Here is a 72,089-nt window from a genome sequence, read left to right on the forward strand (position 1 = left end):
AACTCAGACCAGCAGACACATCATGATAATAGACCGCTGAGGAAGGCCGTCACTGGCTGAAACGTCTGGTCGCTATTTCTCATAAATGTGATTACTGTAAAATTCCTATAACAGAACTGGATCATGAACTTTATATGATGTAATATAAATAAACAATTATTTACAAAAGAGGCTGTGTGCTGCAATTTTCTACCATAGAGGTTCCATTGTGAAAAAAAAAACAAAAAACATATATGCTAATGAATACTTTTTTAATTTTTTTTTTGCAGGATGAGAAATCATGGTGTACCACGTTTTCCCATCCTGCAAAGTCCAGAAAAAAAATATATATACATTTTTTGTACAATGGAACAGTATGGCATCTAAGGCTTCCGTTATAGTATATATTTTTTCATGTACGTTAAACGTATGACTGAAACATGATGTCAACCGAGCCTAACTGACAGGAACAGAGCTGAACAGACTCCAATGACTATGATGGGATCCGTTCAGTTTCTGTTTGGGATCCTCTCTTTTTAACAAAATCTGTGATGCAGGCTCCAAACGCAGGTGTGAACAAGTGCAGGCTATGTATTATGTATTTAAAGGGAACCTGTCATCAACTTTATACTGACCACACTGAGGGCAGCATAAAGTAGTGACAGAAATGCTGATCTCAGCGGTGTGTCACTCATGAGCTAATAGTAAGTGGTCGCTGAGAACCAGCATCATAATCATTACAGCCCAGGCCTGGAAAAGAGTCAAATCTACCTGAGAAGAGTCATGGTTATTATAATCTCCTGCTCTCCTGTCCATCTGCTGATGATTGGCAGTTCTCTACTAGAGAGAAAGGGAGAAAACTAGGTAGAAGCCTGTCAGTCATCAGCAGGAGAGCAGGAATTCATGAATAACCAGGACTCTTCTCAGGAGGCCGTGACTCTTTTCCAGGCCCAGTCTGCAATGATTGTGATGCTGGTTCTCGGCAACCACTTAATTTTAACTTTTAAATGACAGACCGCTGAAATCAACTCACCTGTCTCTACTTTATGCTGCCGTAAGTATGGACAGCATAAAGTTGATGACAGTTTCCCTTTAAAATTACTTCAACTTTCGTACTCCTCCTCAGCTAAAAATACTCCTCAAAAATGGTAAGAGGAGTATTTTTACTCTTCCGTAAAAAATGTAGCGCGACCTCTGCCTGCCAGGCTAATCTCCCTCTTCCCAGTTAAACCTCTGCCTCTCTTCTCTGCCAATCCCTTCACTGGCTCCTCATTTCCCAGAGAACCCAGTACAAAACATTAACTATGACAAACTGTCCCCTCCATACATCCGTGACCTGATCTCCCAGTATTTTCCCACACAGAATGTCTCAAGACCTCCTTCTCTACTCTCCTATGTGCTCTTCCCACAATCGCCTCCCACTCCCTGCCACAACACATCAGACGCTCACCTACGGCGGAAACTTTTAAAAGAAACCTGAAAACCCATCTTTATAGACTAAGTCTAAAGCCTACATTACCCTGCTCGTACTATACCGCTGTATGAGCAGCTTTTGCCGTCATCTACTACCTTTCTATATTGTAAACCCTAACTTACAGGGTGTTTATGCTTGTTCAGAACTATTATACTTGTTTTATGTACTTACACACATTTCATATGTACAGTGCCCTGGAATAAATGACCCTTTAGAAAATAATGATGGTAAAAAATAATTTGTGGTGTATCGTAGCAATGTGCAATAAATGTAGAGGTGGGACAGCCCCTTCAATTCTTTAGTCGGTCAGACCCCCACCAATTGGCAGAATAAAGGGACAGCGGCACTCTCAGGATAGGCCATCTATCTGTTCATAGAAAACTTCTTTAACAGCCTCATTTTGCAAGTCAATCAGTTGACCAGAGCACAGGTGACTACAAAGAGATTCTCTGCCTTTGAAGGGCCCAAGATGTTAAAAGTAGTCAATGGGGGATAAATTATTAAGACCGCCGTTTTAGAAGCCAGTCTTAATAACCCCTATTCCCTTACGTCCTACCAGCAGCACAGATGGGGTTAACTGCCCCCTGTGGACTGGTAGGACCGGCAGAATTTTTAATGAGCCCAAGAACCAATAAGCGATCTTCAGCTCCCTGAAAGGGAGGAGATCGCCCCCCAGCCCACCGTGTTTTTTTTGTCCTTTGGACAGGTGGACTGGCGTGAGGCTTCCCTTTTGGGGAGCTGAAGTGTGCAGTGGAAGGGAGCTCTCTCGTTCTTTCTAAGAGATTGCCCCTTTCTTTTCTAGCTTATTGCGGCGCCGTCTGTTCTCGCCGCGCTAGTATCGGCGCCCTGGGCGCCGCCATCTTCCGGAAGTGACGCGCATGTGCGCAACGTCACTTCCGATTTCTCGTTTCTCCCAGCGGCGCGTTTTTTTTTTCTCCTCACCGCACGGTCTGTGTTCTTCCAGGGACATCCTGCACAGTCTAGGATTGTTAAAGAGATGTGTGTGTGAAGGTCTGAGCCTATAATAAGGCTCCATTAGAGTGTTAGAACTCTGGGCGTAGTTCTCAGTGGCAGTCCCACCCAGGGGCGGAGCTTCCCCTTCTTAAACTCCCAGAGCCTGTCATTCAGTCTCTGGTTGCGTTGCTTTGACAAGCTAGCTCCAGAGTCCCCTGCGCTTGGCATATTTTCATTGCTATTGTGTATTTTTTCCAGCTCTATTTTCTTCAAGTGCTGGTGGGCGTCCCATATGGTCTCTTTGCACCTCTGTGTGTTTTTTGTTGGAGTTATGACCTGTCTTTTTCTGTTACAGTGATGGCTTCCCCTAGGGATTCAGATCAACAGCGGAAGTCTGGGGCCAAGAGAAAGCACTTGGCCTGTTACGACTGTAACACACCCTTGGACGACAACTGCCCTTACTCCAGGTGTGAAAGTTGTCGCACACAAACAGCCACGGAACCCACGATGCAGGAGATGTTCCAGTGGACCAAGACCTATGTGGACGATTCCATAAAGGGAGTAGTGCGCCTACTTAACGAGAGGCTACCAGGACCCTCCCAGGCTCCTATGGAAGTGGCTGCACCAGTCGAGAGACCCACCCCCTGTTCGGTGGGGTCATCTTCTGAGGAAGAAGAACTAACTTCTTTCCACCAGAGAAAACACAGAAGTTGCTGAAGTCCATCAGGTCGGGGGACCAGGATGTTGACATGGGGGAGTCCTCCGATCCCGCCGGCCGGACACAGCGTGTCTTTAGGGCGGATGAGACCCTTCTTTCTGTGATGCGCACAGAGTGGAGAAAGCCTGAAAAAGGTCCAGTCCTCACCAGGAAATTTAAACTTATGTTCCCGATGGCTAAACCCTTGGTGGAATCGTGGGGTTCCATTCCCAAGGTGGACATGGCGATAGCCAAGTTGTCCAGGCGCACTCTGGTCCCAGCAGACGATGGGTCTAGTCTGCAGGACCCTCTAGATCGGAGGGCAGAGTGCACCCTGAGAAGGGGTTACGCGGCGGCCGCTGCCTCCGCATCAACATCCATTGCGGCCACTGAAGTTGCCACTTTCTTACGCTCCAGGCTGAACCTGATTCAGACAGACGTTGACCAGAGCGTTTCCCGGGATGACATCTTGACAGCATTCAAATCAGTCAATCTGGCCATGGATTTTCTGTGCAATACCGCTCAGATGCAGTTAAAGCTGGCAGCCAAAACAATGGCCCTGGTCTCAGCCGCCCGTAGACCACTATGGCTGAAACCATGGAGCGCAGACAACGCGTCCAAGTTTAATTTATGTGGGCTCCCCTTCGAGCCGGACAGGCTGTTCGGATCCGAGTTGGATAAGATTACGGAGGGACTCTCCGACAAGAAAGGGAAGAGTCTTCCCCAGCAGCCCTTTCGGGGATGCACCAGGCAGGATCGCGGAGGCCGTTCAGGGCAGAAGGCTAGGCGTAGAGATTGGGGGGGGGGCGTCTCGTAGATCCTCGAGACGCCCCCGCAAACCCACCAGGGAGGCAAAACCCTCCTGCCTATGGGCCTCCCAGAGGCTCTTGGTTAAACCCTGCTGCCCCTGCCGTGACTCCTCTAGATTTTCCCGTACCCCTCCCCCTGATTCCCGTGGGGGGCCGTCTCTCCCACTTCAAACATATTTGGGCCCAGCAGATTGTAGACCCCTGGGTTCAGGGTATAGTTTCTGCCGGTTACCGGGTAGATCTCATCTCTCTCCCCCCAGAGAGATTCATCACCACGCGAAGTCTCGGGCCTGCCAAACAGAAGATCCTAGAGTCCTACATACAGAACTATATCTCCAAGGGAGCTCTGAAGGAGGTATCGGCAGGGGAGAGAGGCCTAGGGATTTATTCTCCAGTATTCCTGGTTCCCAAGAAGACGGGAGATCTCCGGATGATCATCGACTTGAGATTCCTCAATCGATTTGTAAGGAAAACCAGGTTTCGGATGGAAACCATAAGGTCAGTCAGCCACATCCTCAACCCGGGGGACGTCATGGCTACTCTGGACCTCAAGGATGCTTACCTCCACATCCCGATCCATTCCGCCTCCCGGAAGTTCCTCAGGATCGCGGTCCAGATTTCAGGGGTTCGCAGGCATTTTCAGTTTGCCGCTCTTCCCTTCGGAATCTCTTCTGCCCCTCTTATCTTCACCAAGGTGGTGGTGTCGGTGGTGGCAGCTTTGAGACTTCAAGGACTGACTATTGTTCCTTATCTGGACGATTGGCTTTTCATAGCCTCTTCAGTTCCGATCCTTACCCACCATCTTCAGATCGCAATCTCTTTTCTCCTCCGCCTGGGCTGGATTATCAACTGGCAGAAGTCGAATGCGAGCCCATCGACTTCAATCCATTATTTAGGATTCGTGGTCGACTCTGTGGAGATGTCCCTCCAGTTGACTCTAGAAAGGGGAGCGCATTCAGGACCTGGCAAGGGTCCTTTACGTCCCTCGTCGAGTCTCCATCCGGACTCTCATGAAGATGCTGGGGCTCATGTCAGCGGCTGCGGACGCAGTCCCTTGGGCGCTATGGCAATTCCGTCCTCTTCAGTCGGAGGTCTTAAGACTTATGAAACGGCAGCCCTGCGGGGCTAGATTCCCTGTGCTCCCTGTCCAGTCAAACCCGGGGCGCTCACCTGGACGGATCCCCAGTGCAGGGATCTTGGTCTCCTCTGGAGCGGCGTCTCTCTTCCAATCTTCGCGAGATGCGAGCTATCCGGTTAGCCCTCCTTCACTTCGCCCCTCAGATCCGGGGCAAAGCAGTGAAAGTCTAGTCAGACAATATGACTGCGGTTCTCTACATAAACAAGCAGGGAGGCACAAGATCATTGCCCCTTCTGTCAGAGATCGGGGTAATTCTTCGGTGGGCAGAGATGAACCTTTCCCATCTATCTGCCACTCATATTCGGGGCTCCCTCAATATGATTGCGGACCGCTTAAGTCGAGGATTACCGACCATGGAGTGGTCTCTGCATCCGGAGATCTTCAGGCAGTTAGTTCACAGATGGGGTATGCCAGAGGTGGATCTCATGGCGACCAGGTTCAACGCCAAGGTGCTGAGGTTCTGTTCCCTGTACAGGGAAGACAACCCCCTGGCGATAGATGCTCTGTCGATACCGTGGAGGTTCAGGCTGGCTTACATCTTCCCTCCGTTTTCCATGATACCGAGGGTATTGACGAAAATCCGTCAGGATCAGGCCTCGGTAATAGCCATCATACCGTTCTGGCCCAGGAGATCCTGGTTTACCCAGCTCATTCGGATGAGTCGGGGACAATACTTGAGGCTCCCCCCGGAGCAGACCCTGGTGTCGTGGGACACTCACCTCTGCCCAGATCTGCACAGGTTCAACCTGACAGCCTGGAGGTTGATCAGTCCCTTCCCAACATAGAAGGGCTTTCCGAGTCGGTCCTGAGAACTTTGTCGCATTCCAGAGCAGAGTCTACGAAGAAGGCCTACTCCAGAATCATGAGAATCTTCGTGTCATGGTGTGATTCCAAACAGGTGGCGTCTGCAGATCCGCCCCTTCCTGCGATATTACAATTCCTTCAGGATGGACTAGATAAAGGTCTCTCTCCAGCTACCTTGAGAGTACAGATATGTGCTATCTCGGCCTGCCTTAACAGGCCACATTCTCGGGACCCACTCATCAAACGCTTCCTGAAGGGAGCTGAAAGACTAAAGCCTACTATACTGAAATCTATTCCCCAGTGAGATCTTTCAGTAGTGCTCAAGGGGTTAGCATCTCCCCCCTTTGAGCCATTGGAGGAGGTGGAATTAAGATTTTTGACCTTAAAGGTGGTTTTTCTTCTGGCTGTAGCTTCAGCCAAGAGGATCTCTGAACTACAGGCCTTTTCTGCAATTCACCCTTACATCATCTTCTTGCAGGACAGAGTACTCCTGAAGTTTTTACCCTACTTCAGGCCTAAGGTTCCAACCTTCCAAAATATTAACCAGGTAATCTCTGTGGCGAAACCAACCTCGCCACTGGGTTTTGGAGAGGACTGGCTGCTGGCCTCTTGCCCCTGGATTATGGGCCATATACTAACTTTTAAACCCCTGAACCTATTCAAGTGAATTTTGGATAGGTTTGTCCCCAAGTTATACTGTTTAAATTGATGTTAGTTATATGTATGGCCAATGTAAACTCACAAAGTAGTAACAATTTATAATAAGTGTAACTTGTCAGCTTGGGAGGAAATGCTGGGTGTGTTTCTATTGTGCCATTGTCCCATTGTGTGTTTAAAGGGTGATGTCTGTCCTATTGTCTGCACATGTGTATTGGTGACTTCTCTTTGTCTTGAGAGATAATTGGATTACGCCTCGGGTGTCTCGAGGGCAGAGAGGAGGAAACCATGATGCATTGTGGGGATGTGTTGTGTCTGTGTGTCCTAAGTGCTGTTTATCTGTCCTATGTCACAGTCTTCATTCTGGTCCCCTAGGGGCGTGTACACCAGATGGGCTGTACTTACATTGTATGTGTTGTAAATTACTGATTGGTTGCATTTCAAACCCCTGTGGGCAGTACTATGTTTGTGGTTTATGAATAAAAGAGGCTGTATGTGAAGTACAGTCAGACCACTGCTTGACCCTCAACACGGAGCCTTGTCTCATTATTGGGGGGATTCACTGTATGCTGTTACAGACTGATTGCTTGGAGTGTAAGCTGATCCCTGTTCGTCTGCTAGCAGCTATTCGTGAGGTTCCAGTTTGGAGTGCTACTTTGTATCCAGTTTGGGAGGTTGGTGTCCTGCAGTAGCTGTGCCGGTCTCTCAGAAAGGGGCTTATCGCCTAAACGGATTTTAACCCCTTGTCTGCTGAAACGGTCCGTTACATTGGTGGCAAGCAGCGGGATCGTTCCTACAGCCAGAAGGACAGCTACAGGGGACACCATTTCTTTGGATTCTACAATTTAAAGGCAACGCATGTACCAGTACAGCGACCCTAAAAGCAACAGGATGAAACCAGCAGTGTTATACGAGGAGGAGGACCTGGATGGCCGGGATGCATTAAGGAAAGGCATCTGGTACCAGGCCCTGGATAATCTACAATACCAGCGGGGTGAGAGTCTCCCCAGTTAAGAGCAGCGGTTGCAGAAGCCAGTGGCCCTGCGGATGCCCTTCCTGGGAGAGCAGCCCCTGGAGGAATGGGTGAAGGAACTAGAGCACCGGGTATGGCAGGAGCTATGGCTGGAGGATGCCTACCAGGCGCTTTGGTGGTATATGGCACAGTATATACCCTAGACAGCCGAACATGACAAGCCAGAGGGAGAGGAGTTTTATGGTCCTGGCTTGTTATGGGAGTCCTTTGCAGAGCCTGACTTCGGGAGCCCTGTACAGTCCAGACTTCAGGACATTTTCTATGAGAGGGAGGCTAGGCATGAGTGGGATGACCCCCATGAGGTAGAGCAAGACCTGGCTCACCTAGCAACCCTGGAGTGGGAACTGGAGCAGGACTACCGAGATCTCTTCCACTCCATTGAGAAGGCTCAGCAGGACGGTAAGGTGACAGACCCAGATCCATTCAGCTGGGCAGATATTGTAGAGTGTTACTGGGAAGGACCCCAGGTGGCCGGTAGAGATGGGACTGAGGTCTCTCCACCGGTCCTGCAGGGAATTGGGAGCCCAGTCTCCATTCCCCAGTGGCAGTGTGAAGTGCAGGGAGAGGAGAGCAGCATCCTCCCTCCCCAGCGGCAGGCTGAGTTACAGGGGGCAGAGGTGGTTGTTCCTTCCCCCCAGCAGCAGAGTGATATGCCGGGAAGGGAGTGTGAAGTGCAGGGAGAGGAGAGCAGCGTCCTCCCTCCCCAGCGGCAGGCTGAGTTACAGGGGGCAGAGGTAGTTGTTCCTGCCCCCCAGCAGCAGAGTGATATGCCGGGAAGGCAGTGTGAAATGCAGGGAGAGGAGAGCAGCGTCCTCCCTCCCCAGCGGCAGGCTGAGTTACAGGGGGCAGAGGTAGTTGTTCCTGTCCCCCAGCAGCAGCATGATTTTTTGGGAATTGGGAGCCCAGTCTCCATTCCCCAGCGGCCGAGTGATGTGCCGGGAATTGGGAGCCCAGTCTCCATTCCCCAGCGGCAGGCGGAGTTACAGGGGGCAGAGTCAGTCGGTCCTGTTCCCCAGCGGCAGAGTGTCTAGCAGGGAATAGAGAGCCCAGTCTCCTTTCCCCAGCAACAGGACACTGTATTGGGAGCGGAGACGGTCGGTCGCCCTCCCCAGCGGCTGGAAGTATGTATGGGAGAGGAGCTCGTTACCCCCTCTCCCCAGCGGCAGCTTAACGCACCAGGGGGAGACAGTAAGCCCCACAACAGTGCAGATGGGACCGTGGTCTCTGCACTTACAGCACAGGGGGTAGAGACAGTCGGTCTCCCCCTCCAACAACCAGGCTCCAACCAGGCTTCTTCCGTGGTAGCGCTGGCACCAGGGCAGAGTACCGCTGATCCCTGCCCACAAAGCAACCTCCACTCCAAGCCAGGGAGCAACACAGAGACCGGGAGTACCAGCTTCCAACATAACCTTGGTGGACTCACTGGACAGAGACAGGCTACTAAATTCAACAGGTCCAGTATTGGGTTGTGGGTGGGCTGCCAGACTAACTCAGGTACTGACCGGCGTGAGGTCAGGTATCTGGTTAGTCTTCCCTGGGGGGGGGGAGATGTGTGGCGAAACCAACCTCGCCACTGGGTTTTGGAGAGGACTGGCTGCTGGCCTCTTGCCCCTGGATTATGGGCCATATACTAACTTTTAAACCCCTGAACCTATTCAAGTGAATTTTGGATAGGTTTGTCCCCAAGTTATACTGTTTAAATTGATGTTAGTTATATGTATGGCCAATGTAAACTCACAAAGTTGTAACAATTTATAATAAGTGTAACTTGTCAGCTTGGGAGGAAATGCTGGGTGTGTTTCTATTGTGCCATTGTGTGTTTAAAGGGTGATGTCTGTCCTATTGTCTGCACATGTGTATTGGTGACTTCTCTTTGTCTTGAGAGATAATTGGATTACGCCTCGGGTGTCTCGAGGGCAGAGAGGAGGAAACCATGATGCATTGTGGGGATGTGTTGTGTCTGTGTGTCCTAAGTGCTGTTTATCTGTCCTATGTCACAGTCTTCATTCTGGTCCCCTAGGGGCGTGTACACCAGATGGGCTGTACTTACATTGTATGTGTTGTAAATTACTGATTGGTTGCATTTCAAACCCCTGTGGGCAGTACTATGTTTGTGGTTTATGAATAAAAGAGGCTGTACGTGAAGTACAGTCAGACCACTGCTTGACCCTCAACACGGAGCCTTGTCTCGTTATTAGGGGGATTCACTGTATGCTGTTACAGACTGATTGCTAGGAGTGTAAGCTGATCCCTGTTCGTCTGCTAGCAGCTATTCGTGAGGTTCCAGTTTGGAGTGCTACTTTGTATCCAGTTCGGGAGGTTGGTGTCCTGCAGTAGCTGTGCCTGTCTCTCAGAAAGGGGCTTATCGCCTAAACGGATTTTAACCCCTTGTCTGCTGAAACGGTCCGTTACAATCTCTTTACCAGTTTTGTTTTCAGCCTCCTCCTCTGATACTCCAACCAGACACCCGCTGGATATTTCGAGGTGCCTCCAGGTCTATGTGGATAGATCCAGAGAGTTCAGGATAGATGAGAATCTCCTCATCCTGTTTGCCGGTGAGTCTAAAGGCCGTAAAGCGTCTAAAGCTACCATTAGTCGCTGGATCAAGGAAGCCATTAGGGAGTCTTTCGTCTCCCAATCTCTAGATCCTCCGGAGTTTGTGAGGGCCCATTCTACTAGGGCTGTCTCCACCTCTGTTGCGGAGAGAAGACTTCTCCCCTTAGAGTTGATCTGTAAGGCGGCTTCCTGGAGCTCTGAGTCAACCTTCATCTCCCATTATAGGATAGATGCTAGGGTGGCAGAGTTTTCGGCTTTTGGGCAGACAGTTCTTAGTTCTGCCAGGCATGAGGACCCTCCCTAGGGGATTCTTCTTGCTATCTCCCCATCTGTGCTGATGGTAGGACGTAAGGGAATCGTTAATTTCTAACGATAATTTGTTTTCCCTTAGTCCTAACAGCAGCACACAAATTTCCCACCCTAGGTACATTATGCTTGTTACAGACACGGTGGGCTGGGGGGCGATCTCCTCCCTTTCAGGGAGCTGAAGATCGCTTATTGGTTCTTGGGCTCATTAAAAATTCCGCCAGTCCTACCAGTCCACAGGGGGCAGTTAACCCCATCTGTGCTGCTGTTAGGACTAAGGGAAAACAAATTATCGTTAGAAATTAACGATATCTGGCGGTGGATCCCCTGAAGTTATGAAGAGGCACCGACCTCTCCATAACTTCGACGCATCCAGCGCCAGTCTAAACGTAAACCAGCTTAATTTTCAACACCTAAAACGGGTGTAGAAAATGATGAATGAGACGGGCCACCCGGCCTGTCCCCTTCCCCGCAACGCCCACTCTCTTAGACCTGGTGTGAGCATGGAAAAGTCGCAGATTGTGGTGCAACTAACCATTGCACTGCAATCTGAGCCAGAAATACGCCTTATATAGGAGTATTTCTGGATTATAAATGACCCCCAATGTCTTTAGGGCATGTCCACACATCAGTGAAATGCGTTTCTGCTGTAAATTCACAGCAGAAAAAAATACTCCTAGACAGCATACATATAACTATTACTGAAATTAATTCATTTTAAGCCCTTTGTGCCTGTGTCACTTAAATGAATGGAGCAGGCCTCACTAATGCGCATGCTCTGTCTGATGGCATTGCTTGCACCTGGACAAAGTACCATCAGTTGGTTCAGGATGTCATGGTGGACCAATACTGTACTGTGACAGCAAAGAAAAATATAATGCTTACATTCATAGGCTAAAAATCCAACCTAATCTGGTCCTAAACACACAGCCGGCCAAGTGCTCCAATACATACATTGGTAAACTGGTCATGATAATACAACCGGCTGCATTCGCTATGAACGGATCCGGTTGTATTATCTCTAAAATAGCCATGTGTCCAAGAAAACGAATCCAGCACCATTGACTTACATTGTGTGTCATGACGGATCCGTCTTGCTCCACTTCCTATGCCGGACAGAAAGACGTTGCTTGCAGCGGTTTTCTGTCAGGTATGGGAACACAACTTAACAGAATGCATTCTGGTGCACTCCATTCCATTCAGTTCAGTTTTTTCCCCATTGACAATGAATGGGGGCAAAATTAAAGCGTTTTCATCCGGTATTGAGACCCTATGATGGATCTCAATATCGGAAGGGAGAAACGCAGATGTGAAAGTAGCCTAAAACTCTCCACTATGTTATTGCAGAAACATCTAGGTGGCCTCTCCTTGCCCAACTTTATTAAATATTAGCAGAAGGCCCCGGTTTCGCACGGGTATATGTCATCTATTTCATGTAATGTTTGTGTGTGACGTTAAAAGATATCAACAGTATCCCCCATAGCAGTCACATCAACAGTACCCCATCCCCTTAACAGTGACCTCCACACCCCCCCACAGTGCCCCGCCTCCTTAAAATGGGACCTCCACAGCAGTCCACCCCCTTAACTTTGACCTTCACATCAGTCTGCCCCCTTTAACAGTGAGTTCCACAGCAGCCCACTCCCGTGACAGTGACCTCCACAGAGGCCTGCCCCCTTAACAGTGACCTCTACAGCACCCGCCCCTTAACACTGTCCATAGGTTACAGTTCCCTTAAGGCCTCATGCACACAGCCGTTTTTTCTCTGTTTACGTTCCGTTTTTTTGCTTTCCGTATACGGAACCTTTCATTTCAATGGGTCCGCGAAAAAACTGAATGTATTCCGTTTCCGCATTTCTATCGTTGGCCAAATTTATATTGTTTATATTGCATATCGTCTATATCACCCACCTCTACTCCACAGTACCATCTCCTTAACAGTGATTTCCACAACACCCCGCCCCCTTAACAGTGGCCTCTACAGCAATCTGCTCCTTAACACTGAACTCCATAGCGGACCGTCCCCTTAACTGTGAACTCTACAGCACTTCACTCCCTTAACAGTGTCCCCCACAGCGCCCTGCCCCTTTAAAGGTGACCTACAGCAGTGAAGAAAAATGGCTGGGTTGTTATGAAAACGGTTAACAGTTAACTCCACAGCCCCCCACCGCTTAACATTGACACCCCCACAGTGCCCCGACTCCTTAAAATGGGATCTCCACAGCAGCCCATCCCCTTAACTTGACCTTCACAGCAACCCACCCCTTTTTAACCGTGAGTTTCACAGCACCCCACTCCCTTGACAATCACCTCCTCAGGGGTCCGCCCCCTTAACACTCCATAGGGGACCGTCCCATTATCTGTGATCTCCACTGTTCCCTGCCCCCTTAACAGAGACCTGCACAGCACCTGTCCCTTTAACAGTGACTGCCACAGTACCCCGCTCCCTTAACAGTGACCTCACAGTACCCTGCTGCCCCAACAGTGACCTCCATAGCAGCTGCCCCTTTAATAGTGGCCCCTGCCCCATTAACAGTGACCTCCACAGTGCCCGCCCCTTTAACAGTGACCTCCACAGCGGCCTGCTCCCTTAACAGTAACATCCACAGTGAACGACCCTTTAACAGTGACCTCCACAGTGCCATCCCCTTTAACAGTGACCTCCACAGCAGCTGCCCCTTTAATAGTGGCCCCTGTCCCCTTAACAGTGACATCCACAGCGGCCTGCCCCCTTAACAGTAACATCCACAGTGAACGCCCCTTTAACAGTTACCTCCACAGTGCCAGCCCCTTTAACAGTGACCTCAACAGCAGCTGCCCCTTAAAAAGGGGCCCCTGCCCCCTTAAAGTGACACATGTCAGATTTGCAAAAAATGGCCTGGTCCTTAAGGTGAAAATAGCAAGGTTCTGAAGGGGTTTAACATATTTACTGCAGTTACTTTGGTGCGCTTTTTGTGTATCATTGTCCTGGTTGTACTCCATGCTGTCAGTACGGCCTCCTGTGTGCGGCCTTTATTTGACAGCCTGCCAGGCATTGTAATTCTATATCATTTGCATTTGTTGTCAATAAAGACTTTTTGAAAGTAAAACAAGGCAGTGGCCTGCAGATCTCACTCTGGTCCGGATTTCTAAAGGTTATATCTCCAGATATATTGCAGCTAGCACTTAACAATAAGATCTGGCTCATATATCTAGCTGCTATAAAGCCTGAGATAGACCAGGTTGTAGCAGCACCCCTTCCGCTGGCTGTGATCCCATCTAGTGTGGAGGGGGGGGGGACTTTCTGACAGGCTGATGCCAGTATTTCTCAGTGGTGTTACTCAATGTTTCCACTTATCTGTTACTGGGACAGTATCTTCTAGTTTGGTTTCTGTTTAGCAGGAACCTCTCTTAGGCTACTTTCACACTTGCGTTCAGAGCGGGTCCGTCTGATGTCTGCACAGACGGATCCGCTCCTATAATGCAGACGTTGGGATCCGTTCAGAACGGATCCGTCTGCATTATAGTTTAGAAAAAATTCTAAGTGTGAAAGTAGTTCAGACGGATCCGTCCAGACGTTACATTGAAAGTCAATGGGGGACGGATCAGTTTGAAAATTGAGCCATATTGGTCAACTTCAAACGCATCCGTCCCCATTGACTTACATTGTAAGTCTGGACGGATCAGTTTGCCTCCGCACGGCCAGGCGGACACCCGAACACTGCAAGCAGCGTTCAGATGTCCACCTGCTGAGCGGAGCGGAGGACAAACGGTGCCAGACTGATGCATTCTGAGCGGATCCGCGTCCACTCAGAATGCATTGGGGCAGTACGGATGCGTTCGGGGCCGCTTGTGAGCCCCTTCAAACAGAGCTCACAAGAGGAGCCCCGAATGCAAATGTGAAAGTAGCCTTAGTTGGCAGGTTTACTATTGTGTATTTTGTATTGTCGATATATATTTTTTGCTCTTTTGAGCATATATTAATACCCTTATGAACTATGTTACTATGTTACCACTTAGTATTCTTGACTTGTCTATTTATATCCCATACTTTACATATACTGGCAGCTTGCTATAACAGTTTTTAATATAATAATATATTTTCTCTATACTTTGGGCTGCAGCGACTCTTTTTTTCTGTTTATTGGTCTTTAAAGATTAGTTGAATCAGCCTGTAACTTGTGATTTTTTTTTACCCCTACAGTATATCTGCTTACCTTATAGGTTTTTATTCCCCTACTTGCCATCTTTTGATGCTTGGCCTCCAGACAGTGAGAGGTTTTGACAGCAAAATGTATTTTATAGCTGCCTCCCTTTCCAGGCTCCACCCCCATTATGAGCGCCCCGTTCTGTCTCCTGTCATTGGGCCCCGGGACTGTGTCTAATGATGCAGTTACAGTACATGGAGGGAGAAAGCAGCCCTCCATGCTGTGCCCGGCAGATTCGGGAGTCTTGCAGGTCTCTTCTCTTCCTGGGAGACTCCCGAACACTCCAGGAAGTTGTCAAGTAGGGTTATTCCCCCTAGAAATAAGTTTATTCCCATCTCTTTCATCACTGAGATTGGAATAACCCTTAAAAGCGAGTTCCGGAAGCAGCGTACTACTGTTTGTGCAGCTCCTAGTCACTTAAAGGGGTATTCCGGGGATATTGGCAGGCTCTGAGGGGTATGGGGCCCCCAATCTTGTGATCTGTGGAGGTCCCAGTGGTATGTCTTCCACCTAAACTTATCTCCTATGGTGGATTTTCTGGAACCTAGAATATTCCAACACTGCTGGATTGATTTATTTTTCTGTGATTCTGGGTTTGTGGTAACTTTGTTGTGCTGCAACCCCCCAGATAAGGGCACATGCACACTAACGTATTTTCTTTCCGTGTCCGTTCCGTTTTTTTTTTAGAACCATTCAATGGGACCGCAAAAAAATGGACTCCGTGTGCATTCCGTTTCCGTATTTCACAAAAAAATAGAACATGTCCTATTATTGTCTGCATTACGGACAAGGATAGGACTGTTCTATTAGGGGCCTGCTGTTCCGTTCCATAAAATACGGAATGCACACGGACGTCATCCGTATTTTTTGCGGATCCGTTTTGTGCAGATCGCAAGAAACATATACCGGTCGCGTGCATGAGGCCTAAAGCAGAACACAACCCTCGGTTGTTTCTAAAACTGTGGCGACCCCTTGCCATGGCTGAGGAGGGTTACTCAGAACTCACCCATGAAAGGAATAACCCTATAACAATTTAAACATACAAATTACGCGTCATTACACTTATGGTAGTTAGTTAGCAGCAGCCACGTTCCTCCACCCTTTATTCCGTTACATGCACAGACCGCGTCACGTGACCACTCGCAGCGTAAACCGCCACCTGTGTTGATGACGATAGAGTTCCCGGATCCCTCATAGAGCGTCGCACAGCTGTACACCATAGAGACTTCCTGTCCGCCGCAGAATGTGTGTTCATACTTCCTGGTGACGTGTTTCCGGTGTCTACAGCAATGGCGTTGGAAACCGTACCGAAAGATTTGAGGCACCTGAGAGCATGTTTACTGTGTTCGCTGGTGAAGGTGAGGAGCGGGGGAGAAATGCCTGTGCCGCTAGTGATTCTGGGACAGCGGAGGTGGTCCCCTATACTGTGCCGTGTGCTGCTTTATGTTGTATGTGCTTGTAATCCTCTGTTTATTTTACAATCTGAAATACCCTGCACTTGTAGAGGCACTTTTACTTTATTTACATTTAGTCCGATGACTATTGGTTGCCTGCTCTTGACAAGTGCATTTGTTAGTCTCGGCTTGCTTAATTAAAATTTAGCTTTTAGTACTGATTTTTTAAAACAATAACTAGTGAATAAATTTTTAATCCTAACCTACTATGTTTTAAAACTTTCATCAGTCGGCCAGTAGTGTGCTGGCTTGTCTTTTATTCCTTGATATTCTTTATTTTTATTTGAGTGGCAGTCTTATATGGCTGCCTATCTATCTCTATCTTTAGGCTCTTGGAGCTTTATTAATGGCACATTAGTAGCTACACTGCCTGCTGGTTGCTTCCCAGCCTGCTCGCTATTGTGGCTCAATTCACTGCTACTTTGTAGCTGACGGCTATAGTGCGCTGCGCTGGCTGAGGTCTATTGATTTTCATAGCCTCGATTGCCTGAACTCTTCAATCGCTGCTAGTGGTACATGTGTTTGTACTTCTATCTCGCCGCTACTCGGTAGTAACTCGTGGAGTTGTAATATTAGCTCATTGGCAGCTTCGTTGCCTGCTGGTTTCGTCGCTGCCTGCTAGCTTGTGTTGCTACATTAGTGCTACTTTGTAGCTGCCGGCTGTGAATGCGCTACACTGGCTGAGGTCTATTGGCTTTCATAGCCCTGTTCAGCTTCTCTATTTTGTCAGTACTATCGGCGCATTAGTTATTTATCCTGCCTAACAGCTACTTAGTAGCCAGCACACTATATTGGGGTCGGCTGTGATCTAAAATCGGGTTACTGCCTCCCGACATGTTTCGCCATATACATGGCGTCTTCAGGGGATCGGGCAGTCTGTTGTAATCCTCTGTGGCACGTTCTGTATACTGTGTGTACAACCAGGGAGCAGACAGCATTGTGCCAGTGAGGGCCCTGTTACCCTGTGTGTGTACAGTCTGCCTTGCAAGAAGATGGATTTTTACTTTAAAAAAAAAAAATTGCAAAACATCTAACATTTAAAGGGATTTGCCAGTTCTAGTGGCCTAATGTGCGATCAGTTGGCGCCAGACCCCCAGTACCCAGACAATCTTCAAAATGTAAGGGATGTGTTGGCACGTTCAGTATCTATTCAGTCCGATGCATGCTGGATAGTGTTAAGCGAACTTGTGTTTTAAGTTCAGCGTCTAAAGTTCGGGTTATCGAAGACTCGCGTTACGGATTCCGCTACCACGGACCTTAACGGAATTTAGAATCCATAACGCGATTCTTTGATAACCCGATGCCGAACTTAAAACACAAGTTCGCTCAGCACTAATGCTGGACAGTTGGGTTGTCAGGGCTAGTATCTGGCGCCCAGCAATTATAGTGCGCAGGTTTTACCAAAACCCAGAAAATGTGTTACAAAAAAACAAAGTGAGGCGAATACGACCAGTCTGCCGCCAACTTTCTGGAGTGGAATCGGCACCAACTTAGAGGCCGCCATGTGAAGCAGATAGTTACACCTACCTAAGTTCACTAGGATATGCCCCCATTGTCTGATAGGTGTGGGACCTACAACGAGAACGCAGCGGGGAGCGCTGTGGCTGGAGGACCCCGGATTTCCCTGGGTTCGTCCACCACCAAGCGCTGCTCCCATAGAAGTGAATGCGAGCGCACCGCGCATGCGCGGCCCATGCTCCCATTCATTACTATAGGGCAGATGGCAATGGCCGAGCCAGCGCTTGGCTATTTTCGGCGGCCCCATAGAAATGAATGGAGGGCGGTTGCGCATGCGCAGTGCACCCTCCGTTCATTTCCCGGCTCCGTTCTCATTGTAGGTGCGGGTCCCACCGCTATCAGATATTGGGGGCATATCCTAGCGATATGCCCCCATTGTCTGAGATGGGGAAAACCCCTTTAAAGGGGTTGTCCGGGCTTTTACTATTGATGACCTACGCTGGTCAGCTGTATGAGGAGACGCAGTGCGCATTTGCAGTCTCCCTTCTCTCTTCCTGTCCGCTGCTGCTGTCTATGGCAAAGACTAGCGGTGAGCAGGGAAGAGAGAAGGGAATTGGTACGTGCGCCCTGCGTCTCCTTATACAGCTGATCAGCTGGGGTGCCAGACCCCTGTGATCTGATATTGATGAGCCCAGAGAACCTTTTTAACTATCATGAGGACCAACAGCGATCTGGCTGCAACCTGGAAACATGCTGACAATCAGCTGGAAGAAAACCACTGTGCGAGGGTGAAGCTAGCGTCTTGAGCCCTGTTTTTACCAGTAATTTGTTAATTGTCCTATTCTTATGTGTGTTATTTCCTTTTGCAGACCATTGACCAGTTTGAATACGATGGCTGTGACAACTGTGATGCCTACCTACAGATGAAAGGCAATAGGGAGATGGTATACGATTGTACAAGCTCCTCATTTGATGGGTATGTTTCTTTATATCATCAATCAATTCTTAATCTATGCTCATTGACAAAGAATAACGCACCAAGAAGGAGTTGTTGGAATTGAGTTACACTTTCTATGTGTGAATGTAATGATGATATATTTAAGTGATTACAATATTAGAGTGAAAGGATAAGTTTATTGGGGGGGAAACTGTAAAACTGAATGGAGGGTCTGGGACTCAGTTGGTCCGTCATTAGCTGGATACAAGATGATCTGGTTCGGCATGGAGGCATACAGGTTCTGTATGGTATACTGCAGCACATTTGCCCACAGATATTTCAGCTGGGCCTGTAGATCCTGAACACTTGTAAGTTGCCAAAGCTGGCGTCCCAGCAGACCCCATATGCTCGATTGGTGATAAATCTGGCGACCGGGCAGGCTGAGAAAGTGTTGCAATATAGAGGAGACATTCCTAGGAAACCCTTGCTGTGTATAGGTAAGCATTATCCTGCTGACAAATGCCAGCTGGAAGGCCTGCCATGAGAGGCAACACCTGTGACCGCAGGATGTCCTACACATATTGCTGAGCTGTTAATGTCCCTCATATCACTACTAGGGGTGACCAACTGGTGTATGCGATGGCTTCCCCGATCATCACACCAGTAGTTGTTGCAGTGTGTCGCTCCACAGCAAAGGCAGGATTAAATTGCTCACAACGAGGCCTCCATTCTCGAACCCAAACCTTGTTGGCTCCCAAACAGAGCCTGGATTCATTGCTAAAGACAGTATGGTTTCAGTCCGTAGCAGTTTCCCGTTCACAACACTGCAAACAAAGGTGAAGGTGGCTGGCTGTAGATGATGAGACATGTAATATGTGCCATGACACCAATTTTTCTTCTGCTAAACGTTTGAAAATGGTGCAGGAAGAGAAAGGGGTGTATAATGAAGGTGCCACCTGTATCCAGGGGGTGAGCTGCGAAACTCGTGCTTGTTAGCAGATAAAACTACCTCTCAATGTCTGTCAACTGGGCAAAATGTCTTTGAGTACATAGTAGAGGCATTTGTGGCAGTTAACGATCTCTTGCCAAGATGTAACCTGTCCAAAAGTAGCCTCTGAGAGCCTTTTCATAGGGCAGTGGGGGAAGCACTTTTATTTTCTTTTGTGGCAAGACTCAATGTCTAATCAGACCATGCCTGTTATAATTGCCGTATCTTCTTGAGACATGACTGCATGCTGAGTTTTGCTGCAATCTGACCTTTCTATCTGGGTGCGTGATTTAAAATTATTTTTTTTTGTTTGTAAGCGTCTACTGTGTGGAGCGAATTTGTATATTTTCTATGCAAGTCTGTGACACTTGCATTTCATCGGAGCATCACTTAAATTATTGATGACTTATCCTTAGGATAGGGTGGGAGTGTGACCTCAGAGCCACAACACTTCTTGTGTAGTGAGTCTGTGTGGTACTGCAGCTCGGTCCTATTCACTTGAACAGAACTAAATTGCATTTCCAGACACAGTCGGCAGCATGATCTGCTGTTCCTGTGTGAACAATAACCAGGATGTGACACTTGTTGGAGTAGTCCTGTCCTGTGGGTCAAACATTAATGGCCTAGGTAGAACTCCAATAAAACCACTAGGCCCCTTTCACACGGGCAAGAATTCCGTGCGGGTGCAATGCATGAGGTGAACACATTGCACCCGCACTGAATCCGGACCCATTCACTTCAATGGGGCTGTTCAGATGAGCGGCGTTTTTCACGCAACGCAGGCCCCGTAGAAATGAATGGGTCTGCGTGAAAATTGCAAGCATTCTTAATACAGAGTGCTTACTAAAATGTGGCTTTAGGGGTTAAAAAATAAAAGAATTAACTCTCCTCATCCTGTTGTTCGCGCAGCCGGCATCATCTTCTTTCAGGACCTGCAAAAGGACCTTTGATGACGTAATCGCGCGGTGACGTCAGCACAGGTCCTGCTGAATGAAGATAGAACATTTCTATCTTGAATCAGCAGGACCTGTGGTGAGCGCGATTACGTCATCAAAGGTCCTTTTGCAGGTTCTGAAAGATGATGATGCCGGAAGGATGAGGCGAGTTAACTTTAATTATTTTTTAACCCCTAAAGCCACATTTTAGTAAGCATTCTGTATTGAGAATGCTATTATTTTCCCTTTATAACCATGTTTTAAGGGAAAATAATAAAATATACCTAACCCGAACTTCAGTGAAGAAGTTCGGGTCTGGGTACCACAGTTTTTTTTTTTTTTTTTTAATCATGCGCGTGGACATCGGAACGCAATCGCAGTTGAAACTGACTGCAATTGCGTACCTACTTGCATGATTTTCCCTGGACCTAATCCGGACACGCTCGTCTGCAAGGGGCCTTAGAGCTGCACTTTGATTCCCTGAAGCAATTAGTGAATTGAGAAGCAAAGGTTGTAATTGCTCTGCCCTAGGACCTACCATTTGTATGGGTCTTGGCTACTTGTCACACACACGGCGGTCTCTTCTTCTTCCTTTTCTCAAACAGCTTCTTCAGGGCGGCTGTGATTCTGGAGTAGAGAAAGGGCTGCTCTGCATGTAATGGGTTTTGGCTCCCAGAGGCTGTTGGACGACACATGGAACTTTTGTTGTCAGGCCTTCTGAATAACTAGAAGGATTTTTAACGTTAGTAAAGTAGATTACACTATAAACATGGCGTCAGTTAATTCCTATTAAATTGAAATAAACCATATACATGACTCACTAAGGTATGAAGCTGCACCAATGCGTCAAGAATCACGACGTTGTGCTCACAGTCAAATAGAATCGCCCATTCTACATAAGTTAAAAATTACAAAGTAAAAACTGGGCACTCGCTGACAACGGAGAAAAATTAAGAGCAATTTATTTGAATAATAAACAATAAGGTGATATGCAAGTTAAAATAAAGGACAATAGGTAGCAGCAGTCCTGTATAATGATGAAGAAGAGGGTCTCTAAAGTGTAAAGCTGTTAGAAGCATACAACAATCCCCCCCCCCCCCCAAAAAAAAATATTGATATAAAATCGAAAAATACAGAGTCACATAAAATCGGTTGCTATAGAACAATTCGAAAGTCTGTGCAATCTACGGCAAAACAATATACGATGATAATCAGGGACGTTGTCTTCCCAATCACAAGGTGTAAAGCGGAGTACATCGAGAACATGTAGCTGGGTACACAAGAAAATATACGAATCCTTTCAAAAAGTTCTTAGGAAAATATCTTCAACGTTCAAGAGTATTAATACATGGTCATAAATTCGTATGGTTAAGAATAGTTTGTACGAGTTAGTGGCGTCCCGCTACTCCAAGTACACAAGTGGCGTCCTGATTTCCAGGTGCTCTATTTAGTAGATTTCATTTGCTGGTTTCATTCTCATATAATATCGAAAACACTCTTGAATAAAATAGCATATGATATATATATTGTTTTCGTCTTAGTCTTTCATGGCTAAATGCCTTTTTATTTTCACACGCTGACCACCTAACATTTTGCAAACAGGAAACTGTTCTGAGAAATAAGCTTCTAGATGGGTGAGAGTTTTCTTTTTGTATACAGTACCTATGCAGACCTATGTGCTTCGCATTCATGCCGATGGTGCTCCTGCTGTATTTGATCTGATTGTGTATGTATATCAGTTCTATAGTGTAGAGGCGTCTGTGGTCACAGCAGATGAGTATATTTCATATAACTTGTAGAGCTATATGAGTATGGTAGAGTCATGGAAGAACTGACACAATAAAGAGGGAGAGAGAGAAGGGCTTCACGGGGAATGTCCTCTGAACATGGAGGTGCACACGCAGGCATCTCAGAGAATGCAGGTCCGCAGAATAAAAGCAGTACAAGTATCAACCATCCAAATATTGCATCCTGAACCTATCCAGGAGCACTGATCCAGCTGTAAAAAAATAAATAAATGTATTTCTATAAAAAAAAAAATGAACATAAATGGATTTGGTTTTAGTAGAATTCCACCAATTTGAGTATATAAGATTGACTCTTGTCTGAACTTTTTTACAGGATTGTTGCTATGATGAGCCCTGATGACAGCTGGGTGTCCAAGTGGCAGCGAATAAGTGAGTAGACTAATAAACCAGGAGCTAGAACTGGTTACTGGTTTTATCTAAAGCAGGCATGCTCAACCTGCGGCCCTACAGCTGTTGCAAAACGACAACTCCCAGCATTCCTGAACAGCCTATAGCTATCTGCCTACAGCAGGGCATTGTGGGAGTTGTAGTTTTACAACAGCTGGAGGGCCGCAGGTTGAGCGTGCCTGATCTAAAGGTTCCTGTGAAGACCTGTCTCTACATCTATTCTGACATACTCTACAGGGGCCTACCCCTATTAGTCAGAACGTTGCCACTGCGAAGAGCCGTTCCTGCTCTTATAGCCTAGGGCAGGGATCGGCATCCTCCGGCACTCCAGCTCTTCTGAAACTCCATTCACTTCTATGGGGTTTACAAGTGAGCAAAGCAAGTGTGCATGCTGGGAGTTGTAGTTTCTCAGCAGCGGAGTGCAGACCCCTGGCCTAGGGAGATGTATTCCACGTAACAAAAAAAAAACTGCTACAAATCAAGATAAATCTGATTGTCTATAGACCATTTGGAAAATACAAGCAGTGTTCTGATTGGTTGCTAAGAGCAACATTGGCCCTCTTTTCCAGCAGTAGCTTTTAAAAAAGAGACCCTTTATCATGGTCAGTAGGCTGTGGGATGTGGGGTCATATAAGAAGATAATGAGTTTCTACTTCCAAGTTGCTGGATCATATCATGATGGGACACCAAAAATTGAGCGGTTGTCATAAATCCCTTGTGTAAGGCCTTATGCACACCGTTTTTCGGGTCCGCATCTGAGCCGCAGTTTTTGCGGCTCGGGTGCGGACCCATTCACTTCAATGGAGCTGCAAAAGATGCGGACAGCCCTCCGTGTGCTGTCCGCATCCGTTGCACCGTTCCGTGGCCCCGCAAAAAAAAATGATCGCATGTCCTATACTTGTCCGTTTTGCAGACAAGAATAGGCATGTCTACAATGGGCCGCCCGTTCTGCAAATTGCGGAAGGCACACGGGCGGCTTCCGTTTCTTGCGGATCCGCGGTTTGCGGACCATAAAAAACGGTACGGTCATGTGCATGTAGCCTAAATCCAAAAAAAGGCCTACAACGACAGGTTTATAGACCAGTAACCCTATAAATGTGCCATGTGACACAGTAACCTAAATCTATAGCAGTAAGTAACATAGGACATTAGTGATCATGTGCAGTGTACAAGCTGTATAGCTGGGGGGGTTTGTGAGTATATACTAGCTAAGACCACATGCAGAATTTGCAAAGGGTTTTGGAGTGGATTTCACAAAGTACATTACAATATAGGTTAGTAGGTTATTTAAAAACATCATTCACGTAGTGGATTTTGCAGCTGCAGATTTTTCAGATCTACAGCATGCATATTTAGGATTTTACTTTTTGCAATGTAAATCGGAAACAGTAAGAGTAGAAAATGTTCTTGTCCTGGATTTTATGTGGATTTGTGACAAATTTTTATTAGTCAAATGTAAGCAGGGGATCTGTGTGTGACATTTTACATTATCCAACTGAATTTACTTTCTGTCCCATCCAGCTAACTTCAAACCTGGGGTGTATGCAGTATCTGTCACAGGACGACTACCACAAGGTAAATGTTTGACAACTTAATCCTTAGTAGCACACGATTTCAAGATTATAAAAAAAAATGTAATGGGCATGTTTTACATACAATTTAAGTAAGTTTGTCAGCAGTTTTGTCAATGCAAAACTGTTGGCAGCACTAGGTAGGGCCTGGGAAGAGCAGAACAAACATACTTTTTGTGGAGCATTTTTTTTCTTTATCAGGAGTAGTTGTAAATATGAAGTTTTATTCTGCCAGGTTCTACTCCTGCAGGAGGCGGAGCTTCATTATGATGTTCCCTCTGTAGTGGTCTCCTGGTTTGATGCTAGACCTCCCGCTCAGAGGGGAGGGGCTGTAAAGCAGCACAATGCAGAGAGCACTTTATAGTAAAGATCCACCTCCTGGACACTTGTAAGAGCAGAACCTGGTAAAATAAAGCTTCCCACTACTACTGATAATAAAAGCTCCACAAAAGTTGTTTGGACTGCTTTCCCCAGCTGCTACTTAGTTGCATAGTCAAAACTCAGCTGGTTCTGGAACTCCTATAGTGATGAATGGAGAGGTGGCCACGCGTGCAAAGTGTGCTCTCAATTCGCTTCTATGGGAGTTGCGGAAATGGCCGAGAGCGCTCGCTTGACTTTTTTCGAACTTCAATAGAAGTGAATGGAGAGCACGCTGCACATCCTACTTGGGGAAATCTTCACTTTGGGGGGCCCTGTTCTGTAGATAGGTGCACATACCACCTCTGTGACCCACTTACCTGACATTGGTGGCATATCCTACCAACATGCCACCTATGTGTGAGTTGGTCTAACCCCTTTCTCCTGGAGTCCATGACTTCTGCATCTTTATTTCCTGTAATGTGGCATTTCCTTCCATTTTAAATGTGATCAAATGACATCACTAATGTACTCCATGATTAATATTCATGGGTTGCCAATTGTGCATCTCTATGCTATATTCTATAGGGCATTAGAACGGTCTATGAAATGGTTTGTTTATCCATTTCATAGGCAGTTGCTGAATAGATAGAGGTGCTGCATGAAAAACTGCTGCAGTTGTCCTGTCTACCTAGAGAGTGCCGTACAGTCATGGTGGTGTTTGGCCGTAGGTGTAAAGATTTGGTGACTGCACAAACACTGCTTGGGAATAGGGCTGAAACGATTAGTCGACACAAAAGAAAAACGTTCTTTTAATTTAGTTTTTTGTTATTAGAGTACTCGATTAATCGATAGAATACTCGATTAAAAAAATAGTTGATGGCTGCAGCCCTACTTGGGAATGAGCATACATGAGAAATGAGAGAATTGTTCATGTATCCTGTGAATTGTCACATATTTTCACTTCACCAATACGTTTTCTCGCACAATAGTGCATTTAAGCCTTTAGACAGCAGTGTTTTATCAGCTTTCCACCAGTCGAAGACAATTTTTTTAGTATCATAGATATAGTGATTGCAAAATCATGCAAGTCTTGACGAATGAGCATTACCTCTATGGCTAACTTAAAAGGGTTGCCTGAGTTGTTTTTTTTAAGGCAGGGAAGCTGCATGAAAAGTTGTGTTAACTGCTCCGAACCACCTCCATTCCAGCGCCACCACTCCAAACCTCCGAAACGCTGCAGCCATGACATGCATGTATATGGCACCAGACCGATGCAACCAGTGATTGGCTGCAGTGGTCACATGCCGTATGTGGGCACATCACAGATGCAGTCATGAATACAAAGCTGAGAAATGGTGATCAGAGCAGAAGAGGAGGGGGTTTGGAACTAACTAATTATTTTAATAGCCCCCCCCCCCCCCCCAATAAAATATCTGTGACCCCCTTCTAGTTATGTATTTTCAATGATGTGGCACTTGTTATATGATGGGGGCTTTTGGTGAATGGTGTCTATTGACGGACTGACTTTCTTACAGGTATTGTACGTGAGCTGAAGAGCCGAGGCGTGGTTTACAAATCCAGAGACACGGCCATCAAGACGTGACAGCAAAAGAAGGGCTGGAGCAGAGATTGGGTTGATGTCGGTCTTCTCTTCCGTTGGTTTTGTTTTCCTGTTATGTTACTGAAACTGTGGTTTCCCTGCAGTTGGGGGAGGGTTGTGCCACTGAGTGCACCACATCTACAGGCACATCACGTCCTACACCAAACAAACAGAAACCAGAAGAGAGTTTTGGGGAGGTGTTCAGTTTATGTTTGATTGGGGGGGGGGGGGGGATATTGTTCTACCCATGGTTTTCATACATAGACTTTTTTTTTTTTTTTTTTTGCTTTAACTTTTAATTTTTCCCAATAAACTTCTTATTGAGATTCTTGTTGTATTGTCATTATCCTGGAGCCTGCCTGACTGTTACATGCTGTCTAGAATAACTAGTAAATGTGAAACCATACAGGAACACCGCAGTTCGCTCTTAACCCCTTCCCTACCACGTGGACGTCACAAGGCTCAATCTGCTAGGGCTTTGGAAAGGAAGTGGCTAATAGTTACTGCGACAGCTAAACTGAAAGAGCGCTGTTACTGAAAGCATACACTCTCTCCCCCTAGAACAGAGCCAGCAAGTATATACCCTCACATGCTTTGGGGTATGTTTCAATATCCGGAATCTTTTATTAACTTCTGTTATCATGGCTTTTAGATCGCCTTCTGAACCTGAATTTGCAGGAGTTTAGAAAGGGTTACGTTTTAACGCACCGCACATTTCCATATATGGATACAACAGCTTCTCTGAAACTGGCGGCCTGAAAATCGGCACATCGTAACTAGCTTTGTCACTTCCTGTGTGGTCAGGCGGGAGGCAGAAAGAAGCTTTCTGAGAGAGAGAGAGAGAGAGAGAGAGGGCAGGAAATTCAACTTTAGAGTCTGCAGTCAACATTCAGCCTATCTTTACAATCACTACAATGTGCAGAACTGGTCACTTTCTGCCATTTACTTGCATTTTTAATTCATGATCTCATTTATCCAAGGAACCTGATCTATAAAGAGCTTTACAGAGAAACGTGCACCTGTAAAGTAAAAGCCAAAACTAGATGGCAGTTCAGTTAGATTTTGTGTTTTTTGGTGCAACTTTCATGGTAAGTGCTATGTAAAGTTTGTATACCAGGCCGGAGTAGTAAGCAATTGTCCAGCAGATAAAGGAGAGGTAGGGTAAGAGAGAGACAATGTATAGTTCGAGCACTTACAAGTGATCTGGAGATTACCGCTCCATATGAAATATAATGGTAGACTTACTATTGCTAAGATGGCTGTGAGAAGGGGTCTCATACTTTCCTTTTATGCCATTTTACATGGTAGCCCTCACAGTTGACTACATCACAAAGTCTTCACTGAGGGTAGCTGTGTACAGCTGGGTTCACATCACATTTTTGCTTTACATTTAATGTATACATTGTGGGGGAGGATGCAGAAGTACAGTACACTATGCATTTTCATCCCGCAGAGTCTAGTAAAAAATAAAAGTAAAATATGTGTTTAAATTTTTTTTTTTAACAATGGAAATATAGTGACAGATGCCACTGTATGTATAAATTTTTTTTGCATACCTTAAGGCTCCATTCACACGTCAGCAAATGGGTCCGCATCCGTTCGGCAATTTTGCGGAATGGGTGCGGACCCATTAATTCTCTATAGGGACGTAATGGATGCGCCGAGCACACTATGTGCTCTCCGCATTTCCGGAGCACGCCGCCGATCTTCTGGTCTGCGGCTCCGGAAAAGAATAGAACATGTCCTATTCTTGTCTGCAATTGCGGACAAGAATAGGCATTTCTGTGGGGGTCCCGGCCGGGTGTATTGCGGATCCGCAATACGTTACGGATGTGTGAATTAACCCCGAATGTAAGACAAAAACGTGATGTGCCACCAGCCTCAGATGCACCTAAGGTCTTACGTAAACAGCCATATTGTTGCCTCTGATTTTGTTTTGTGGAGGTATTCTGCCTGAGAAGAAGGAATCCTCGCGCAACAGTAAGTACACTACAGGTCAGCACTGCAAACCTGGAAGTGCAGTCCATGCAAGGATGGCTCCCTGCAGAATTCCTACATCATTTTTGAAAATTTTTATTCACCTTGGTTTATACGGCTAAGCTCATAAGTGATTTGCAGAAAATAGGAAATGTCATCTTATAGTGTGTGCAGTAGTGGCTAGTATGAAAACTGGAATATTTCAGTATTTTTTTTTTTTTTGTAAGGAAATCTGAAAAAACCTCATAAATACCTTCTCTAATGCAGAAAAATATACAAAAAAAAAAAAGTCAAATGGTACTGTCTTACAGACTGCGTGGTTTAGTGTGCGCTGCCATATCTGGAACCAAGCTATCTTATAGGCCTGTGATGGCTAACCTCCAACTCCCAAGATGTACACTTGCTTGGCTGTTCTCAGAACTCCATAGAGCATGCTGGGAGTTGTAGTTTCACCACAGCTGGAGTTAGAGGTTAGCCATCACTGCGTATAAGCCAGGGAACAGCAACCTTCGGCACTCCAGCTGCTGTGAAACTACAATTCTCAGCATGCACACTTACTTGGCTGTTCTTGTAATTCTATAACAAAATAGCAAAGACAGGTGCACTCTGCGGTCTTACTAAACCCTCAAACTGATTTTAAAATTGAGAGATTAGACAACATGTCCTACGGTGTAGGACATGTCTAAGCCCGGGCACCACGCCACCGTATTGTAGTTCGCTGCGGGCATCCTCCACCATATGCATTTTTGCTGGGGATCGCCATTAGCAACGGGCCACAAGTGCAGGATTTGCTCCCCTATATATATGCACGACTGCATGTGGGTTTGAGCACCTCCTGCTAATACCACGCTAGTCTTTTCAGTTTGTGTATATATATATATAGAGATTCCTGGAGGTGTATAAACTCCAATTTAAATGTGCCTGTTTTCCATCTACAGGCCACATTTAGGTGCACCTGTGAGGCCTGGGCGATATCAGCCAGTCTTGAGTGGGACTCACAGACTCCTCCCTCCTCCCATTGCAAGCATGGTTACATGCTGGAGGTAACTGGTGAGTTGTTTGTGAGTCGGCCTCATGCTCCTGTAATTTGCCCACTGGCTCCTGGTATTGCCCATACGGCTCAGTTAGGAGAGTGTTAGGTCCCGGGCTACTTGAGAAACCTTGGCGTGGTGCCTGGGCTTGGACGCTCCTGGTATTGCCCATACGGCTCAGTTAGGAGAGTGTTAGGTCCCGGGCTACTTGAGAAACCTTGGCGTGGTGCCCGGGCTTAGACATGTCCTACACCTTAGGACATGTTGACTAATCTCTAAATTTTAAAATCAGTTTGAGGGTTTAGTAAGACCGCAGAGTGCACCTGTCTTTGCTATTTTGTTATATTGATTATGACATCCACACAATTGCTACCTTGTGTAGGATGTCTATTGTGGTTCGCTGCGGGCATCCTCCACCGTATGCATTTTTGCTGGGGATCGCCATTAGTAACGGGCCACAAGTGCAGGATTTGCTCCTCTATATATATGTGATATATACATGACTGCATGTGGGTTTGAGCACCCCCTGCTAATACCACGCTAGTCCTTTCATTTTGTATATATACAGTTGTGTTCAAAATTATTAAACCCCCACTGAAATTGAGTGTTTTGGCCAGTTTGACATTGATTTTGATCATTTCAGTCATCTTGTTTACAATTAAATCAAAGAGGCACTTGTAAGTCAGACAAATATAACATAACATTTATAATGAAATAACCACAAATATCTTTTCTGTGCTCACATCATTATCATTTTTTTTCAACCCCCAAGTGACATTCAATCTTAGTACTTAGTACAACATCCTTTTCCAGTTATAACAGCTTTTAAACATGAAGCATAGCTTGACACAAGTGTCTTGCAGCGATCTACGGGTATCTTCGCCCATTCTTCATGGGCAAAAGCCTCCAGTTCAGTCACATTCTTAGGCTTGCGTGCTGCAATAAGTCCCACCAGAGGTTCTCAATCTGATTTAAGTCTGGTGACTGCGATGGCCACTTCAAAATGTTCCAGCCTTTAATCTGCAACCATGCTCTAGTGGACTTGGAGGTATGCTTGGGATCATTGTCCTGTTGAAAGGTCCAACGTCTCCCAAGCCTCAGGTTTGTGACGGACTGCATCAGATTTTCATCCAATATCTCCTGGTACTGAAGAGAATTCATGATACCTTGCACACGCTGAAGCTTCCCTGTACCTGTAGAAGCAAAACAGCCCCAAAGCATGATTGACCCCCCACCATGCTTCACAGTAGGCAAGGTGTTCTTTTCTTCATAGGCCTTGTTCTTCCTCCTCCAAACATAGCGTTGATCCATGGGCCCAAACAGTTCTAATTTTGTATCATCAGTCCACAGAACACTATCCCAAAACTTTTGTGGTTTGCCCACATGACTTTTGGCATACTGCAGTCGACTCTTATTCTTTGGAGACAGCAAGGGGAGTTCTGGCATGGAGGCCTTCATTACGCAGTGTGCGCCTTATTGTCTGAGCTGAAACTTCAGTACCCACATCTGACAAATCTTTTTTCAGTTCCTCAGCAGTCACACGGGGACTTTTCTCCACTTTGCGCTTCAGGTAGCGCACAGCAGTCAAAGTCAGCATCTTCTTTCTGCCACGACCAGGTAGCGTTTCAACAGTGCCCTTTGCCTTGAATTTGCGAATGATGCTTCCTATGGTGTCTCTTGGTATGTTTAACATCTTTGCAATCTTCTTATAGCCATTGCCCTTCCTGTGAAGAGAAATCACCTCTTTTCTTGTCTTCCTGGACCATTCTCTTGACTTCACCATGTTTGTAAACACACCAGTAAATGTCTAGAAGGAGCTGAGTATCACTGCCTAATTGGTGCTTATTATGCTTGATTGCTGCTCCTTGACATCCACAGGTGTTTTCAATACCTGATCGAAAACACTTGAATGAACCTCTGTTCTTAAGAGTGGTAGTCTTTAAGGGGTTCAATAATTGTGTCAATGAAGAAATCACAAAAAAAACATTTAATACTGTATTACAAAAACAATTGATGTCATTTTAGTTGCATTTGGTTCTTTAAAAAGTCTTTGTAAGATTTCATTCTGAACACAATTACAAATGTACACTAAATTCCCTAAAACCCTTTACAGCATTGGGGGTTGAATAATTTTGAACACAACTGTAGATGTTCTTGTAATTCACATAACTGTTAAAGGAGGATTCTAGGAGTTGTAATTTCAGAACAGCTGGAGAGCCGGTGGTTGCTGATCCCTGCCATAGGCAGTACACATGGTCCGCTGAAATACATGACAACCATATTTGGGATCCATGTAATATAGATTCCAACTTTTGGAGTATGAATAAAGCTTTAATAAGACCGAATGATTGGCCTTGGTCATAGAGGACAGAAGCAGCTGAAAGTTTATAGCTAATTTTAGTAACCTAAGATATATAGTATATGATCCTAGAACTCTCTTAAAGGGGTTATCCAACTCCTATAATGCCCCCTAAATTGCGTGGGCCCCTCATACTGGTTATACTTACCCTGCACCTGCGTCACTTCTGATGCCAGCACGGCCGCTGTTGCATCTCCCCGTGGATAAAAACATCAGGGGGAGGGGGACCGTGCGAGCATCAGAACCGATGCGGGTGACGGGGACTGGGTAAATATAACCAGTATGAGGGGTTGGGCATTGTAGGGATTGGATAACCCCTTTAAGCTTCATGCATACATTGCAGATTTGAACAGTATTTTGCATTAGTTTTTTTTATACATCAAGCCCATGGGTGGGTCCTGATCACAAAGAAAGCAAAATGGAGACTGTTTTGCATCCACTCCTGATTTTGGCTTTAGAAACTGGTGCAAAATATCTACCATGTCTGTATAAGGGGCCTTATGGATTTTTTAAAATCCCTATTTACAGAGCAGTAGCTCCCTATGTTTTCTGTTTTTTAAACAGTAGCATATTTAGTGAATCATAATTTGTCTTCTACCTGACTTCAATTGTACAAGGTGGAAAAATCCTTATCCAGTGGAGAATAAGGTGGCATTCACACAACTGTATGTATTTTGCAGTCCATAAAACGCAGATTCGCAAAATACAGATGACGTCCGTGTTGCTTCCGTTTTTTTGTGGACTCATTGACTTAAGTGGGTCCGTTTTGCGGCCAATAATAGAACATGATCCATCTTTTGTGGAATGGACATACGGACATCTGTGTGCTTTCTGCATCTGTATGTCCGTTCCACAAAAGATAGAACATGTACTATACTTGGCTGCAAAATGCGGTTCACAGATCCACAAAAATAAAAAGGCACGCAACACCGGACGTTGTCCATATTTTGCAAATCCACATTTTGTGGACCGCAAAATACATACGGTCGTGTGAATGCACCCTTGTTAAGACTAGTGTTTCCTCTGTCAGTTTTGATCCCCTGTGCACTGGAGTGAGATGCCCCTCCTGCTAAGTCTCACCGCTTTACTAACCACTTTTGAAAATTGTCGAGAGGCACCAAACCTCCAATTATGGCCCAAATACAGGATGTGCCATGATTTGCAACTTTTTTACACCACAGATGTGGAGAAATGCTTTGCTAAATGTGCCCCAATGTTCTCTGAGCCCCTTTACCACACACAGGGAGGGCCTGTTCTTTGACCTTCAACCCTGCAGTGTGGTGAGGTTTTTGGTGTTTTTTTTTATTTTTTATTTAATAAAAAATCTAAAAGTACATCCTGAACTTAGAAAGATGCCTCTACTACTACTTTCTTACTAATAAAAAAAAAATCTGTGTGTTCACCTCTTTTATTACCCGTTTAATTATTACAATTAGTAGAAAATATGCCTTCTTCTACATAATTTATTTTTCCATGCTAGTGTCACTGTTTTTGTAATGATTTACGTACTTATCCCTGACTGCATTATGTTCACCCAGCCCCCCATTGCTCTGCTGTGAATGCAAACCACAGCAGGTTGTGGAAGAGGCTGCTTGAGGAGATAAGTTGTATCTTTAGCAGCTTCCATGTTCCAAGTGCTGACTGTCACTGTAATCCTTCCCCCCCGATTATACACCTCAATGTTCTATGAGTATATAGACTTGCCGTTTTTTGGTCTTCATGCCGACTTGGATGACTCTTCTTCCTTTGCTTATGTTAGGCTTGATAGATCTATACATTGTGTCACGTCACAGATAAATAGGGGATGGAGCTCAATGTGAAGTGACAGTCATCTGAGTTTCATCACAAGGAAGTGAAAATCAATTAGTTTTTAGGCTTTGTGTAAAAAGCAGGAATGTAGTAATCTGCTGGACCCCATGAGTTGCACCAGATATCTCTGTAGGCCAGGTTGTGCAATGGGTTTATTAGCTCAGCTTTTCTTGCAGTTTCCTTTTTTTGGAGCTTTATTTAGCCAGGGCCAGAAGGCTTGTATCTACATGGACATGTGTTCATACAGCATTGGCTCTACGTGCAGTTGGTAGCTATTATTTAAGGTAGGCTATATTGTCCTTATTTCTAAGTACTGGTTACATAGTTCCTTTATGTCTTATGGAGAAAGTAATCCTATTGGACATAAGATATCTCGCACGTATCCAGTGTTAGGGAACGGTTTTCAGATGACTTCCTCTAAACTTTACTGTTACATTTCACTGTGTTTCCAGATCTTTCTTTCAATTTGTTTTATTCGATTGTTTTTTTTTCTCTGCAAGACATCACTTGCGACACACAGCGGCCTCTCTTCAGACATTAACATGTCGCTGTATGGTGAATGGGTGGAGTTAGATCTAGTTCCTCTATCTGTGGTTAGTGACGTTGGTCATTGGGAAAGGTTAAAAGGGGAGGCTAGCCTACTTTCCATCCTTTTACCCATCGGTCCCTGGTGAAGGTAATGCCTAAGCTGCCCGGATTATGAAGAAGAAGCAACCCATCAACCGAACAGTAAGTGAAAGGGGGGGAATACAACAGCATAAGCAATCTCCCATTGAGTGATCACTAGATTAGGTTTTTAATAGCTCAATTAGTTTTTTTCTGGGGGGGTAGCTTTTTTTCATTTAGGTTTTACAGGAACTTGGCATTTTTATTTCCTTTAAGTACTAACCTTCAAAAGTTAAATGTGATGGAACCTACCATCTCCGCCTGCTCAAGTAAAGTCGATAGTGAACGTTTTATGCTACATTTTAGATCTTAGTTCTGTGTTTTTTCATCGTTTTAGGAACAGTTTGGTAATCATCTGTTCATCCTGTCTTGTTAGAGCTTCCTTAAAATATGCACAGCCTGGCGACCAGAACTTTATGTAAGCTCTTTTCACGTGATCAGTACAACACACTTGCTGGATGACTTGGCACTTTAACATTTAGTTCAAAGAAACTAACTAGGTGTTTGGTGTATTTGGTATATTCAGTGGTTTGTGCAAGGCTGCTTTTACATGGCTATGTTTTGGTCAGTATTTTACATCAGTTTTTGTAAGCCATACCTAAGAATGAAGCCTCCAGAGATATGTATAATGGAAATATTAGTGCCTCTTCTGTGATTTGGACTCAATCCTGGTTTTGGCTTGCAAATACTGACCTAAATACTGCAACATGAAAGTGGCCTTAAACTGTAAATTTGGAAAATATGTACTTTATATTTTTTAAGCAATGCGTGAAATGTCTCTGTCACATAACATAAAGTCTGTGCATTTCCATTACTGATTTTGACCAGATCCACTGACCTTCTAATATTGATGAGACCATTAGTAGATGCTGCTTATGGCCTTTCTGCTCCATTAAAACAATAGGCACATAATGAGAGAATTTGGACTGACTACTGTCAGCCAAACGCCTATAGGTTCATTGTAGGATGGAAACTGATATCATCCATAATACACTTCTTTCACCAGATATCAGTCTTTTCTCAATATGTAGGGCTAGCCTAACGCTTCTCCTGCAAGTAACATCCCTCATCAGCATTAAGTTCATCTAAATGAGCTGTCTTCCTATAGGTTTAGTTTATAGGCGTAGTCCATTGCATGTCCTAACAGTTGAATTCAGCTTTGCTTAGTTTGAATGCTTTGTATATGCCTGGTTGTATATATCCAAATGCTATTAGATATGAATGGTGTTCAACTGTATCATGAGAAATACCAGTGATTAGCAATACATGTAATTAGATGCTTCATGTAGAAGACTGGGGGCAAGGCCATTACAATATTTTAGTAAAAAATAAAATAAAAATTTTAGTTGCACAAACACACAAAGTCCTGGAACATTCTCCATCACAGGTAGTAAGATGATCTAGTGAACTCTAGGGACCAAAGCAAGAAAAGGTGAAATATCGGTATCAAATCGTTCAATTTTCTAAGATAAAAGTACAGTATGTTACTTTGTATTACTTACAAAGTATTACTTTAAGCCTGTATTACATGATAGGTCATTATAATAAAATGACTAATAGTCCCTCAAGCCTATATAGCAGACTACTCTTAATGGCCACCGTTTCCTGTCGTGCAGTGTTCTAGCTGAAGATACAACTGAAGACTTGTATGAGTCAGAAAAAGCAGAAGTGAAACCCTGTTTGGCGGGAGGTGGTGATCTGACAGGCTGAGTTTCTCTTCACTAATGGGGTGCGGACTAACTGACTGAAGAAAGGATTAATGATGCAGATCACTGAAGGAACTTTTATTTCAGCTGCTCAGGAAGTTTAGAACCGTTGAAGATGCCACCTGGATAATATAGATGTGGCTTCAAAAACTAGAGGTACGTAACTGGCCTGGTTTGGTAATGTTGCACCTGTTCTACCAGAAGGGGGGGGGAGCATTCAGTAACTTTAAATATCCATGAGTATGAAGTGGGCGCACAATTTCCCCTCATTTTCTATATCTGCAGTATATTTCTAATGTTATAAAATTGCATTTTCTTATTGTCAGTCAAATAAACTAAAACCTAGCATCTAAAATTACCCAAACATATCACCTGCAAATGTAACTGTATTTCTACATTTATTTTAAAGCATATTACTACATCTTGCCCATTAATACTGCATACTGTTACCATTATGAATGTTATGCTGACAAATTTAGGGAAGAGATATATCGAAACTCATCAGTACTATCTGCATGCCACAAGGAAGGAATGTACATGTGTGTTTATGTATATATGTATATGTATATATATATATATATATATACAAACATACTTTTTTTTTTGTTTGCAAATATTTAATTTCTTTTTTTTATTCATTTCTACAGTGCCACAATCTTTACACTACAAAAGGCCGACCCTAATATTCTTTCATTGCTGCTATAATAGAAACCGGGGGGACATTTATCAAGTCTGCGACATCAGTTTTTGTGGCATAAAAATGTCGCAAGTGATGCCCGTGTGTGACATTTGATGCATATTTTGCGATATTTGGTGAGCCTCACCACTTTTAGAAGTGGAGTCAAAAGTAGGTCAGGATTTCAGATTACAACACCTTTAAGTCTCATTTATGATGAGCAACATTTTAAAAAGTCACAAAAAAGTCGCATCTCCATGCCAGACAACCCCGTGGTGTCGTTTTACAGACAAAGGGGTAAACCATATTGCACTTGCCCAAATATATTATTACATAAATTTGGCGCAACCTCACTAAGCAAAGATAAAACTGATTCCAAAACCACCACAAATGATAAATTCCCCCCTATATTTTTTCTTGCAGTATTTAATTTTCGGTCACCAAAAAAGTGTTTACTTCTTCTGCAAGCACTGTAGACATAAGGGGGGAGAGGGGTTGCTGCCTTCCAGACACCTCTTGCGCCACATATCTTAGGGCAAAACATGACAAATCAGAGAATGCTTCCTCTGAGAATAGATGCCTGAAGTAGTCACAACACCATAAACATTAGAAGATCTGCACATCTGGTTACTTCTTCCTAAAAGAATGAGGTGAATTTATCAAGCAGAATTCCGTCTTTAAAAAGCCGCAAAATAAGACTTTTGTGCCTTTTTCAGGTCACTTGCGCAATATCTTTGTGCCTTTTTGCATTTTTACACCACTCCAGTTTTGAAAAGTAGGTGGAAAAGTAAGAATGGTTAGCTATTTTGGTGAATTTCACTCCAGATTTATTACTGGGACTTTTTTCAAAAGTCACAAAAAAAATCGACTCTAGTAGGAGGATGGAGCAGAAAAGTGGAGTAGGGTTTCTAGACAAAAGTGTTAGGTTTAAAGATGTGCCAAATTTAAAAAATGTGTGCCAAATTTGTATATCAACCCAAACTCATGGAAAACTGACTTCATACTTCATTACTATCATGATAAATGCTCCCCATTGTCTATGTGCCACATTCCATTTGTGCAGTGTAAGGAGAGCCTTATATCAGTATCAGTGGATGGGATGATAGGATACAGTATTGTTATAGCCTACTAAGTTGGATAAGAATCAAATTATGTTTTCACACTTGACTATTCAAAATTTGTAGAAGAAAGGTATGTCCACCATGTAGAAAATGTAATTAATGTGTCTGCCCTATGGAAAAACTGATATGTGAGTTATAGCTGTATTTTCCTAAATTATAAATTTTTCTATATTTTATGTTATTGTTTAAAGTATTTGTTTAGACAACTAATATACTATCTATATTTTATTACATTGGGTAGAAGTTGTAATGGTTCCTTGTTTTTTTTATATAATGTGGACGCCCAAGGCCATACATCCTTGACATCACAATCCTGCTTTCTTGTTCTTTGTAGGATATATACAGACTATCAGAAGAAATCGGAGCAGCTTTTGCCATAGTAACGTCCTTTTGGTAAGTGTTCATGCGACATTGGACATTGGAGGACATCACAATAAAAGCCATCTTGAAAACCCCATTGGAAGAGGATCTATCTGTGAAGTCAAGGACATACAGTGCAGCCATCCATAAAGTAGAAAGCACTACTAGACAGGCCTTAACGCTGTAGTGTTTCCTACTTTATGGATGAGTGTACTGGGCGCTACAAGACTGCGACTATGAAAATGAAAGAAACAACGTGGAGAGTCCTTATTGCCGCACCCAAGATTTTATCATTTCCTTAAGTTGATCATGTATGTAATACAATTTGTTCAGTAGTTTATTCTGCAGAAAGAAAACAATCTTCTTCAATGTATTTTAGTTCATTACTCATTACAAGTTCAATATATTTCTATAATTTTGAACGAGTCTTGTACTATTGGATGAGTACAGTTGTACAGGCATTTATATCATGATATAAAATACTAAAATCTGACATCAAAAGAGTGAAGACACAACCGGACTGAACCTGGAGGCTGACATACAGTGCAGTTACCCATAAAGTTGAAAGCACTACTAGATAGGACTGAACGCTGTAGTGTTTCCTACTTTATGGATGAGTGTACTGGGCGCTACGAGACGTCGTCTGGACCCCGAAGACTCAAGAATATTTCATTTGATGTATTTTTGTTTCAGGACAAGAAATTTAAAGAAAGTGATGACATAAAATTTTGTCTGTAGTTTGGATTCTGCATTTTTTCCACAATAAATATGGTGATGAATAAGAGTGTTCACCTATTTAGTCATATTTATTTCAATGTGCATTATTTTTATTATTACATTTATGTTTTTTATTATAAAGGGGACAATAATATAAGTACATCACACAGAATTATAAAATAAAATCCATTTGTTGTGAGGTTTGTCAACATAAGAGCTAGGTGATAACCGTTCCTGTTGGGGCATACTAAATTTATATATGGGTCGTCACTTGCTGACAAAGAATGGTTGTCTCTGGCATGCGGGAAATGTCTGGTCAGATAAGGCTTCCCTTGGCAATAACAGCTGGTTACTGGTGAGTTTCTAAACCAGACTGGTACAATTAGCTGATCCCCGGACTGGCTTAATTTGAACACATTTATATATATATATTTATACACAGTACAGACCAAAAGTTTGGACACACCTTCTCATTCAAAGAGTTTTCTTTATTTTCATAACAAACAAGTGTGAAACAACTTAAAATATGTCATATTCTAGGTTCTTCAAAGTAGCCACCTTTTGCTTTGATTATTGCTTTGCACACTCTTGGCATTCTCTTGATGAGCTTAAAGAGGTAGTCCCCTGAAATGGTCTTCCAACAGTCTTGAAGGAGTTCCCAGAGATGCTTAGCACTTGTTGGCCCTTTTGCCTTCACTCTGCAGTCCAGCTCACCCCAAACCATCTCGATTGGGTTCAGGTCCGGTGACTGTGGAGGCCAGGTCATCTGGCGCAGCACCCCATCACTCTCCTTCATGGTCAAATAGCCCTTACTTTCAAAGTTTTCCCAATTTTTCGGCTGACTGACTGACCTTCATTTCTTAAAGTAATGATGGCCACTCCTTTTTCTTTACTTAGCTGCTTTTTTCTTGCGATAATACAAATTCTAGCAGTCTATTCAGTAGGACTATCAGCTGTGTATCCACCTGACTTCTCAACACAACTGATGGTCCCAACCCCATTTATAAGGCAAGAAATCCCTTTTATTGAACCTGACAGGGCACACCTGTGAAGTGAAAACCATTTCAGGGGACTACCTCTTGAAGCTCATCAAGAGAATGCCAAGAGTGTGCAAAGCAGTAATTAAAACAAAAGGTGGCTACTTTGAAGAACCTAGAATATGACATATTTTCAGTTGTTTCACGCTTGTTTGTTATGTATATAATTCCACGTGTTAATTCATAGTTTTGATGCCTTCATAGTCATGAAAATAAAGAAAACTCTTTGAATGAGAAGGTGTGTCCAAACTTTTGGTCTGTACTGTGTATATATATATATATATATCTTCTATATATATATATATATATATATATATATATATATATATATATATATATATATATATAGAGAGAGAGAGAGAGAGAGAGAGAGAGAGAGAGATGAAACCAGAAGTTTGCATACACTATGTAAAAAGACACATATGCATGTTTTTCTCAATATCTGACATTAAATCAGAATAAACCTTTACTGTTTTTGGTCAACTAGGATTACGATTATTATTATTTGCCAAATGCCAGAATAATGAAAGGCATTTTTATTACTTTCTGCAATGTCAAAGGTTTACATACACTAAGATTACTATGCCTTTAAACAATTCTGGACTGCCCATATGATGATGTCATGTGTTTAGAAGCTTCTGTTAGATTTGTTGGCAACATCTGAGTTAATTAGAGACATACCTGTGGATGTATTTAAATGCCCACCTGAAACACACTGCTTCTTTGTGTAGCATCATAGGAAAGTCTAAAGAAATCAGCCAAGATATCAGGAAGAGAATTGTGGACTTGCACAAGTCTGGCTCCACCTTGGGTGCAATTTCAAGATACCTGAAGGTGTCTCGTTCATCTGTACAAACAATTATACACAAGTACAAACAAGATGGGAATGTCCAGCCATCATATCCAAAACGTCCAAATATTAATGAAATGTATGTAAACCTTTGACTTTGCAGAAAGTAATAAAAATGCCTTAAAACATTATCTCTCTCATTATTCTGTCATTTGGCAAATAATAATAATTATGGTGATCCTAATTGACCAAAAACAGGAAAGGTTTATTCTGATTTCATGTCAGATATTGAGAAAAACATGCATATGTGTCTTTATATATAGTGTATGTAAACTTCTGGTTTCAACTGTATATATATTTCCATCCTAGACCATGGCTACACAATCTTATTTGCTCACATTGTCAGACTCTAACTGGTGGGGTCCCAAACAATACTTAAAGGTTATGTACACCTTCAGGCAGTTTTTGTTTATGATTGCATTTTACTCAATTTTGGCAAAAAATCTTATTTTCAATTGGCCTTTTTAAAAAAAATATTGAGCCTGTTACAAAGGATTAACTGTTTTTCTACCTGTGTGACTGGAACTGTCATTTTGTGCCAGTCATCTAATAACCCTAATCTCTAAACTACTAAGAGGACATAAACACTTATTTAAGTCACATTCTTATCATTAAGATATCAGCTATAATGAGTGTTTATAAGGTCAGAGAGCAGAGATAAGGAGCCCGTCAGCTCCCTAACTGACAGAAAAGGGAGAAAATCCAGAGGCTGCTATTAGAGCATCTCAGCTATGTACAGAAAAAGGTCTCCATATTTTTAATAAAAAAACAATTGAAAAAAAGATTTTTAGCTCAAAATTAGTAGAATGCAGTAATAAAAAATATTGCCCCAAAGGTGTACATAGCCTTTAAAGGGAATGTGTCATCAAAAATTACCTATTGTCTAAATCACATTTTTATGTTTAACATATTTTTTTATAAATTTTGGAAATGTTATTTTTAATTTTCTATGTCAATATCTATATTTAAACAAAAACCATAAAATCCTGCAGTTTCCGCAATGGCCACTAAGCCTAATAATATTACAAGAAAGTTTAGACTGGCATATTCTTATTCATAATCATAGTCATGGGTGCACATCCATAAAGAAAACATAAATAAAAAAATAATGGCTGCACACACATATTAGCAGTAAAGCTGAGAAATGGGGATCATTTTTAAATTCAAGTGGTACTATACCTACTATTGGAATCAATGGAAGCTCTTAGCGCACATTTTGATCAAACTTGTGTCAGGCCCATCCACCACGTGTCAAGGTGGCTTCCGCGGACGGGTCCCTATCACTAATATACCGCTAAGAGCTTCCATTGATTCCAATAGTAGGTATAGTACCACTTGAATTTAGAATGATCCCCATTTCTCAGCTTTACTGCTAATATGTGTGTGCAGCCATTATTTTTTTTATTTATAAGCCTAATAATAGGCATCAGTTCTTGGTCTGTACAGATCACTTTGCTGCAGTTACCTGCTTATCTGTCATTCTAATCCTCTAATCACCTCTGTGTATAGATAAGACAGAATCCACCATTCACAATAGGTGATTGTCAAAGCTTATCTATTCTTTCCTTGTACAATAACCTCTGCAGAGGTCACAGAGCATGCCTAGAAGACTCTCCCATAGAAGTCAATAAGGTAAGCTCCAGACCATTGTGTCTATGGTCCATGGGGCTGCCGTAAAGCAATTTTCTTAATGTTTTCTAAATGCTGTTAAGAACAGCTTAGGCAAGATGGCCGCCCCCATAGTCATGTTCGGGATATAGAATAAATAAATCTGTAATCAGAAAATAAAAACATTATCATTGGAAAAAAGGATATGTGCTACTATCAGTTTTTTTTATTTTTTATTAAATCAGATATCACAAAATACATAGCTTAACAATTCTAAATGAGAATATTAAATATCATGGATATCAATTGTTCTACATATTATCAATTTTTATTTTATTTATATTCCACCCCCCCCCCCCCCCCCACCACCACCATAGCCCCCCATATCGCCCCAAAACAACCCCTGGGTCATCGTTGGTGGAACTCCCAACCTAGACAGCTAGTCCGGATGGGCTATGCGTTCATATATCATTTACCTACTCATCAGAGTTCTCCATTCCATAATTTCAGGGTTTCTTTTAGAGCCCCACTTGTTTACTATCAGGACTCTTGCTAATTGGAGCCCCACTAGCCATCTACGTTTATCTTGTTTAGATTTAATACTGTTGGGGAGTAAGGCAAATATTGATTGGTCTATGCATGGTATCAATCTTTGAGGTGTGTTGCTTATTCAGCAGATATCCGCTGCCAGAAATTCTGAATATATGGACAGTTCCAGAGTAGGTGGCAATAGCTTGCAGCTTCTCCATGGCATTTCAGACATCTATCATTTTTATCTCTAAACATCTTGGATAAGGATAAAGGGGTGTAGTACAGTCGATGTATGATCTTGAATTGTGTTAAACTGTATTTACTAGAAACAGAGGATTCTTTTATATTTTTATATATTATTTCCTAATTAAGTGCAGTATTACCTAAATCCTTTTCCCATCTAAACACACTGTTAAATTTTGTCACTGTAGACAGATCCACCTGTATCCTGTGATATATTTGTGCAATAGTGAAGGGGGACCCGTTATTTTTGAAGCAGAACTCCAGAAAGTTCTGTTCTTGGACCCAAAAAGTTTTTTTTTCCTTAGTGCAAGCGAATGCGTGTTGAATTTGGATGTATCTAAACTTATCCAATAGTGAAGGTTCTATTCCTAAGAGTAGCTTCTCTATAGGGTTTAGCTTTTCTTGTGTAACTAAGGGTCCATTCACACGTCCGTTTTTTCTTTCCTGATCTGTTCCGTTTTATGCGGAACAGATCTGGACCAGTTTTGTACCCATTAATTTTCAATGGGTCCTGGAAAAATCGGACAGCACAATGTGTGCTGTCCGTTTCCGTTGTTCCGTTCCGCATGTCCGAAAAAATATAAAACTTGTCCTATTCTTTTCCGCAAAAATCGGATCCTGGTACAATACAAAGTCAATGGATCCGCAAAAAACGGAAGACATTCGTATGTCATTACGTATGTCATCCGTTTTATGCGGATTCCGTTCCTGGAAATGAAATTTTTATTTTATAAACTTTTATTCACTTTTTTTTTTTCGATTTTTTTTCAAAGAAATCCAAACAACTTTATTTGCTTATTGAAATTTATACATGTTTCCGTTTTTTGCGGATCCTCAAAAAACGGATGACATACGGAAACATTTTCAGGAACAACGGATCCGCAAATCGGGATATAGAAAAATACTGACGTGTGAATGTAGCCTAAGTGTGATAATGTGAAAACTCCATTCGATATCCAATAGTTTTGCTCAAGTATTGCTGCAAATTCACCTAAGTGTGTATAGTGCCAAATTGGAGTGAAGTGTAGACCGTGATATTATTAAGATTTTATACCAACACTTTTGTAGCATATTACTAATGGGGCAATATTTCCCCATTATACCCAGATAACCTGATTCCAATATGCTAAAGATGTCTCTTGGAGTGCCTTTATATCCTCGGGTAAGCAGCTGGAGAGGGTGGACTCCCCCCCCCCCCGCTCATGCACCACTGGATTTGAGCTGCAATATAATATCCCTGAAAGTAGGGTAGGTGAGAGACCACCATCTCCCCCCACCAGCCACAAGTATTGTTGCTTTATTCTTACGCGTTTCCTGGCCCATATTAGATAGATTTTTGAAAAAAGACTCCTCAATCCATACTGGGCAGTTAGTCAAAACATAGAGCGCTATCGGGAGCAAAACAATTTTTACGAGGGCTATTCTGTCTGCCTGTGATAGCGGCAATTTCTGCCATGTCCTTATCCTGTCTTTAATTCTGTTAATCATTGGGAGTGTGTTAAGCATATTAAATCTCTGTAGGTCTGCGCTAATCTTAATTTCAAGATATTCTATAAAATCAGTGGTCGAGAGCACCCGTACTTTAGTTACATCATCGGGTGCTGGTTAGTTCAGAGGAAGGAGTACGGATTTCTCCCGGTTGATCTTATACCCTGACAGGGATCCATAATCGTCGATAATTTCAATCACCGAGGATAGGCCCTTCCATCCTGATTTCAGAAAAATCATGATATCGTCCGCATATAAACAGATCTTGTCCCCTATCCCTTTACCTCCAAATCCTTCAATGGTCTTTGCCGCCCTGATATTACAAGCTAAAGGTTCCAGAAAGAGCAAATAACAGTGGGGACAGAGGGCATCCCTGCCTGGTACCACGATGTAGGTAGATTGCCTCCGAGCTTGTTCAATTGATGTTAATGCAGGTCGTAGGGCGATGGTAGAGCATATGTTACCACATATCTTACTCAGCAGGCAGGTACAGAGGTGGCCAGGCTCAAGGGACCAGTGTTCGGACGCCAGAAGGCGGGAGGGGCAGGGAGTTGGACCGCTACCGAATAGATATTGATGACCTATCCTACAAACAGGTCATCAATATCTATCTACCAGAAAATCCTGCTTTAATATGGGGCACATCTAACACTTTAAATTACGTGTAGCTTATTCATATAATACTTTATTACTAATGGAAGGATTTATAAATGACTGAAGTCTAGACGTAGATGGGTACTCCTGCTTCTAATTAAAGCTGATAGTCTGGCAGCGTGTTATTAAAATTAAAGTGATTGTCTGAAGGTAGAAAAAGGACATTTTTTGTTAAAAAAAACCACCATCAACCTTGTCCATGGGCTGGAATTGCAGCTCTACACTATTCACTTAAAAAATAGCAGAGCTGGAGAGGGTTCAGAGGAGGGCAAGTAAAGTAATAACTGTAATGGGTGGACTACAGTACCTAGAAAGATTATCCAAATTCCCTAGGGTAACTATTAAAATGTGTTAACAAAAAAGAAAAAAGTTTTAAAAAATATAAATATAAAAATATAAATCGCCCCTTCCACAAAATAAAAATACACAAACAATAAAAAAATTAACACTCATTGTTGTGTGCGAAACACCCATACTATTAAAATATAAAAATATTTATCCTATTCAGTGAATGGCCTAATGGGGGGGAAAAAAATCAAAATTGCAGATTCTACATTTTTTTGTCACTTCTCCCTTCAAAAAAATTGAATAAAAAGTGATCAAAAAGTCATACACAATCCAAAATACAATCAATAAAAACTACAGTTCATCCCACAAAAAATGAGACTTCCTATGGTCTGTAAACAGTATTAAAATGCAATAAAAACGACACAAATGTGGTAATCTTTGTAATCGTACTGACCTGGAGAATGAAAGTTTTAGTACATAGGAAACGCTGAAAAAAAAAAATACATAAAACTGTGGCAGAATTGTGGGGCTTTTTTTATAATTTCACCCCATTAGAATTTTCTTTTCCTGCTCCCCACTACATTGTATGCAACCATAAATGGTGCCATTTCTATTACAACTTGTCCTGCAAAAAATAATCCTAGATGGTTGTGTGAATGGAAAAATATGAAAACATCACACTGGGAAGGCTCGGGGTAAAAAATTAAAATGAAAAAATGGAAAATGGCCTGTTCCTGAAGGGGTTGATATGCAAATTAGGCCCTTGGTGCAATGATGGCTTCACCGCTGCTCTTGTTGCATCTAAGCTCCACCCCTTTTTGTGACCAGTTCCTCCAGGGCTGCTTTGCTACTACCTGGCCTGTTATGGACTATTGATACAAAATGGATACTTGCTTGTTGAGGACTATGTTTAGCTAAGATGGCGGCCAGTCATTCAGCCAACACCTGTAAACTAGAATCTTACTTTGTGTTTTATCATGTGTTTCTTTGTGGTTTCCGTTCAGCTCAAGCAAGCAGTTACAAAGAGGTTTCCGTTCAGCTCAAGCAAGCAGTTACAAAGAAAGAAGTAACGGTTTCACCCACGAGCAAGGGGGGAGGAATTCCTCTGAGCCGTCAAGGTTACAGAAAAAGTATAGTGTTCGTAGCCAATAGAAAAGATATACTCTATCTTTCACCCTCCCCCTCCCACTTCTTCTTGTCGTAAAACCTATGTATTGTGTGTTGTTTTCAAAAAATAAACCAGAGATTCTGTTTTAACCCCGTGCTGTGGGTTGTCTCAGTCTGATCTCTCCGTGCACGTACATTAATTAATTTGGAGCAGTACATCAACCGAACTGGCAGCTTGGCCAGAACCAGAACAATTTTGGCACCCATCGTGGGGCTCGAGGATTGGACCCTCTGTTCCCGTACCCCCAGAGACCAGACGAGGAGAGGCGCACTAACGGACACCGAGATCGCAACCCGTGATATGAGGTAAGAAAATTGAGTCATCTTGCCCATAAAGTGTCCCCTGGTGTAGCCTCTTGGTGTTCGTCTGAGGGAGGGGTGCGGAAGCAGTCTGGGACGTCCTCGAGGGCATGAAAGTAAGAACCCCATATGTTTTTTAAAGTCTTGATGTACTGTGTTGTGCCTATAAGTTGTGAAGACCCTGTTGACAAGTATCACTGACTGAGACACGGAGTTCTCCTGTGTGCCTGTATCGGAGTTCAGCCCGGCGTCTGACTCAAATCTCCATAAAGGGGACGATCACAGATGGGTGGAGAGCAGTCCGCGGTAGCCCAGAGTGTGCTGACCGGGACTCAAAGGTCTTCACGTCCAGTGATTACTCTATACAGAGGTCTTTAGGCGGGTTCAGTAGGTACGAGAGATAATGGGAAATGAGGAAAGTGTCCCGAAGGGCTACTGTTCACCTGAACAGTACGTGGCGGACAGGAGAGGCAAACGTTTCATAAAAGGATTAACTAAGTTGGAGAAGAGTTATAGTGTCTGTAAAGGAGGCATCCTTTGTAGTGCCACCTGGCAAGTGTTGTTAAACGAGAAGAGGGGGAAGTTAGAAGATGATAAATTGACAGACATGGTCCGTGTGTGGTTGGACTGTAGTAAAGAATTTGAACAGACCGGGGGGAACTAAATTTTGATGAGAAAAGACAGAGATATTTCTGTAAGCCTGGTGTTGCATTGATACATGACTTGCCACCACCTTATAATGGCGCCGGGAAGAAAGCAGGTGGGTGGACCTGCAAAACATGTGGTCAACAGAATCCCTCCTCCCGTGATACGTGCCTTCACTGTGGGGTTCCCCACCCACAAAACCACACCTTGGTAACTACTCCCCAGCACGTCCCATCACTTCCCGTGTTAGCTACAGCGCCATCTTGTCCCCAGGCAACGCCCATGAACGGACCTTTAATATCATCCGGTCCGGACCCCCCCGTCACTCCTATGTCACCCTTGCCCCTTCCTACTACCTTGTACCCCATGGTTAACCCGGACGGTACATTCATGCTACCCCACTCACCTGCCACCCTTACTCCTATAATGGTAGGGGGGCAACCTGATGAAGCAGAACAGGGGGATGCAGACGGTGCTGCAGAATCCACAATGGGCATACAAAATGCACCGGGTAATATGCAGACTCCTTCGCGGGGTACCCCGACAGACTACGGTGATCCGCCAACTTTATCCCTGGCACCACAGTGGACTGTGCCCATGGTCGTGCGCCCATCACGACGCTCACAAGATCAAATACTGCAGGGTCAGATTACAGAGTTACAAAAGAACTTACAGAAAATTGAGCAGGGAAACCTTGAGACACTGAAAGAAGCCCTAGCACTTAACCGGCCACAGGGACCACCAAAATATGTGTCTTTCACCCCACAACAGTTATTCACCATAGTGAATTTACTGCCTGACCCTGAGACCCATCCCATGCCCTTTTTCAGGAAACTGTCCCAAGTGCATCAAACCTATGGGTGCACATGGTCGGACCTGCAAAGTATAGTGGAAAACAAGACAGGTGAATACTCCACACTGATAATGGATCAAATCCACATCCCTGAACTTAAAGGTGCTAACTTTGACCCCCGGGATCATGAGTCTGGAGAATTCTTTATAGAACAACTACAGAAATGGGCGAAAGCAAGATTAGCAGACCAATCCACGACATTGCAGGATATGACACAGGAAAAAGTTGAAAACTGTCGAGAAATTTGCTCAGAGGATTAAACAAAGTTACAAAGACATGGGTTTTAGTCAGAATGAGCCTGTTCATCTCAGACTCTTGGCCCGCTCGTTTGTCGATGGTCTACGACCAGAGATAAACAAAGCCCTTGTGACCTGTCGCCCCGAGTGGAAATCCTTGACACTAGATATGTTGGAGCAGATTGCAAAGGGTCTAGAGCAGTGGTTCTCAACCTTTCTAAAGCCGTGACCCCTTAATACAGTTCCTCATAATGTGGTGACCCCCAACCATTACATTTTTTTCCTTGCTACGTCATAACTAATTTTGCTACTGTTATGAATTGTAATGTAAATATCTGATATGCAGGATGTATTTTTATTACAAATTGAACATAATTAAAGCAGAGTAATTAATCACAAAGACATCCACAGATCCCCCCCTAAACAGTGCCATCCACAGATCCCCCCTAAACAGTGCCATCCACAGATCCCCCTCCCCTAAACAGTGCCATCCACAGATCTCCCCCCTAAACAGTGCCATCCACAGATCCCTCCTCCCCTAAACAGTGCCATCCACAGATCCCCCCTCCCCTAAACAGTGCCATCCACAGATCTCCCCCCTAAACAGTGCCATCCACAGATCCCCCCTCCCCTAAACAGTGCCATCCACAGATCTCCCCCCTAAACAGTGCCATCCACAGATCCCCCCTAAACAGTGCCATCCACAGATCCCCCCTAAACAGTGCCATCCACAGATCCCCCCTAAACAGTGCCATCCACAGATCCCCCCTAAACAGTGCCATTCACAGATCCCCCCTCCCCTAAACAGTGCCATCCACAGATCTCCCCCCTAAACAGTGCCATCCACAGATCTCCCCCCTAAACAGTGCCATCCACAGATCCCCCCTAAACAGTGCCATCCACAGATCCCCCTAAACAGTGCCATCCACAGATCCCCCCTCCCCTAAACAGCGGGATCTGTGGATGGCACTGTTTAGGGGGGATCTGTGGATGGCACTGTTTAGGGGGGATCTGTGGATGGCACTGTTTAGGGGGGAGATCTGTGGATGGCACTTTTTAGGGGAGGGGGGATCTGTGCATGGCACTGTAGGCGGATCTGTGGATGGCACTGCCATCCACAGATCCCCCTACAGTGCCATCCACAGATCTCCCTCCCCGATGCTCACAGCAGTATATTTATAAACTAATCAGTAAATACTTTAACTTTAATCATTGCTCATTGCTGAGCTCTTTACTTGGATTATAATTTATTCGGATATGGGATATCTTACTTTGTCTTAGCTCCGGTAATAGCAGGCAGTGCGGGGGGCGGCGCTCACTCACTGACGTCACGCGCCTGCGCCGCCTAGTGGGAGGAGCAGGCGCGTGACATCAGTGAGTGAGCGCCGCCCCCCGCACTGCCTGCTATTACCGGAGCTAAGACAAAGTAAGATATCCCATATTCAAATAAATTATAATCCAAGTAAAGAGCTCAACAATGAGCAATGATTAAAGTTAAAGTAGTTACTGATTAGTTTATAAATATACTGCTGTGAGCGGCGTGGCCCTGTATAGTCTAACCCCCAGGCAAGCATCCCTGTCACCATGGGAACGCCTGGGGGTTAGAATATACCATCGGATTTGAGTTTTTACGATCTCACTGAGCTCGTAAAACTCAGATCCGATGGTATATTCTAACCCCCAGGCAAGCGTCCCCGTCACCATGGGAACGCCTGGGGGTTAGAATATACCATCGGATCTTCTGAGTTACTCAGCCGCAAAACAAGCACCGGCGACCCCCCGGAAAGGGCCGATCGACCCCCAAAGGGGTCGCGACCCCTAGGTTGAGAACCGCTGGTCTAGAGAGTAACACAAAGAAAACCCGTGCTGCTGTGATAGCCGTAATGTCAGGAGAAGATGGTGGAGAACACCCACCCCCTTATGTCTGTTATGGGTGCGGCAAGCCCGGTCACATAAAACGACACTGCCGTAGCAAACATCTGTGGCCAACCAATCAACGGCGACAGGGGGGCACTCAGCCCCCTTCATCGCAATAGGACGCTGGCAAACCAGTGCAGGGAGGGGACATTCCATATATGACAGTCTCTACCCCTCCTACCGGTCCCACCCCTCGAGTGACTCTTGAGGTTGCAGGCAAGGAACTTTCATTTCTTGTGGACACTGGTGCAGCCCGCAGTGTATTATGTGAGACTGCCGTACCTCATTCTTGGCTCACTGACATTCAATTACCTTGTTCTGGACTAGAGGGGGTTGTGCAATATAACTCCGTGACCAAGCCACTCACAGTCACTCCCCCTAGATTCTCCCAGACTAAAATCCCCCAACTCCACCTCCCTGCAGGAGTCATGTCACAGTTTGTTGTCAGCCAAACATTCCCCTTCAATCTGTTAGGCTCTGATTTTCTTCAGAAAATCCAGGCTAACATACAGTTCAAAGAGGATGGAACAGTCACCCTCGGTACAGCCCTACACCCGGAAGATACTTGCCTTCTTATGGCATTAACCACACTTCAGGACGCTGACTCATATGAACAAGGGGATTCGCTGCAAACCATTTTGCACCTCATCTCCGATACTCTCTGGACCAAAGGACCCCATGATATCGGACGCCTCAATGCCCCACCGGTCACTGTGACCCTGAAGGATCCCAAGGTTCTGCCATACAAAGCGCAATATCCGCTTTCTATCTCACAACAGGATGCTATTACCCTCCAGGTGCAGGCCCTCCTGCAGAATGGGGCAATCAAGATCACTACTTCTCCCTGTAACTCACCCCTTTACCCAGTACGGAAGAAAAGGGAGAAAGGACAGCCTCCAACGTACCGCATGGTGCAGGACCTCCGAGCTGTCAATGAGGCTACTGTTCTTGAGACACCTATTGTCCCCAATCCGCACACACTCCTTGCTGGCATTCCACCCACTGCCACTACTTTCACTGTCATTGATCTGGCCAATGCATTCTTTTCTGTTCCCTTACATGAGAAATGTCAGTTTCTTTTTGCTTTCACACATGCAGGCAAACAGTACACCTGGACTGTTATGCCTCAAGGGGCTCAAAACAGCCCTTCCTGCTTCAGCAAGGCTATGTCCTCTGTTCTGCAACCCTGGCAAGCAGATCACCCGGATGTGGAACTCCTCCAGTATGTGGATGACCTTCTCCTCTGTGCGGTCTCTCCCCAAATCTGCATGACAAAATCTGTCTCACTTCTCCAGTTTTTAGCCTCTGCTGGATGTCGAGTCTCACAAGCCAAACTACAACTGTGTCTCCCCAAAGTTGTCTTCCTAGGTCATTGCATCTCTCAAGGTCACAAGCACCTAACTGAGGCGAGGAAGAAGGCTATCTCTGACATCCAACTCCCGGACACTCCTCATCAGCTGCAAACCTTTCTGGGACTCATCTCCTACTGCAGGCCTTGGATATCTGATGCTTCTGTCCTCATGCAGCCCTTATATGACTGTATACCTCGTAATGCTGCTACTCCTTTCCAGATGACAATGGAGGCCGGAGAAGCTTTTCAGTCATTGAAGGCCGCCATTGCATCTGCCCCTGCTCTTGGCATCCCCAACTACAACCTTCCTTTCCGGCTGTATGTCATGGAACGCCAAGGTCATGCCACTGGAGTCCTCACTCAAACTCATGGTGGCCGCAATCGACCCTTGGGTTACTATTCTAAGCGTCTTGACCCGGTAGCCAGAGCTGCCCCTTCCTGTGTCAGAGCTATCCATGCTGCCAGCTCTCTTCTAAACGTCACATCTGACGTTGTGCTGGGTCATCCCCTCACTATTCTGGCTCCCCATGACATTTCTGCCATCCTCCAGCAGACTCAACCTAAACACCTCACTGCACAGCGCCACCTCCGGCTTCAGTGTAGTTTGCTTCTGCCAGATAATGTCACCATTCAGAGGTGCCACATCCTCAATCCTGCTGCACTCCTTCCTCTTCCAAGGGGGGAGTATAATGGAGATTCTGAAGATTTTATTGATCTACATGCTGAAGAGGATCTTCAGGAAGAAGAACTATGGGCCTCAACTGACTCTCTTTACAAGGAACAAGAACATGATTGCATCACAATGATGGAAGCTGAAGTAGGGACACCACCATCAGTCCAAGACACTCCTCTGACAAACCCTCATTGGATTCTCTTTGTGGACGGCTCAAGGTACGCCGATGACAAGGGGAAGTTCCATACAGGCATGGCAGTCACAAGTGAACATGAAGTGCTGTGTGCAAGACAATTGCGCCCAGACCAGTCAGCACAAGAAGCTGAACTCATTGCCCTCACTGAAGCCTGCCTCATGGCAAAAGACTCTACCGCCAATATCTACACAGATTCTAGATATGCCTTTGGAGTGGTTCATGACTTTGGACTAATATGGAAGGCCCGGGATTACATCACAGCTGCAGGAACCCCGATTAAGAATGCTGCAGCAGTAGCAGCTCTAATGGCAGCAGTACTCCTGCCCAACCAAGTGGCAGTGATCAAAGTAAAGGCCCATACTCGAGCTGACACTCCTGAGGCCAGAGGAAACGCCCTAGCTGACCAAGCGGCCAAGGAAGCAGCAGTGAAAGAGGAAAGAGTCCAGTCAGACCAGATTATGATAACACAGGAGGACCTGGAACAAGAAGAAATCACATGGGACCTACTGAAACAAATGCAGAAACAGGCCACTCCCAGGGAAAAGGAAATCTGGCTGAAAGAATCAGCCCTCGAAGAAGAATCTGGACTCTGGACACAAGGAAAGAGAGTCTGCCTACCCAGAGCTCTTTATCCCCACCAATCCAAAACCATCATGAAAGAACTTATTGACAAAATATGGGTGGCCCCAGGGATAACCCCTGTCCTGGTGAGACATACTCAAGCGTGTCTCATCTGTGCAGAGTGTAACCCCGGCAGAACCGAGCCCACTCCCAGAAAATGTCTCCCGAAAGCCTTATATCCCTTTCAGAGGATACAAATCGATCATATCCAGATGCCAATGTGCCAAGGGTTTCAATATGTGCTAGTAGTGATAGACTTGTTCTCTGGGTGGCCAGAAGCCTACCCCGTCCGAAACCAGACAGCAACCACTACTGCAAAAAAACTGATGCAGGAGCTTGTCTGTAGGTTCGGAGTACCTGAGGTCATTGAGAGTAATCAGGGCCCAGCATTCACTGCTAGTCTAACCCAAGAGGTCTGGAAGATGGTAGGGTCACACCTGGCGTATCATACCCCATACAGGCCCCAAAGCAGCGGCAAAGTCGAAAGATTGAACGGGGCGTTAAAATCTAAAATGCTGAAGATGACCAGGGAGACAGGGCTTAATTGGGTTCAGTGTTTGCCTATAACCCTCTTTTCAGTTAGGCATACACCAAGGCCCCCACACAAACTAACCCCATATGAGATCTTATTTGGAACAGGGCCAAGAATGGGACAGTATTTCCCACAACAGTTACAAATGCATTATGAATCTGTTGCAAAATATGTGATAGCCTTGAGCAAGCAATTGTCTAATATACATGCACAAGTTTTCTCTTCCATTCCAGATCCTAACTCCCTGGAGGGAAGCCACACTCTCAAACCTGGAGAGTGGGTGGTGGTCAAGAAACACGTCAGAAGCACCCTCGAACCACGATACGAGGGACCTTACCAGGTGTTGCTGACCACCCCAACCTCTGTGAAACTCGAAGGGAGACCCACCTGGATCCACGCTTCACATTGTAAAAGAGTGAAGGCTGTCCCACCGTCCCAGGAACCATAAGCCATGAGGATTCACATACTGATCATGACTTTGACAGTGGGCATATCTGCAGTATTCACGCCACTGGGTGATGAATGGGACAATTCACTGATACGGCACCATCAAATTTTAGTCCAGGGGTTGAAGGAGACTGAAACTCTGAGAGATTGTTGGATCTGTACCCACAGTCCCGTGAGTTCAACCAGTATGCCTTATTTTGCAATACCCCTGGACCTTTCTGAACTGATTGACCTGTCTAATTCTACCATCTTTCTCACTAGTATACACCAAGTTAAATCCAGTACAAACAAGGACAAGGAAGTAGCCTTACCTGTTGCAGGGTGGGCAGATGCCTCATGGCTCATGATAAACAGATCAGGACCCTCGGTAGATCATAGCTCTACTCCTTGGCAAGAGGGACACTGGGCTAATGTCACATGTTTTCCTAGCTGGACACACTGTTATTGTCTCCAAGTACAAACCAAAGGTATGACATTTAGTCCACACATACACTCAGGTTGCAATGATTCAAAAACAGACAGCCACGTGCAGTGTATTGGTGTAGATGCTGTGAACGGAAAGGATCTGCCCTGTAACAACCGTACTGTACAGGATCTCCGGACAGGTATATTAGCTAACGACACCGAAAGTCAGTCAAAAGGATATGAGTTGGCGAAAGGGACACAATTAGCCAAACTAATTACCCGATTATTCAATGGCACAGCAGTAGCAGTTGCAGACGACATATACTTAGTTTGTGGACACAAAGCATACAAATGGTTATCCGAGAATGTCACAGGACTGTGCACCATCGCCAGGCTTACTCCTGCTACCTTTATAGTACCACACTCTGAAATTGACATAAATGCAGTACCTAAACACACCTTGTACCGTAGGGCCAAAGATAACACACCCAGACCAAATGGCAAGCCACATGTAGTAGAGATGAGCATTACCAACAAAATTGTTAGTTCCATCTTCATATATCCCATGATAATGCAGATGTGGGATCATCTGGTAGTAGCAACAGACTACCTGGATGACCAAATATGGGAGGTGATGAGACTTATGAATACCTCAAACATTGTGCAAAACCAGTTAATCATCGTCACCAACCAACACACATTAGTTCTAGATTATGTTACAGCTAAAGATGGAGGTATGTGCCAGATTGTGGGACCCTCTTGTTGCCATTACATAGACCCGCAGGGTAATTTGCAAGTTAAGGTGGATATAGAGAAGATGGCGGATTTAAGAGATAAATGGCTGGATGCACATAAAGCTGATAAAGATACATGGTGGTCTGATACCTTCTCTTCCCTTAACCCCAATAACTGGTTCAAAGGTATTGGGGGTTGGTTCATGGGAATTGTCCAAGTAATATTGCAGGTAGCCCTAATAATATTGGTGATATATGTAGTGATTAAGCTCGTTCTTATTTGTGTGACCCGCTTTTCAAAAAGAATGAAGAAAACTGATGAACGACCTATTATGCTCCTCTACGATGAGGAAGGACAGAAGGAAACATCGTTCAACACAGCTCCCCCTCCTCACAATGATGCCTGGCTGAGATAGGGTGAGATGAATCCCAGGGTATTACCACAAGTCCGAGCAACCGGGAGCCTACCTATAAGGGGTAGGTTGTCGCCACTGCGGGTGAAGAGGATACGAATGGTATGCCCAGGGGATTCGCTAGGCGAAGGGAAAGTCTACAATCAAGTTTCCAAGGGGGGACTGTTATGGACTATTGATACAAAATGGATACTTGCTTGTTGAGGACTATGTTTAGCTAAGATGGCGGCCAGGCATTCAGCCAACACCTATAAACTAGAATCTTACTTTGTGTTTTATCATGTGTTTCTTTGTGGTTTCCGTTCAGCTCAAGCAAGCAGTTACAAAGAGGTTTCCGTTCAGCTCAAGCAAGCAGTTACAAAGAAAGAAGTAATGGTTTCACCCACGAGCAAGGGGGGAGGAATTCCTCTGAGCCGTCAAGGTTACAGAAAAAGTATAGTGTTCGTAGCCAATAGAAAAGATATACTCTATCTTTCACCCTCCCCCTCCCACTCCACTTCTTCCTGTCGTAAAACCTATGTATTGTGTGTTGTTTTCAAAAAATAAACCAGAGATTCTGTTTTAACCCCGTGCTGTGGGTTGTCTCAGTCTGATCTCTCCGTGCACGTACATTAATTAATTTGGAGCAGTACATCAACCGAACTGGCAGCTTGGCCAGAACCAGAACAGGCCCTGTCAATCAAAGCAGTGAGGGAGGGGCTGGCCACAGAAAGGAGTGGAGTTTGGGTGCAACGGTAAATCCCTCATTGCACCAAATGCCTAATTTGCATATTAAGAAAAAGTATCATAACTCTGGAATGGAGCTTCAGATCAACAAAAGAAAGACAGCGTTTTAATAAGATGAACCACAGCTATGTGTCTATGCAAAAGGTTGAATAGGGAAGTCGATGGTAACAGATTTCCTTTAATGTAAGTGATCAGTGTGGGGTTGGTTATTATTCTTGTCCATGTGGCTGTGACTGGTATTGGTGCGCAGAAACAGCTCAGCCCCATTCACTTGAATGGGGCAGGTATCGCTGAACCACTAGAAAGACTGATACACACATGGATGTCAATGTTAAAATCTGGAAAACCTCTTTCATTCTAACCCGAGCAAGTCCATACACGACCGGTAAATTATACACTGTGATTGAGAAAAGTAATGAATGACAGTATAATGAAGTATTCTTGACATGACGCATCTTCTATGTAAAGCAAGTAGAAGAACCATGTCTATTACAGGCCCACCTGTCAGAAGAAACTTCTACCAATGGAGAGACATTTCTTTTGACAGGTGGGCCTACAGAAATGGGGGGAAATCTGTGGCTGATCCCCTCTCCATGCCCTGCACTATGCTGCTTAAAGAGGATCTTTCACCAGTCCTGACATTATCATGTAAATTGCTGTCAGGGTAGGGCATACTAAAGGCATGTGAGATCGCTTATGATTTTTCCTAAAAACTCATCTTCTCCCTGACTGTGACGCTCTCCATTGTGATTGGCCAGCTCACAGCCAGGGAGAAGGAGACCCCCCCCCCCCCCCAGAGAAAAACGGGCGTCTCCTCCTCCCTGTACCAATGGTATGAATTTTGTCACGGGATGCTGGTGAGGAGCTCTCTCTCCTCAGCGCCGTCGGCGTCCCTGTGCAGGAGCGAGGACAGGCACAAGTCCTCGTCTCCTAGGTGATAGGGGGCGGGATGGACCGTCCGCGCATGTCTCCTCTGCGCAGCCGGCGTCCTCAGTTCCCCAAGCAACCAGGGGAGGTCTGAGCACCGAGCTGGGCAGTCGGTGCTCAGCTGTATTACTAGCGTGGGTCATGTGGCGCTGGCCACGTCACATGACCCCAGCTATTCAGTATTTAGGTTCATTGGCAATTTTGTTACCTGGCATACTTACCTGTTCCTGTGTTCCCTGACGATCCTCTGCCTACTCCTCCTGTACTGCGCTGCTCTCCTGGTATTCTGACCCCGGCTTCCACCTGACTATTCTTTGCGGACTCATGTTGTACTTCATTACTCTCCTGGTATTTGACCTCGGTTTCTCCTGACTATTCTCTGTTTACTTCTTTTGTACTGTGTTGCTCTCTTGGTGTTGACCCGGTCCGTTCACTATCCGTTATTTGTCTTGTCTGTCCTCCCGGCACGTATTCTAAGCTAGGGACTGCCGTCCAGTTGTCCCCTGTCGTCAGGACTTGTGAGGCAAGTAGGCAGGGCCAGGGGTGAGGGTGGAGCGCAGTGGTCACTATCCTCCCCCTTGTGTGTGTAGTGTACGTGACCGTTACAAATTTACTGTATATACCAGGCGGGAAACCAAAATGGCGGGCACAGCGGGCGAACGGAGCGGTGCATAGGAAAAATAGTAAATGATCTCACATGCCCTACACAGCCAGCTATTTACATGATAATGTCCGGACCGGTGAAAGGTCCTTTTTAAATGGGACATATAGTGCATCTTATTCTTGCTGAACTACAGTTCTTGTGATGTCACTAAATCTGACCTCCTACGTGATGAAAAGTTTGGACTCTTTCAACTCATATTACATTTCATTAGAATTATTTTCACAGTTTTTATATACCCATGTATTTATTCATATTTAAAACACAGGAAAAGAGTATAGTATTGAGGGAAGGTGGTATAGGTAGACTGGGGGTTGGTTTTATTCAGCTGCTTTTTATTCTGTAAAAAAAAAAAAAATTCTACTAAAACTCTGTAGAAAAATATTCAAAAGGCTGATAGATTTTCCATTACTGCTTTTTTTAAATGATTTTTAATAAATCTATGGAATCAAACAAAAGTAAACAATATCATGTGTGGCTGAAGCTCCTGAGCCTCTTATATAGCTAGAGGGTTGATGCCTGGCCACCGCTACTTGATGAACAGACCCATTAATGGCCCTGTATACAAGCAAATCTTTTTTATATGCTGTAAAATAGATCAAAATAATTTTAATTAGAAGACATACAAGTCCAGACACCGATACACTTTATAACACAAATTATATTCAGAGCCCCACCACGCATTGATGGCCATCTACCCCCGCAGCAAAGTGTCTTCAGTGGTTAACAGTACTGCAAGAAAAAAATCATGGCATAAGCAAAATACTAAGTAGGTCACACTTCTGCCTGCCTCAGCTAAGTGGAAACTTTAATGTGCATTTTCTGTAGCCCAGGCGAAACAGAGATTATCATGTAACTGATAGCAATAATACAGAGAGCAGGCTCAGGACCTTATTTTGTGCATCCCTATGACAATTCTTTGTGTCACCTCAGCTAATCCTTCATCCAGTCATACATCTTCATAGTGTACATACATCTCTATTTCCGCTCTATGAAACTTCACGTCTACGACAAGACTGCCAGACTGAGTCACTTCTCCTGTTTGCTGTACATCCGTGTATCACATGTTTGTGCTGAAAATGAGCACAGGGCCCGATGTCAAAGAGAATCTACATTTACAATGCCTATGGAGAGGTTTCCGCCCAGCAGTGTGTTATTGAAAACAGAAGAGCCCGTGCCCTGCGCGATTTAGCGCAGGGCAAGGGAGCGCATCGGAGCATGGGTGAAAATAAGGGTATGTCCGGGTTCAGCTCTGAACCCGGACAACCCCTTTAAGGCACTAAGCCGAAAAGCGTAGACCTGTTATGCTGCTCTGTACCATATTTTTAATAGAATTAAAGGGGTGTTCCAGTCCACAGGATAGCGGATCACTATTAGATCTGTGGGGATCCTACTGCTGGGACCCCCCACAAATCACAAAAATGGTGGCTTTGTACCCCCTGCAGCCCCGTGAACAGAGCAGCTTGTTTGCGACCGCTCCATTAATTTCTATGGGAATTACGGAGATAGCCGAGTGATGTAATCGGCTATCTCTGGAATTCCCATAGAAATGAATAAAACAGTCATGCACATGTGCGACAGGCCGTTCTGTTCATTTCAGGGGGGCTGCAGGGGGTACGAAGCCACCATTCTTGTGATCTGTGGGAGTCCCAGCAGTAGGACCCCTACCGATCTAATAGTGATCCGCTATCCTGTTTATAGGGGATAACGTAATGAAACCAAATACCCCTTTAATAAACATGCAGTTTTAATCAGGTATAATTTTTGGGCTGGAAAAAATATTTTTCTTGTTCATAACAAATAACATAGTTTTCATTGCTTTTAAAAGTGTTAAAATATCACTAACAATTTCACTTACATTTTTTCTTTGAATAAAGATCTTTCTCCTTTTCAGACTATGGCTACTTTCACATCTGCATTTTCCTTTCCATTATTGAGATCCGTCATAGGATCTCAAAACAGGAGGAAAGCCCTTCAGTTTTGTCCCCATTCATTGTCAAAACTCAACTGAAGGGAACGGAGTGCACCAGATTGCATTCTGTTGCGTTTCCATGACGCACACAAAAGCGCTGCAAGCAATGTTTTTGAGTGCGTCATGGGATACGGAGCAAGACGGATCCGTCATGAAACACAATGTAAGTCAATGGTGCCGGATCAGTTTTCTCGGACACAAAAGAAAACGGATCCGGCGCCCATTGACTTACATCTTGGTCATTTTATAGATAATACAACCAGATCCGTTTATAGCGGATGCAGCCGGTGGTATTATCATGGCGGAAGCGGATCCAGCAAAAACGCTAATGTGAAAGTAGCCTAACATGGATAATACTGAAAATACTCATAGCTCATAGTTGTACCGACAATGCCTTACTCACAGTAGTCCACAGTCATGATTGGGAACCTAAAGTGGACCTGGAAAAAATACCCCATAAAAGTGACCCCGTATTGTAGGAGGATCTAAATTGACAGGAGGTGGGACAACAAAAGTAGCAGTCAGCAATACCATAGCGCAAAATACCACATACCACAGTGCTGCACAATATATTGCCCCAAAAGCTGTCCCTCTCAGTTGGCCATCAGTAGAGACCATTTTCTCTCCTCCTCTTCCAGTTGTCTCTGGTTAAGATATGGAGCAGGGTGAGGAGGTGAGATGCGGGACATGGTTGAATTCAGAAGGGCATGTCACTGGTAGCTGATAGCTTATTTTGTACCCAGCCAGTGGCAGAGATGGGAGCTTGGGCGGTCTATGGCCAATCTGCCCTTGTCCACAGTATGCCAATACTACCAGCCAAGTTACATGCCTATCAATGTCTGTCATTAGACATTTGGAAGGGAAGGGGCTGTGCAGTAAGAGAAGTCTTTTACTAATTACTATTGAGGGGCATAGTGCAGGGCTGTATGACATATGTGCCATACCGCTGGCTTCCTGCAGTGTTCCCCCTTAGCTTCTAGATGATGCACCCCTGAATACCACATGAATCCCATATTTACATGGGCCGATTATCAGGCCAGTTTGCAGAATTGAATGTTTGAATGGATGCTCGTTCCAGATAATTGCCCCCAGTGCCGCCGACCACATAACATCGTTTTCTTGTTTACACAGGGCGATGTGCCGCCAACTATGAAACTGAATGGGGGCAAAGGATCGGAATAGCAATTGTAAATCCCCTGTGGGAATTAGCTCTGTTAGGCCTTATGCACACAACCGTTGTTGTGTTCCGTTCCGCAAAATGGGGTTCCGTTGTTCCGTGATCCGTTTTTTTTCCCGTGTGTCTTCCTTTATTTTTGGAGGATCACCAGACATGAAGGAAAGGTAAAAAAAGTCTAAGTCAAGTTTGCCATGCAAATGATAGGAAAAAAACGTACGCGGACGCGGATGACAATCTTGTGTGCCTCCGCGTTTTTTCACGGTCCCATTGACTTGAATAAGTCCGCGAACCGTTTTCCGTGAAAAAAATAGGACAGGTTACATTTTTTGACGGACTGGAACCACCTATCACGGACGCGGATGACAAATGGTGCATTAGCCGAGTTTTCAACGGTCCGCAGAAAATCACGAAAAACGGAACAACGGACACGGAATAAAACAACGGTCGTGTGCATGAGGCCTAAGATGGAGTCAAATGCATTCCAACACAGTGACACAGAACCTTGTTGGCTTTTGTTGCACAAAATAAACGTGTAGCTTTACATTCAGACCTAAAAAACACAAATCAACCACTGCTGGTTAAGCACTAACTAATCATATATGTCTCCCTGGCTATATAAACAAAATCACATTAACCCCTTCCCAGTCTCCGCCGTAATAGCACAGCAGAAGTTGGGTCTTTAAAGATGGTGCCTGTTCACAAACGCAGCACGTACCATATCCACATGGTTTCTGTTGTTTCATGCACATCGGCGATTCGTTCGTTGCCTGTGAAAGGCCTACTGAGGCTCCAAGGATTTTCACAAATAATGTTAGGCTCTTGGGGGCTTAAACGATAAAAAAAGTAGGGAAAAAAAAAAAGTTTTTACAAATATAAAAAAGGACATTTTTTTAAAATAAAAATACCCCCCTTTCCCCAGAATAAAAATAAACACTGAAAAAATAAACATCATGGTCACTGCCACATGGGAAAGCACCTGTACTAGTAAAGTATAAAAATATTTATCCCATACAGAGAACAGTGAAATGGAAAAAACATCAAAATGGCCGATACGCCATTTTTGTATCATTTCAACTCCTAAATTATTTTTTTTTTGTAAAAAGTGACCAAAAAGTCTGACAGATCATCCTTGAAAACATGCGCTCCCACACAGCTAGAGACATAACTATAGAAAAGTTATGGGGGTCAAAATATGGCGATGAAAATAAAATAAAATTTTTTCCCAATGTCTTTTTTTTTTTAAAGGGATTGTTCCATGAAAAATATTCTACAGTTTTCACACCAGGACCTGGATCTGAAAACTTTTGTAATTGCATGTACTTATGTTCTTGTTTAGTCACTGTTATTCAATAAAATGTATCGGTATAGTGCCACCTGCTGTTTGTTCTTTTTCTTATTTCTCTGTCCTGCTCACTGAGATGGCCGCACATGCTCTGTTTCATCCTTCAACTGCCTCCTGAGCTGTGATAGGGAGAGCATGGACACGCCCCCTTAGCAGCAGCAGAAAAGACACTCCCCTTGAGCTGTCAGCCTGATATAAATGTAGTAGAGCAATGAATCAGGAGATCTCTGGATCCATGTGAGGTACAGGGCTGGTTCTAGCTTTGTTAGAAAGACATTGTCATGCACTAAATTATGTCTGATTTGCATACTTTACAATAATAATGGGATAACCCTTTTCACTATTAAAACACAAGAAAAACTATATAAATCTGGTATTGCTGTAATCGTACTGACCTGGAGAATGAAGGTCACAGGTCAGTTTTACTGTATAGCGAACGCTGTAGAAACAAAACCCATAAAACTGTGGCGAAATTGTGATTTTTTTCCCCAATTTTCCCCGATTTGGCATTTTTCCAGCTTCCCACTACATCGTATGCAATATTAAGAGGTGCCATTAGAAAGTACAACTTGTCCCGCAAAAATAAGCCGTCATATGGCTATGTGAATGAAAAAATAAAAAAGGTATGGCTCTGGGTATCGCCGGGGGTAGAAGGGTTTAAAGGATTGGGCCAAGTTTTGACATTGTCCCCCCTATCGACAAGATAGAGTATAACTAACTGATTGTGGGGGTCTGACCTCTGGGACAACCCCCTTACTGAGAACGGTGACACTGTTCCCTGCTCATTGGAGCGGCAGGTCAGGCATGTGTCCTGCCGCTCCATTTATTCTCTATGGGAATGCCAAAGATAGCCGAGTACATCGCTTAGCTATTTCCGGCGGTTTCATAGAGAATGAGTGGAGTGGTAGTCTGAATGCTCGACCAAACGTTCCATGAGATTGAGGGAACAGTGCAGATCATTTAGATATTTCCTATTCTGGGGATAACTTGCAAACTTGGCACAACCCCTTTAATGTGTTTGACCTTACACCAGGAGTAAATGTTCACTTTGAGGCTAGTAATTACAGTAATGCCTCATTCACACAGTCAGTGTTCGGTCAGTGATTTCCATCAGTGATTGTGAGCCAAAACCAGGATTGGCTCTAAACAGAGAACAGGTGCAGATCTTTTCCTTACAACTTATCATCGTGAAGTCTCCACTTCTGGTTTTCTCTTACAACCACTGATGGAAATCACTTACCAAACACTCCCAGCGCCGGCGTCCACATGATTGTGCTTATACACAAGGCCTGATGAAGGGCTACATATAGCCCGAAACGTTGCTTGAATTTACTATATACCATTATGTCCGGCTGAATAAAAATCACTGACTATTTCACCTTCAATTTTGGAGTGCTGTCTAATTGTATACCTATACTTACCAAACACTGACATGTGAATAAGGCCTAACAGTTTCTCCTCAGATGGCCTAGTAATGAGCTGGAAAGTGTTACAAAGAAAACCTGTGCTGGCCAGGAAGAGACTGATAGGCCCCACCACCAACCTGCCCATCATTCCATAAAAATCCTGTCCTTACCAAAGCCCTTAGCATGCTACTCTTTGTTAGGCATACTCAGCTTTTCCTGGATTCATTGCATTACATCCAGCTTTCCCTGGAAGATATATATATATGCCTCCTAGTGTCTAGTACACATATGAGAGGAATCTTGGGGAAATATAGTGATCCCCGTCACTGTCTCCCACCCCATATAGAGAGGATGATTGCTTTGTTTAAATGTGGCTTAAGCGAGTAGACAATTATGGGGAGTGAACGGTTAATCCCCGAAAAATTGCCCTGTGTATCAGCCAATGTAACTGGGCTCTTAGATACAACATTACTAGTAAAGTAAAACTTTTCAAGCAAGCCTTTTTCAGTAAAATACATACAGCCACCAACATAATGCAAATACAACAGACGTCATCTGTAACTTCCTGTGTTGGTTAGAAGTTGTCTACTCCAACTGATATTTCTGTGCAAAAGAAAAATATTGTATGTATCAGGCCACATGTACACGTTGTGTCTGGATCCTAAAAGACAGGCTATGTCAAAAACCTGGGGAGGGACAGCCATGATGATTGTAATGACATATGTGGAAACTGTTTTGAGGTACTGGGTATTAGGCCCAACAGTGAGGGTTTCTACTTTCAGGGTTTTTGAAGCCAAAGCCAGAATCAGATGATAAATGAGGACACATATAAAGAAAAGACAGAGTTTTCTACTTTTTTAATCCACTCTTGGCTTTTGCTTTAAAAACTGCATCAGAAAACCTGAACATGGAAACCCAGTCTGATGTTTAGATAGAGGCTAGATGGCCTAGATCAGTGGTGGCGAACCTATGGCACGGGTGCTAGAGGCAGCACTCAGAGCCCTCTCTGTGGGCACCCATGCCATGGAAAAAGTCTATGGTGTACCAATATGCCTCAGACTTTTCCTGCCATTCATCAGCGCAGGGCGCACTACACTGCGTGCAGAATTATTAGGCAAATTAGTATTTTGACCACATCATCCTCTTTATGCATGTTGTCTTACTCCAAGCTGTATAGGCTCGAAAGCCTACTACCAATTAAACATATTAGGTGATGTGCATCTCTGTAATGAGAAGGGGTGTGGTCTAATGACATCAACACCCTATATTAGGTGTGCATAATTATTAGGCAACTTCCTTTCCTTTGGCAAAATAGGTCAAAAGAAGGACTTGACAGGCTCAGAAAAGTCAAAAATAGTGAGATATCTTGCAGAGGGATGCAGCACTCTTAAAATTGCAACGCTTCTGAAGCGTGATCATCGAACAATCAAGCGTTTCATTCAAAATAGTCAACAGGGTCGCAAAAAGCGTGTGGAAAAACCAAGGCGCAAAATAACTGCCCATGAACTGAGAAAAGTCAAGCGTGCAGCTGCCAAGATGCCACTTGCCACCAGTTTGGTCATATTTTAGAGCTGCAACATCACTGGAGTGCCCAAAAGCACAAGGTGTGCAATACTCAGAGACATGGCCAAGGTAAGAAAGGCTGAAAGACGACCACCACTGAACAAGACACACAAGCTGAAACGTCAAGACTGGGCCAAGAAATATCTCAAGACTGATTTTTCTAAGGTTTTATGGACTGATGAAATGAGAGTGAGTCTTGATGGGGCCAGAGGGATGGGCCCGTGGCTGGATTGGTAAAGGGCAGAGAGCTCCAGTCCAACTCAGACGCCAGCAAGGTGGAGGTGGAGTACTGGTTTGGGCTGGTATCATCAAAGATGAGCTTGTGGGGCCTTTTCGGGTTGAGGATGGAGTCAAGCTCAACTCCCAGTCCTACTGCCAGTTTCTGGAAGACACCTTCTTCAAGCAGTGGTACAGGAAGAAGTCTGCATCCTTCAAGAAAAACATGATTTTCATGCAGGACAATGCTCCATCACACGCGTCCAAGTACTCCACAGCGTGGCTGGCAAGAAAGGGTATAAAATAAGAAAATCTAATGACATGGCCTCCTTGTTCACCTGATCTGAACCCCATTGAGAACCTGTGGTCCATCATCAAATGTGAGATTTACAAGGAGGGAAAACAGTACACCTCTCTGAACAGTGTCTGGGAGGCGAGGCTGTGGTTGCTGCTGCACGCAATGTTGATGGTGAACAGATCAAAACACTGACAGAATCCATGGATAGCAGGCTTTTGAGTGTCCTTGCAAAGAAAGGTGGCTATATTGGTCACTGATTTGTTTTTGTTTTGTTTTTGAATGTCAGAAATGTATATTTGTGAATGTTGAGATGTTATATTGGTTTCACTGGTAAAAATAAATAATTGAAATGGGTATATATTTGTTTTTTGTTAAGTTGCCTAATAATTATGCACAGTAATAGTCACCTGCACACACAGATATCCCCCTAAAATAGCTAAAACTAAAAACAAACTAAAAACTACTTCCAAAAATATTCAGCTTTGATATTAATGAGTTTTTTGGGTTCACTGAGAACATGGTTGTTGTTCAATAATAAAATTAATCCTCAAAAATACAACTTGCCTAATAATTCTGCACTCCCTGTATGAACAGTACAGGCAGCGCACGGAATGTAGGCAGGCTATTATAGCTAAATGATAAAGTACATGGAAGATATAATATGTTGGACTGTAGTATTCAGGTTAAATTGCAGTGTCGGCACTTTGCGATAAATAAGTGTGTTTTGGTTTGCAGTTTGGGCACTCGGTCTCTAAAAGGTTCGCCATCACTGGCCTAGATGTTGGTTTTAAATTGTTTTGTAAAATCTCCAAAACAGGGACCTGCGCCCAGCCACTTGTGCTGCTCTCGCCATTCACTTCAATAGCACTTTCTAAAATCGGTGAGTCAGAGCGTTCAGTTCTGTTCCAAAGTACTATTGATGTGAACAGAGTGAACTGTACATGCACGGCCTCCTCTCAGGATTTTCTGTTTTGGAAAAGGTTGCAGAAAGAAAGAATCTGCCATCCAGAACAATGGGCAGAAGTTCTAGCTCCTTATTTATCTGTGGATTACAGCAAGCTAAAAGCTAGAAGTCTTGCTCAACAGGTTGAAACTTTGGCACAGCTCAATGCGCATACCATATACAGCAAAGACAAACCTTTCAGGTCTCAGAGGTTTGATCTCTTCCACCTTGTTCAAAAATGGCACAACCTAAGGTTCAGGCCAAATGGGGCGGCACTGACACATCCTACGATGCAGCTGAAAACCACAGCGGCACATGGTCGCATTGGCTTTCAAATGAAATAATAAGTGGATGCTTCAGTTTTCCTGAGAAACAACCGCAAACTGAAGCATCAATTAAGGTCAACTTGAAAACAGCAGTGGCCACATTAGTTCCATCCTGTTTGGCCTTACCCTGAGTTCTCCTCTCATACCCATTTGGTGGAAAAAATAGTTATGGACTGGTTTATCCATGATCTTCCTGGCTCAATATAGCGTTTGACCACCCACAGAGACCCCAAAAAGGAAAGGTATTTATCTGTGGAGGACTCCCTTGTGGGTTCTGTCGGCCTGAGGTCATATTACCTAGTGGTCAACGGTGTTTAAGATGCCTATATAAGCCAAATGCAATTTGGAGAGCAAAGAATAAGGGGTTTTCAGAGCTATACTGCTATATATAGCTTTATAAGACAAAAAGTGGGGAGAAAATGGCCGTGCATTTTATAAAGCGAATATTAGTGAGCTCTTCGGGAGTGGGGAGTGAAGCGCTGCGAGCGCTTCTGGTACTCACACTCCCTGGTCTTCCTTCCTCGGGCCGATGCTGCACTGTCCTGACTCCGTACAGCATCAGGACGTAGTGCGCCCACTATGACCTGGTGCTGCACACAGTCAGTTGACAGTGCAGCGCAGGCCAGAGATGGAGAGGAGCCGCAGTGCAGGAGAGGTAAGAGGAGTTTTTTATTTTATTCTGATCTGAGGTCTGATGGCAAAAGGAACTCTGGGGGGTCTGACAATGAGGGCTGATCTGAGGTCTGATAATGAGGGCTGATCTGAGGTCTGATGGGGTCTCACATTAAGGGCTGATCAGAGGTCTCACGGGGACGGGGGTCTCACATTGAGGGCTGATCTGAGATCTGATGGGGGTCTGAAATAAAGAGCTGATATAAGGTCTGATGGGGGTATGAAATAAAGGGATGATCTGAGGTCTGGTCTGACATTGAGGGCTGATGGGGTTCTGACATGAAAGGCTGATATGGGGTCTGATGTGATGTCTTGATATGGGGGGGGGGGGGGTCTGATCCGATGTCCTGATATTTATGGGAGTCTGATCTGAGGACCTGATATAAGGTAACATAGTAACATAGTACATAAGGCCGAAAAAAGACATTTGTCCATCCAGTTCGGCCTGTCATCCTGCAAGTTGATACAGAGGAAGGCCTTGTGAGGTAGAAGACAATTTTCCCCACTTTAGGGGGATAAAAAATTCCTTCCCGACTCCAATCAGGCAATCAGAATAACTTCCTGGATCAACGACCCCTCTCTAGTAGCTATAGACTGTAATATTATTACACTCCAGAAATACATCCAGGCCCCTCTTGAATTCCTTTATTGTACTCACCATCACCACCTCCTCAGGCAGAGAATTCCATAGTCTCACTGCTCTTACCGTAAAGAATCCTCTTCTATGTTTGTGTACAAACCTTCTTTCCTCCAGATGCAGAGGATGTCCCCTCGTCACAGTCCTGGGGATAAATACATGATGGGATAGATCTCTGTACTGACCCCTGATATATTTATACATAGTAATTAGATCTCCCCTCAGTCTTCTTTTTTCTAAAGTGAATAACCCTAATTTTAATAATCTTTCAGGGTACTGTAGTCCCCCCATTCCAGTTATTACTTTAGTTGCACAGCTCTGCTATGTCTGCCTTGTTCACAGGAGCCCAGAACTGTACACAGTACTCCACAGGTCTGAAGAAAAATATATTTTTCTTATTTTCTTCCTCTAAAACCTGGGGTGCGTCTTATCATCGGGTGCATCTTATAAAGCAAAAATATGGTGTATATATATATATATACACACACTATATCCATGTAACTGCTCTACATTTACAGTGTAGTTCTTGTCAGTTTTATTAATAGGAGTACAATTGATTTGTGCATGATCGTAGAATGAGTCACTCAGTCCACATTACCAGTAAAACGTTATACAAAAAAAGATGTGAGGATGTGAATTTAGCACCTGTCAATGTGTTTGCATACCCACAAAATATGTTCCATAAAAGCAAAGCATTTTTTGATGTTCAAAGAAGTGTTCATAAGAGGTGTTTTGAATGAATGTTGAACATTTCCACTTGAACAAACACCTTGCTGTAAAATGGGCAGATATTGTAGATGCTGGCATGGCATATTTAGCAGGGTTTCCAAATATCAGATTTACAGGATTCTTTTTGAAATGAAAATATAAAAAGTTATGCCTTACTGCCACTGAAAATCCGTTCCATTCACCTTGTAGTTATCCATGTGCTTACCGCCAAAACAGCCCATACAGATTAAGGGCTCATGCACACGACAGTATTTTGCGTTCAGTATACTGGTCGTTTTTGTAGTTCAGTATGCGGAACATATACTGAACCATTCATTTCAATGGTTCAGCAAAAAATACGGAAGTGTCTCCGTGTGCATTCCGTTTCAGTATTTCCGTACCGTGAAAAGATAGAACATGTCCTATTCTTGTCCGCAAATCACGGTGCTTGGCTCCATTCAAGTCAATGGGTCCGCAAAAAAAACTGAACACATACGGAAATGCATCTCCGTATGTCTTCCGTATCCGTTCCGTTTTTGCTGAACCATCTATTGAAAATGTTATGCCCAGCCCAATTTTTTATATGTAATTACTGTATACTGTATATGGCATACGGAAAAACGGAACGGAAACAAAAAACGGAACAACGGATCCATAAAAAAACGGACCGCAAAACACTGAAAAAGCCATACTGTCGTGTGCATGAGGCCTAATGGAACTGATTTTCAGTTTCAGAAAATTCTGCAACAAAATCAGCAGTGTGTTAAGGCGATCTGCACACGAAAAACTGCAGCGTAGTACAGTACCAGCAAAGTATATGAGACGAGACAAATCTGATGTACACTTTGCAGATTGTTTTTGTGTGGAAATTGACCTAACGTGTGGATTTCCAAATCTGCAGCATGTCAATGATGTTTGCGGTTTTAGCTGCAGATTTCACCCTTTTCTAATGAAGGGTGAGATCTGCAACAAAATCACATCAAATCCATACCAAAAAACACTATTAGAAATTGCAGATTTTGGTGCGGATATGGTGCAGACACGCACATAAGTCCACACAGAAATTTATGTGTGATCACCCGTAATTGTCTGTAGACGGCCTTGCTGCTACATGTTCAAGCTTTTTAATGCAGTTTGTGAAGTCAAAATCAGGTGTGGATCATAAAAGGAGAGAAAGTATTAAAGGCAGATACTACTTTTTTTCAATTCACTCCTGGTTTTGGCTTCAAAAACTGTATCACAAAACCTGACTGTGTGGCAGCATCCTTAGGCCTCTTTCACACGACCGTGTGTCCCCCGTGGCCATATTGCGGCCCGCAATACACGGGGCACCAGTCGTGTGCATTCTAATTCACAGATTCGGACCCATTCACTTGAATGGGTCCGCAAATCCGGAGATGCGGTGCAGAACGGAAGCACGGAACGGAACCCTACAGAAGCACTACGGAGTGCTTCCGTGGGGTTCCGTTCCGTGCTTCCTTTGCGCAAAAAGATAGAACTTGTTCTATCTTTTGGCGGAATGGAGGCATGTTTGGTACCCAGACCCAAACCCAGACTTCTTCACAGGTGCTCTGTAGATTTTATTATTTTCCCTTATAACATTGTTATAAGGGAAAATAATAGCATTCTTAATACAGAATGCAAAGTAAAATAGTGATGGAGGGGTTAAAATTTTTTTTTTTAACTCACCTTAATCCACTTGTTCGCGCAGCCCGGCTTCTCTTCTTTCTTCTTTGCTGTCCAGGATGAAAAGGACCTGTGGTGACATCACTGCGCTCATCACATGGTGATGGATCATGTGACGGACCATGTGATGAGCGCAGTGACGTCACTACAGGTCCTTTTCCTCCTGGACAGCAAAGAAGAAGACAGAAGAGAAACCAGGCTGTGCGAACAAGTGGATGAGGGGAGTTAAATAATTATTATTTTTTTAACCCCTCCAGCCCTATTTTACTAAGTATTCTGTATTAAGAATGCTATTATTTTGCCTTATAACCATGTTATAAGGGAAAATAATAATGATCGGGTCCCCATCCCGATCATCTCCTAGCAACCATGCGTGAAAATCGCACCGCATCCGCACTTGCTTGCGATTTTCACGCAGCCCCATTCACTTCTATGGGGCCTGCGTTGCGTGAAAAACGCACAATATAGAGCATGCTGCGATTTTCACGCAACGCACAAGTGATGCGTGAAAATCACCGCTCATGTGCACAGCCCCATAGAAATGAATGGGTCCGGATTCAGTGCGGGTGCAATGCGTTCACTTCACGCATTGCACCCGTGCGGAAATCTCGCCTGTGTGAAAGACGCCTTAGGGTGTCTTCACACGTTGATTGAAAATCAGTTCCAGTGCCACTGAAAAAAAACTCCATGATTTTATTAAACATGAAATATCGTGGATAGGTAGGATAGCAACATTTAAGATGTTCATTCTCCCTAAGATGTTCATTGCCCGTAACCCTCCCAGAGAAATTCGGGCCCAAGCTCTACTTTCTAAGTTTATTTGGAAAGGGAAACGTCCCAGAGTTGCCCGCGACATCATCACCAGAGGTCGACATAGGGGAGGTTTAGCATTACAGGATCTGAAATTGTATTATATTGCCACTCTGGTTTCTATGTTGCGGGGTTGGGCACAGTCGTCCACAGATTTACCTTGGGTCCATCTAGAACTCCCATAGGTCTCACCTTTCCCCCATTAAAGGATTTGTTACACTTACCATTTTAGCAGCTCCCCTTTTCCAAAGGTCTGAGCCCGACGGTGCTGGCGTCCCTGAACACATGGACCAAGTACCACACCCTAGCTAATGCT

The 72,089-nt window shown here is 44.2% G+C and overlaps 1 protein-coding gene and 2 long non-coding RNA genes across 3 annotated transcripts; all 3 read left to right on the forward strand.

The window, feature by feature from the left end:
• Positions 1-11,803: 11,803 nt before the first annotated feature.
• Positions 11,804-31,773, forward strand: LOC120994815. The gene is made up of 3 exons (XR_005777474.1): positions 11,804-11,904; positions 29,772-29,777; positions 31,763-31,773. It is a non-coding gene; the product is annotated as an uncharacterized LOC120994815 (long non-coding RNA).
• SUPT4H1 (SPT4 homolog, DSIF elongation factor subunit) lies at positions 15,820-26,245 on the forward strand. Its single transcript, XM_040423642.1, has 5 exons — positions 15,820-15,952; positions 18,376-18,482; positions 22,488-22,543; positions 24,083-24,136; positions 26,028-26,245. The coding sequence occupies exons 1-5, from the start codon at positions 15,884-15,886 to the stop codon at positions 26,093-26,095; spliced, it is 354 nt and encodes a 117-aa protein (XP_040279576.1). The 5' UTR covers positions 15,820-15,883; the 3' UTR covers positions 26,096-26,245.
• Positions 31,774-33,901: 2,128 nt separating the features above from the next.
• On the forward strand, positions 33,902-38,579 carry LOC120994816. The gene is made up of 3 exons (XR_005777475.1): positions 33,902-33,997; positions 35,551-35,796; positions 37,772-38,579. It is a non-coding gene; the product is annotated as an uncharacterized LOC120994816 (long non-coding RNA).
• Positions 38,580-72,089: the final 33,510 nt, after the last annotated feature.

Source organism: Bufo bufo, chromosome 3, assembly GCF_905171765.1.
Source record: "Bufo bufo chromosome 3, aBufBuf1.1, whole genome shotgun sequence".
NCBI classification, from domain to species: Eukaryota; Metazoa; Chordata; class Amphibia; order Anura; family Bufonidae; genus Bufo; species Bufo bufo.

Excerpts from the sequence above, each read along its gene's own strand:
- SUPT4H1 (XM_040423642.1), top strand. The coding sequence starts at position 15,884 with ATGGCGTTGGAAACCGTACCGAAAGATTTGAGGCACCTGAGAGCATGT. Across the intron at positions 15,953-18,375 it reads TACTGTGTTCGCTGGTGAAG|ACCATTGACCAGTTTGAATA; the intron begins GTGAGGAGCGGG and ends TTCCTTTTGCAG. Across the intron at positions 24,137-26,027 it reads CACAGGACGACTACCACAAG|GTATTGTACGTGAGCTGAAG; the intron begins GTAAATGTTTGA and ends ACTTTCTTACAG.